The sequence below is a fragment of the Lotus japonicus genome, chromosome 4 (assembly GCF_012489685.1).
Source record: "Lotus japonicus ecotype B-129 chromosome 4, LjGifu_v1.2".
NCBI lineage: Eukaryota > Viridiplantae > Streptophyta > Magnoliopsida > Fabales > Fabaceae > Lotus > Lotus japonicus.
The window spans coordinates 66,347,012-66,417,049 of record NC_080044.1 but is presented as its reverse complement, the minus strand read 5'-3'; the positions used below and the strand labels follow the sequence as shown (position 1 = coordinate 66,417,049).

Sequence of the window (70,038 nt, the reverse complement as noted above, 5' to 3'; positions counted from 1 at the left end):
TTTTAGAGTAGCACCACATCAAAAAGTCCTATGTCCATTTACATGTCAGGGGACGGGTGGGCGGGTTGGGTAATTCACCACACCAGCCCGTGGGGCCAACATCAGATTAGGATGGGCCATATTTTTTTTTTAGAAAGATACATTTTTTTTTACTTTTTTACTGCTTTGGGCGGGTTTTGGCAGGCCAACCTGCTCTCCAGCGGGTTGGGTATCTCAACACATCCTAGTTGGCATGTCAAACTGTCCTGCCCCGCTTAAGGCGGTTTGAAAGTGGGTCAAGGAAGGGCAAGGTACGTTGCCCCACTTTGCCACCCCCTTCCCGTGTATGAGCCCCATATATAAGGTTGGAAAGGGAAGGAAGAAGCAAATAATATTACTTAGTTTGCTGAAAGTATGCACTACATTCATAAGCACTAAGGGCTATTTGGACTCGCAAAGCAAAGTCATTTGATTATATTGGAATGACACATATGACACACAAGCATAGAAAAATCACTAATTAAGAGCTCGTTTACTTGTAATTTTAAGAGAACTTATTGAAGTTTATGTAGCGCCTTTTTTAGTAAAAAAGCTTCAATAAGTGCTCTTTGGTGCATATTTAAGACAATAAGCAACCAAAATAAGTGAGGGTGATTAGAAGAGTGACTCACAACATTCCTCCTCTGCTCAACAATAACAATGAGACCAAAAGCAATCAGATCAAACTCAAATATCGCCGCCGCTAGGAACAAAAAAAACGAAGTCATAAGTAAATATCCACCAGTTAAATCTAAATAACTATATCCACACAAAATGAAACCAAATGATACATAAAACCACAGAGAAAATCATTAGATTAAGCTTTGAGATCAAATGCATGATAAATTAAACCACATATAGACTTAAATGTCCAAAATGAAGATAATGTAAATATACTAAAGATGGAACTATTTGAAATGCTTTTATCACCAAAGCGAGGCAAAGGAGAAGGTGAAGAGTGGGTGCCAAAACCTTGCCATGAAAAAAGGAACCCTAAAATGATGGATTCTTGGGAAAAAGCAGAAAGAAACTATACTATATTTTCATATCAGCAGCAAGCATGAGAATGATTGCACATTGCACAAAGGAGAAAAAAAAGGGAAAGCAGAAATTAGGGAATCAAGACCAATGGAATATACCAAGAACAGAACTTGACAACACAAGTGAAATATCATAATACCAGACCAATAAATTTACCAAGAACAGAACTTGACAGAAAAATTTACAAGCAATGCAGTCCAAACAGACAATAGCCATGAAATTAGAGAAGAGAATAGAAGAGAGGGATGTACCTGGCTTCCAAACAACGATTGTTGAGTGCAAGAGGGCCACGAATACCAAATCTGAAAGAGCAAAACCCAAATCAAAAAAGGAAAGGGAAGGGAAAAGAAGAGAAGAGGAAGAAAGAGAGAGAGAGAGAGAGAGAGAGAGGGACGAACCTTAGCCAGACCGAGAAAGCGGAGATCAGTGCGAGAGGGATACAAACACCAACACCAAATCTGAAAGAGCAAAACCCAAATCAAAGAAGGGAAGGGAAGAGAAGAGAAGAGAAAGAGAGGGGCGAACCTGAGTCTGTGTGAGAGGGATACCAACACTGACTCTGAAAAAGCAAAACGAAACTCAAAGAAGAGAAGGATCGACGAACCTAAGCCAGGATGAGTGAATGGAGAGTAAGAAACTGTGAGTGAGTCCAGAGAGGGCAGAAATTAGGGCTTTGAGGTTTTTGGGGATTCAATTGAGAGGGAAACGAAAACGAGTTAGAGGGAAAGAAAAACGAGCGAGAGGGAAAGTGAATTGCGAGTGGGAGGCCAAAATTAGGGCAAGCTGCGGCGGTTTATTAGAGTAACCGCCGCAGATTAAATAAAATAGTAATTAAAATTAAACAAACCGCCTCAAACATAAGGAAAACTGCAACGGTTGCTTCCATAAACCGCCGCAAACTACACAAAATAAAATGAAACACTCCCAAACCGCCGCTGAACATTTACAAACCGCCGCAAAGTTTATAAAACAACAACGGCTACCTAAACCGCCACATCAACCACCACAGATGGTAATATTGCGGCGGTTTCATGAAACCCCCGCAAAATGACGCCGCAAAGTACCAATTTTCTTGTAGTGCCGCATGATTCTACTGTGATCCATTTTCTTTTCTTTCTCATGTAAATTATTTTGATCAATTTTCATTAAAAAAAAAAATTGACTGTGTTTAGTGTGGCAAAGGCAGGCCAACCGGCATAAGTTGACAAGGGCAGCCCAGCCAGCATAAGGTGTAAATGATTGTCTTGATACATGGGTTCTATTCCCAACCTAGCCTTTTTCTATACTTTACCATTTAAAAAAATATATTAGGCCCATAACTTGATCAAGTGTCTAACCTCTAAAGCAACCCTAGTATCCATAAATTCCTTGGAGGCTACACGCCTACACATCTGTCCAATCTCTCTTAAACATTGGCTTCTCCCTTTCTTGGCCCTTGATTTTTACATTAAATAGTTAAAATTGATTTTTTAATTTAAAGTTAAATTGGCCAAAAAAAATTGAAGAGTTGTCATTTTAATGCTGTAGAGACCGCATGATGACAAGAAGATCTAAATTCTACTAACTGCAAGCATCATGACCATTTAATTTTGAAGTGCTTGCATCAAGTAAAAAGATACATTCATTCAATTAAAGTAACTTTCTAAAATGAAATATGTTTCTATTTTTGTACCTTAATGGGAAAAGGATAGTCCAATAAATGTAGAACAAAAATTGGGGATGTGAGAGGAAGGGACATGAATGACGCAAAAACGAAGAGGCAAAGATCAGTTTCATTTCTGAAAGAATATTCATAGGCATTGATAGCAGCTACTTTCTTCCCTTCAACTGAATTCGTTAGGGAAAATTAGGCGCGTAAAAACAAAGGGCAGTTAGAGTCACACTGCACATGCTTTTCCCTCTTGAGCGTCGCACATCACACCACATCTCAATTTCACAATACACCAATCCAAATCCAAATGGCTTCTCTTCTTCGTATTCGAACCCTTCGTAATCACGTACTCTTCTTCTCTCTTTTTCACTCTCATTCTTGTTCAATAGCAAACACTCACTTACTCACTCTTCTGTTTCCACTGTCACAGGGTTCCACGCTGATTTCATCTTCTGCACTCCAACAAGGTATTTTTCTTATCATCAATCTACTTCATTTGTAATGCTTTCATTGATTCACAAAAAGAGATTCATTATGAATTGTTGAAATGAAAATCTCGCTTTCATTGATTCACAATTTCACACTCTTTCACGGTTTAGGGTTTTCGCGAAGCTACAGCGTCATTGAATCATTGGAGCAGTGTGCGTCGCAATCTGATGATGAGGAGATAGCCACTCTCCGTCGCGAATACGAAGCTGCCAAACAGAGTTTTCTTAAGATTCCTGATGCACTCAAACAAATGCCCAAAATGAATCCCAAAGGTTCATTCATTGCTTCAACAATTAATGAATGTGTGTGTGTGTGTGTTTTTTTCTTTGTGCGTGTTGATTTGATTCTGTTCTCTTTTCGGTGTTTTGGATTAGGCATTTATGTGAATAAGAATCTGAGATTGGACAATTTGCAAGTTTATGGGTTCGATTACGATTACACTTTGGCACATTACTCGACCCATTTGCAGACTCTGATATATGACCTTGCCAAGGAGTATATGGTTAATGAGGTTAGCTCCAATCATCTGTCTCGGGCTGTTTGTTTTTACAACTGTGGTTGTTCGTTTTCTTACTCTTTTTGTTGCTTATTTCAGCTTAGGTATCCAGAGATTTGCATGGGTTTTAAATATGATGCAGCTTTCCCCATTAGAGGACTTTGCTATGATAAGTCAAAAGGGTGTCTCTTGAAGCTGGATTTCTTTGGTTCAATTGAGCCAGACGGATGCTACTATGGTAGACGAAGGGTATTTGGCTCTGATTCTTTATTGTCTTGGATTTGTTTTTCGTAACTTCTTATGTAAGATTGCATAATGGACATGTTGAGATGCTTGTATTGATGAATAGCGGCTTACTTAAATTTGATAAACTTCTTTTAGCACTATTTGTCCATTGTAACAGAAATGATGATTGATGAATTACAAGTAAAATGTTTTTTACATAGATTACTTTCTTTCAAATAACTTTACAGCTAAGCCCAAAGGAAATACGTGATATATATGGCACACGGCATATTGGTCGTGATCAAGCCCGATCACTTGTTGGTTTGATGGATTTCTTCTGCTTTAGTGAGGTCAGTTCCCCGTCACCCTTTCATTCTATGATAATTATCTGGTTAATGGCTAGAGGACCTTTGGTACTGCCCAGTTTTGGAGCTTTGCCTTATTGAAATTTCATGCCATGAGTCTTGTACTTTTCTTCAAATGTTACAGAATTTTATTCATATCATTAAGTTACATAGACAAGCTACCATTAACATACCACCTTCAAAATTCATCCTGAAGGGACTGCTACAGTATCTTTCCCTGTTTCTGAACCCAGTATACTTGAAGAAATGGACATGTGGACCACCATTAGATCTCTGTTTATTATTACCTTGCAAGAGATGAGAAATAGCACCAGGAGTCAGGATTGAATCATCTTAGTTTATGAAGATTACTGCTTATATAATGCATAAAAGAATGGAAATAGAAATTAGCTGGAAGTAATTTGATAGATTTTGTTCCTCATAGGATTGTTTATGTTATTTTCAAAGAAAAAATGTTTAAAAGAATGGAAATAGAAATTAGCTGGAAGTAATTTGATAGATTTTGTTCCTCATAGGATTGTTTATGTTATTTTCAAAGAAAAAAAGTTTAGGTGAATTTTTTTTATGATAATTAGACGAGTGTCTTTTAAGAAAAGCAAGCACTCTGGAAAAGCAGTTTGAGTGTTTTTTTTCAGAACTAGAAAAAGTAGCTTCAGCAAAGTAGCTCTGAAAGAAGATATTATCATAAAAGCATTTACTAAAACAAACTAATGCAAATGCACCCTTAATCAGACTTGGCCTATTATACAGAATTCTAAAATTACTCTTGCTTCTTCAATCGGTCATTTGTTCTGTGACAGTTACACTAACAATTTTATTGGTTTCCTTCTGGTTAAACTGAGTGCAATATCTACTGCATACCTAAGCAGGTCTTTCAGACTGTTAAGCTAAATCTCTACTACCGAGGCAGGAGTTGGTTCCCAATGTCTTGAAATTATAAAACTTAAACTGAAGGCCAAACTCTTGCAATGCAGTACTGATCCCTCTGAAATTTGAAAATTCTCTTGAAAGCTTAAACTCTCTTCCCTTGCCAATTTCATTTGCCACGTCCTGGGTAGCCTATTGTGAAGCCTCTTGCTGCCGTAAAATCTTAGGTTGAGAATTGATTGTTTATATCACTACTCTGCAGGCATGCCTCCTTGCAGATATAGTGCAATACTTCGTTGATGCTAAGCTAGAATTTGATGCTTCCTACATTTATGAAGATGTTGTTCGTGCAATTGAACATGTCCACCGAAGTGGCATCGTTCATCAAGGAATTCTCTCTGATCCACACAAATACTTAGTTAAAAATGTAAGTTCAAACCATTTTACATATTTCTATTAAATGTTTTTGATGAATGTGTGCAACAGATGCTGCAATAAGTTGTCTACAAAAATTTCACAAACCTAATTCAGGATCTAGTATCTTAATAAAGTTTTTTTTTGTCTATCTAATATCAAAGTACACATTGTATCTTAATGTGGTTGTATTATCGAATCGAGTTATTTTATTGTCTAGTTGAAAGTTTATCGTTATTATTTATCTGTTGGTGAATATTTCAGGGAAAGATATTATGTTTTCTTAAGATGCTAAGGGAGAGGGGGAAGAAGCTTTTCTTGTTGACCAATTCTCCTTATCACTTTGTGGATGGAGGGATGCGTTTTATGTTAGAGGTATTTGATTAACTGGAATTCATATGACACGTTTTGTTTATATCATGCAATGTTTTTCTTTAGCCTTCACAGTACTTGTTAGAGTTTAATAATTTTTTTAGTTTATTTTTCTTAGTTTGGAAAGTTGCATGACCCAGTTATTGTCAATTTGGGTCAGTCGGAGCTCCAACTCTAAATACTTCTTGTTTCTTTTATCCTCTTGCATGCTGGAGTTATGTTTTATCAGTTAGATGGTTAACATTGACACTAGCTGTCAGGTCTTTTTTAATGTTTTGTTAAAAGGTCCTTACTTGGTTTTTAATATAATATTTGTTATATATTACTGTTTTTCACTTTTCATATCTGGCCATATTTTCCTTGATTTTATTCTTAAATGTTGATTAGGATTCTATGGATTGTAGAGACTCCTGGACAGAACTGTTTGATGTTGTGATTGCTAAGGCAAATAAACCACAGTTTTATACATCTGAGCATCCATTCCGGTTTGTATCGTATACATCCTATGTGATATGGTGTTCATTTTTTATACTCATAATTCTTTATATTCTTACTTTTTTTATGAAGGACGACTGGGATCATTGTGCTACATTTTAAATAGTTCAAAACTGACTTTAGGACTAGATTGTTCGGATATTACTCTGTTTTGAATTACAGTAATTAATGGCAAATGAAGTAAATGATTGAGAAACAAATAAAATTTGAATCTTAAAGCAATTGAGCATAGTGTGGCTGGATGTAAATTCTTCTCATGCACAAAGCTAATCTGTATCATTTTCTTTTGTCAAGTAATTTTCTCCTCATCATTTCTAAAATCCTGAATTCTTTGTGAGGTCTTAAATGTCACTGGCTCTTTCATGCAGTTGTTATGACACACAGAAGGACACATTAACTTTTACCAAGGTTGATAAATTTCATCAAGATAAAATATATTATCATGGATGCCTCAAATCCTTTCTTCAAATAACCAAGTGGAAAGGCCCGGAGGTATGCTTTTATTTGATGTTTGATAAACCACACTTCATATTATTTTGATTTACTTAAACTTTACAATTAGTTTTATTTGCAGAGCAAATACACAATTTTGCATTAAGATTCATTCACAGTATTGGGCTATGATAGTTGAGCTACACTCCATGTACAGAGTAATATATATATATATATATGGAAGTTGTAGTCAGTTAGTGCCGACTGTAAAGTTAGTTACTAGTCAGTTTAGGCTGTTATAGTTCAAGTGCAGAGACTCCATTATAGTTGTATGACTTGTATCTGTAATAATTCTATCAATAATAAACTCTCTCTGTTCCTAAACCATCGTTACACTTGAAGCCCCTAGAATGATAAAATTCACACTTTCCATTAGGTGATATATTTTGGAGATCACCTATTTAGCGACTTAAGAGGGCCCTCAAAGGCAGGTTGGCGCACCGCCGCCATTATACATGAACTGGAGGTATGTCTGCTATATAATCCATTTTCATGTAGATTGTTTAACTTGCTTGTCAGTATCTTCCATGAATTTCTTATAGATAGATGAGTTGGCATAACTCCTTAATAGATCCATACAACTCCCAGGAAAACAGGCTAATGCTATATTATTATTTATTTCCTGTCTGCATATATACACATGTTTAAACATTTTGTATGGTCAGGCCTCTAGTGAGGTTGGTTCCTTTTATAGTATTAATGATGGCTCTTTCATACTTGCTTGTGTTTGTTAAGCAGAAATCCAATTATGTTATTAGCTAGTTTATATTGGAGGCTTTCCTCTCTCATCAGCCTGGCTTTTGAGAGTGGGTTCTTCTCTAGAGAAAGATTCTTCATAGTTGTTTATCCACTGCCAGTGGGTATGGACTACTCTTTATATCTCGTCCTGGCTGGATGGGAGAGACACAGCTCCTGTTAAAAGCAAAGCTCTCCCCTCTCATCGGTCTGTATCAGATGGCTTTATGTGATCTTCAGTTGTTTATGTATGCTGCCAACTTAGACAGTGACATCCTCCTTCAGTTGTTATTATATATGTATGTGATCTTCAGCTGTTATTAAATGTACATTGTCAGCTTAGACAATGACGTCCTCCTTTGAGAATGTGCTAATAACTGGTTGCCATAATTATTGTGCCCTCTTCTCATGAATTTAATTTCTCTCCTTTTTCTGGCAAATGATTAATTCCCCTAAAGACTTAAAACTGGTAGGTCCAGACTCATGTTTGGTTTTATATCTAATATTGTTTCAATAAAGAACCATCATTTACTTTGGCATATCTTTTAACTAATCAGTGTGTTTCACTTGATTATGTTGTAACTGACGAAGCTGCATTCCTTTCACTGGTTACTTTAGCTGTCATGTGGTGTTGTACAATTTGGTTCCTAATCAAAAAGCAAAACATTTTCTGCTATTGATATGAAAGCTAACCTTTGGAAAAATAGAACTTACAGTTCTTTGTGTGTTCATGGTGGTGAATGTTAGAAACACAGTAGTTGAACTTGAATGTTCAAAGTCCCTGGTGAACGCTAAAAGATATATGAAATTATGATTCGAAATTTTATTTAGAAATGTTAATTTTGTGCTTGCAGAATGTTTCTTTGATGATCTATATCATCCTTCTTGAGTTACTGATGCATCATGCATGTAGAACTTTTGTCATAGTTAACATCAGAAACATAGACATTCTTATATGGATTATTTCTTTAATATTGCAGAATGAAATACAAATACAAAATGAAGATACCTACCGCTTTGAGCAGGTATCCTTAATATCTTGTTACATATGCCTTTGATGGTTTTATGTTACTTTCTGTAGGTGGTTGTATTAAAGGTTAACCAACTAAAAAAACTTTATGATTATGTTATCCGCTTGAGGAGTGAAAGATTCAATGAAAATTTGGAAACAGTAGTCAATGGAAATTGAAGTTATTTATCTTGAAAACAAAGATTGATTTTATTAGAGGATACAATTATTTTTTCCCTAAGAGTTCAATGGGAATCTAATTGTTTGTTTCCTTTTCTTAGTGAGTATTAACACGCAAATTACTAAATTATTGTTTTTCAAATAAATTGTGTTTTTGTTAAAGCTGACTCATTCTGTTCATCATCAACAACCGAGCCAAACTTATTTTTACCAAGTTGATTGCATGTCTGATCTATGAGTCGCTTTGACCAATTTCATGGCTGGTTCCCAAGTTAGCTGGTCTGACGGGTTGGTCCGAGCTGAATTTTTCAACACTAGTGATTAGTAATATGTTAGCATTTATTATATAGAATTGAGTCAACTTTATGATTGTCAACCCATTTTTAAGCTTGCTAAATGTTAATATGTTATTGTAGATGGATGATATGAAAATATTAATTGAAAAGATGAATTGCAACGTGGTGAAATGCTAGAACTATAAATAAAAACAAAAATCAAATTAGTTTAGTTTTCTTATTCATGTAGGTAGTTTGTAACTAAATGATAACATATCCCCTGTCTTCCACTTAAATTGTAAGATGTTTTGTTTTGTTAAATTATAGACATTTGGACATTGTGGAAATTGGTACAACCATAAAAGTGATCCACTGAAGTCGCATCATGCATTAAATGAATTGTTTCTATTGTTATTAGAGGTCCATTTTTGGTTGATAAGTAACACTGTAATTGCTTTCTTCAACTGTATATTAGCGATGCACATTTTATGCGGTAATATTTTGTTGAACTATGCAGGCAAAGTTTCATATAATACAGGAGCTACTCGGTAAGTTGCATGCAACTGCAGCTAATAGTCTGAGAACTGCAGCTTGCAATTCGCTTCTGGAAGAACTTAATGTGGAGAGACTAAAAGCACGCAACAAGATGAAGATGATGTTTAACAGATCTTTTGGAGCTACATTCCTAACTAGCACAGGGCAAGAATCTGCTTTTGCTCATAACATTCACCAGTATGCAGATGTTTATACCAGTAAGCCAGAGAATTTTCTTCTCCATTCACCTGAAGCATGGCTTCATGTTCCGTTTGATGTCAAGATCATGCCTCATCATGTCAAGGTAATACATTCTTCTTCATAAATGTTATTTATGTCGCCAACCCCATACTCTTTTTCTCCAAACAAAACTGAAAAGAAAATTCAACATCTTGTTATCCCATGCTTCCTCGTGCATTTCTGTAACTCCTTGGTTGTTTATATGTTTTTCCAGGTTGCGTCAAATTTGTTCAAAACTGGATGAACGAAAATCAAATCATTTCAAACTTCTAGTGTTGTGCTATGGTTCTAACTTCTGATGGAATAGTTATCTGGCGATTCTAGGAAGGATTTCATTGGTGCGAGTTGCAACAGCACGGCACTTGTTGCAGCAGCAACATACATCCGATCTTATTCTTTCGTTAGTGATTTCCCATTTCAACTTGGAGTTGCTAACATAGTCTGATATGCTTCACATTATACCTAGAAAAAGAGGTCAGAAAATGAGTGGCCTTATACCAAGAAAAGAGTTTATTTCTGTATGATGTCAATGATTCATTTTAGCATGCAAAAAAAAAAACCCTTATCTGTAAGTTTTTTCCCTATATAAAATAACGGCATTGCCAGTTTTATGAAAATTAGGAGAATGAGATTGTGTGTAGCTCGCATTAAAAAAAAAACACCAAGTGTGTTTCGGTAGGAGGCCCAATGGATGTTTGATGGTCTCGTAATTCAGACTTGTGCTTTCCAAGACAGCGAATGTGAATGGAAAGGGTGGATTCCGTTTATGTTGCATTCTCTTGAATATAAATTCAAACTTGAGGGTCTGTTTGAGTATTAACAGAAAAATCTGAATCTTAAGGCAAGGGGCTGGTTTTGATCCTTAAGGGTCTGTTTGGAAACTCGAGCTGATGTTTTTTCAACTTCCAAGAGAGAATCAATAGAAAAAATTTGAATTATGAGGCAAAATGTCAAGGTGCATGGTTGGTTTGTTTGGTTTTTAGTTTCATGTGTTATGACAATTTCTGATAGGATTCCTATTTCTACATCATTGCCACATGAGGAGTTGATCCATAATAGGACAAATAAGCCTAGAATCTTTCAGGTGTATTCTAGAAGGGGTAAGAAGGGAAATAATGGCTAAGTTAGTTAGGAGAGGTGACAGGTGGGGACTGAGAGATGGCAAGTCAGTATCTGAATATAAGGAATAGGAGAGGGAATGTTGAGGATACCTTTAGATATTATAGTATTGAGAATGATTAGGAAGTGCTAACTTCCTAAGCGGAGCTCTGCTCTGAGTCAGGGAATTAAAGGAGATTTCTCCATTCCTTCTGTAATCCATTTTGCAAGTTCAATAAAGCTCTCAGATATATTTCTTGTTCTCATTTCCTTACTGCTTTCCATAGAACAGCGATTTGGGTCCTAACAAATTGGTCCGACCTACCGGATCGTCGAGGAAGAGCCAGTGAATGCCACCTAGGAAGAAGAAACAAATGGATGCTAAGGTTGACGCTTTGGAAAATGAGATTTCTGAAGTTCGCACCACCCTCGCTGATGTGCAAACTACTGTGAAGGAGAATCACGCGAGCTTGCTGGCGATGCTTGAACGAGTCTTAGGGAAGACGTTGGCTGATGAAGGCAGCTCAGGAGGAGTGCCGAAGGGAACGCCGGCGAGAGAACTACCAATCGGGAAAACGGGTTCTGTGAACCCAAGACCCGAATCGCTCAGTGAAGAGATGCTCTCTGAGTATCGCCATGCAGTGAAGAAGGTGGAACTACCATCGTTCTCCGGCGAAGATCCAGCTGGATAGATCTCGCGGGCGGAGATCTATTTCCAGGGACATGAGTCCGCACCTGAAATCAAGGTGAGGCTAGCTCAGCTGAGCATGAAGGGTCCTACGATCCACTTTTTCAACTCGCTAATCGGAGAAGATGAAGGATTGACATGGGATGGTTTGAAAGAGGCCCTGCTCGGAAGATATGGAGGTCACGGGGATGGTGACATCTACGAGCAGCTGACAGAACTGAAGCAAGGAGGAACGATGGATGAGTACATCACCGAATGACAGTATCTCATAGCTCAGATTCCCAGGTTGCCCGATAAGCAGTTCTTGGGGTATTTTCTCCATGGGTTACGATCGGAGATTCGAGGGAAGGTTAGGAGTTTGGAAACAATGGGGGAAATGAGTCGAACAAAACTCCTCCAAGTGACCAGAGCGGTGGAGAAGGAAACCAGAGGAACGGGTTGGGCTCATGGGCCAAGAACAGGAACCGGGTCCTCCGGGTCAAACAGGCCCAGTTCCCATGGACCGGGTAAAACCGGATCCGAGTGGGTAATGGTGAAAGGACGTGAGAAAGAAGCTATAGGGTTACCTAACCCAGGAGGAATCGGGTCAAAGAATGAAAAAAACAAATCCTATGGAAAAGAAAAGAGCTGGATACAGAGACAGAGGCTTCACCCATCTGTCTTACAAAGAGATGATGGAAATGAGGCAAAAACGACTCTGCTTCAAGTGTGGTGGACCCTTTCACCCCATGCATCAGTGCCCAGACAAGCACCTGAAGGTCTTGGTCATGGAGGACGAAGATAGTGACGACGCAGAGGCAAAGGAGCTTGCGGTAGAAGTAGAGGAATTCGGAGAAGAAAACAACGCAGAGATGTGCGTTCTGAGTTTGGATCACATTTCCAAAGAGAACCACAAGACAGTATGCTTGCAAGGGAAAATCAAGGGGATTCCAGTACTAATCCTAGTTGACAGTGGCGCGACACACAATTTTGTGTCTCAGAAATTGGTGCAGAGAATGGCGTGGCCAGTAGAGGAGACTTCCCCCATGAGCATCAAACTAGGGAATGGGACACGTGATCAGTCCATAGGGGTAGTCAAGGAGCTGGAGCTCGAGATTGGAGAAGTTAAAGTATCTCCGGCGTTGCATCTATTTGAGCTAGGAGGAATTGATGTTGTTCTAGGGATGGAGTGGCTGAAAACCCTGGGAGATATGATTGTGAATTGGCAGCGACAGATTCTGAGTTTCTGGTGCAACAAGAAATGGGTCACGTTGCAAGGAATCGATGGAGGAGAAAGAGAGTTAGTAGCGTTGCAGTGTGTGTTGTCAAAAGTAAGTCATAGAATTCCCCAGGAATTATGGGGAATGGAAAAGGGAAAGGTAGAAGAACAACCTGGTCTATCACAGCAACGACAACAAGAATTGGGAGAACTTTTACTTTACTATGATAACGTGTTTAAGGAACCTGCAGGGCTACCTCCAAGGAGGAATAAGGAGCACACCATCAACCTAAAGGAGAATCAGGGGGCAGTGAATGTACGACCTTATAGGTACTCTCACCATCACAAAAACGAAATTGAGAAGCAAGTCCAAGACCTGTTGGCTACAGGAGTAATCAGACACAGTACTAGGTCTTTCTCCAGCCCTGTGATCTTGGTGAAAAAGAAGGACAACACTTGCAAGATGTGCGTGGACTACAGAGCGCTTAATAAGGCCACCATTCCAGACAAGTTTCCTATTCCGGTGATTGAAGAGTTACTAGATGAATTGCACGGAGCAGATTTTTACAGTAAGCTTGATTTGAAGTCCGGGTATCACCAAGTACGTGTGAGGGACTCAGATATTGAGAAAACAGCTTTCCGGACGCATGAGGGTCACTATGAGTACTTGGTAATGCCCTTTGGGCTCATGAATGCCCCCTCAACGTTCCAAAGCCTCATGAATGATGTCTTTCGCCATTTATTGAGGAAATGTGTGCTAGTGTTCTTTGACGATATTCTGATATATAGTAAAGGCTGGAAGGCTCACATGGAACACTTGGAGAAGGTATTAAAGTTGCTGGCCCAACATCAACTGGTGGCTAATAAAAAGAAATGCGCCTTTGGCCAAAGAACCATAGAGTATTTGGGTCACTTGATAAGTGAAAGAGGAGTGGCTGTGGATCCAAGCAAGGTACAGAGTGTTTTGACGTGGCCAACTCCAAGAAATGTGAAGGGAGTGAGAGGGTTCCTGGGCCTTACCGAGTACTATAGGAAGTTCATAAGGGATTATGGGAAGATAGCTAAGCCCTTGACAGAGTTGACCAAGAAAGACAACTTTAAATGGAGTTCCATTGCACAAAAAGCCTTTGATGAATTAAAAGAGAAGCTAACTACTGCTCCTGTATTGTCTCTTCCAGACTTCTCAAAAGGATTTGTAATTGAGTGTGATGCGTCGGGTGTTGGCATAGGAACTATTCTAATGCAGGAAAAGAGACCCATTGCTTACTATAGCAAGGCTTTGGGAGTGAGAAACTTGTCCAAGTCTGCGTATGAGAAAGAGTTAATGGATGTGGTCCTTGCAATACAACATTGGAGACCTTACCTGATAGGTAGAAGATTTATTGTGTCCACTGACCAGAAAAGCTTGAAACAAGTGATGCAGCAGAGAATAGTCACAGCGGAACAACAAAACTGGGCTGCAAAGTTGCTGGGATATGATTTTGAAATAGTCTATAAGCAAGGGAAAATGAATAAAGGAGCAGATGCCTTTTCCAGGATACATGAAGGAGCAGAGTTGAGCCAAATCACATCTTTTCCTTTGTGGGAACAGGGTCAACAAGTACAATATGAGGTTAGTAAAGATGAAAAGCTTCAAGACATCATCAGACAGTTGCTCCATGATCCTAATGCAAAGCCAGGGTATGAATACAAACAAGGGGTCCTATTGTATGCGGGCAGGTTGGTAATTCCTTCTACCTCTCAACTCATTCCCACACTCTTGAATGAGTTCCATGCTTCTCCCTTAGGAGGACATTCCGGGTTCAACAAAACATATCGTAGAATCGCTGCTAATGTCTACTGGGTGGGCATGAAGGGTACCATACAAGACTATGTGAGAAACTGTGATATTTGTCAGCGTCAAAAGTACTTAGCAACTTCTCCCAGAGGATTACTATAGCCTTTACCTATTCCAGAACAGGTATGGGATGAAATTTTTATGGATTTTATCACAGGACTACCCAAGTCCAAGGGGTTTGAGGCCATATTGGTCGTGGTTGATCGATTGTCCAAATATTCTCACTTCATTCCTCTCAAACACCCTTATACAACAAGGAGTATCGCAGAGGTATTTTGCAAGGAGATAGTGAGGCTTCATGGGATTCCAACATCCATAGTCAGTGACCGCGATCCTATTTTTATGAGCAGCTTTTGGAGAGAAATATTCAGGATACAGGGCACACAACTTAGGATGAGTTCAGCCTATCATCCGGAGTCGGATGGACAGACAGAAGTAGTAAATAGGTGCCTTGAAACCTATTTAAGGTGTTTTATTTCTGACCAACCCAAGACTTGGGTACTTTGGGTGCATTGGGCTGAGTATTGGTTCAACACCAATTACCATGTGTCTACAGGAACAACCCCTTTTGAAGTGGTTTATGGAAGATCCCCACCCACACTTACGCGTTGGTTACAGGGGGAGACAAGGGTAGAAGCAGTTCAGAGGGATTTGATTGATAGAGATGAAGCTTTGAGACAATTGCGAAGTCAATTGCTTCGAGCGCAGGAGAAAATGAAGACACATGCTAACAAGAAAAGGAGGGATCCGTGCTTTAATGTAGGAGAGTGGGTTTTTGTCAAATTAAGAGCTCATAGACAACAATCAGTGGTGACACGAATCAATGCTAAGTTAGCAGCCAGGTTAAAGCTGTCAATACGGGCCAGCCCGGCCCATATGGGTCAGTCCGTATGGGTTGGGTTGAAAACGGGTTGGGTTGTGTCAACCCGAGGCCTTAACGAGCCAGGAAAATATGAACCCAACCCGGCTCGCTACGAGCTCGCGGGTTGGCGGGCTGGCTCGCGGGTTGGGTGAAAAAAAATATAAAAAATAGATAAATTGGATTAGAAAATGTTTTAAAAAAATAATTTCACAAAAATACTTAAAGAAATTGGTTACAACTCATAAGAAAGAGGTTTATCAACCCATTAATTTGTATGTCACATTTGAAATATAGTAAAGTAACTTTTTGGTTACAAAATATAGTAAAATAATTTAGTTGACAAGATTTAAAAACACAATTATTTTACTGTCACATTTAAAATAAGATAAATAATAGAATAACAATAAATAAAACACAAAAAATTGTCTCAAATTTAAAGAAATAAAAATTTTCATTTTTCTATCTAAAAGTAATCCATAAAACTAACCTTAAATTAAAGACAAATAAAATAATTTTTTTAATAAAAAATAACTCTAACCCGACGGGTTGGCTCGCTTGACCCGCGGGTTGGCCCGTCTAACCCGCGGGTTTAACGAGCCGGGTTGCACTAACCCAAGTTCTTTTCGAGCTGGAATTTAACCAACCCAACCCGGCTCATTTAGCCAACCCATCGAGCTGGCTCGCGGGTTGGAACCCATATTGACAGCTCTAAGCCAGGTATTATGGCCCTTATCCTATTTTGGAACGAATTGGAGCTATTGCTTACAAACTGAAACTTCCCCCAGGGTCCAGAGTACACCTAGTATTCCATGTTTCTTTACTTAAAAAGACAGTAGGGAACTACCAAGAGGATGAGGATCTTCCTGAACTTGTAGGAGATGATCAAATGGGGGAATATGAACCTGTGGCTGTGCTTGCAACCCGAACAGTCAAACAGCAAAATGAAGACACCAAACAAGTCCTGATTCAGTGGAAGGGGAAGCCGGCTGAGGAGGCCACATGGGAGGAGACCATTATCATACAAAGTCAATTTCCAACTTTCAACCTTGAGGACAAGGTTGCAACTGAAGGAGGGGGTGTTGATAGGATTCCTATTTCTACATCATTGCCACATGAGGAGTTGATCCATAATAGGACAAATAAGCCTAGAATCTTTCAGGTGTATTCTAGAAGGGGTAAGAAGGGAAATAGTGGCTAAGTTAGTTAGGAGAGGTGACAGGTGGGGACTGAGAGCTGGCAAGTCAGTATCTAAATATAAGGAATAGGAGAGGGAATGTTGAGGATACCTTTAGATATTATAGTATTGAGAATGATTAGGAAGTGCTAACTTCCTAAGCGGAGCTCTGCTCTGAGTCAGGGAATTAAAGGAGATTTCTCCATTCCTTCTGTAATCCATTTTGCAAGTTCAATAAAGCTCTCAGATATATTTCTTGTTCTCATTTCCTTACTGTTTTCCATAGAACAACGATCTGGGTCCTAACAATTTCAATGAAAAAACATGAATTTCAATGCAACAAACGTGGAATGGATTTCTTACTTTCGTTGAGTCCAATGTGCTTTCGAGTTCATTTCATCTTTAGTTGGGCCAAATTTGGCAGTCAAAGCAATGAGGCTAATTCTCCTTAGTTTTATCTTTTAAACATTCAAAAATCTTAGAAAGTTTTTATCAATAACCTCTAAATATCCTGAGTCCTGACGCATAGAACCCAAATGAGGGTCAATTCTAGAAGTTTGTTGTGATTTGAGATAGGGTGAGTTAGCTTCAATTGGACATTAAAAAAAATCCTCTCCTTAATCCTAATTTTTTTTATGAATCTCTTTTATCCTAATATTTCAATGGTGATTACTTCTTAGAAATGCTTATAATTACTCTATCAATCAAGCAAGGATCACTACCTTTGTTGTTGACATAGAAACCATTCTCTTCTACAATGTTATTTTGGTCTCATAATCATGCATTTGTTCAAAGACATTTGTTGTACTAGAGAAATAGAATCATGAAGTTGATTCAGAAGACCGGTATTTCACATTCCATGTGAGCCTGCAAATTCTTGTCATTAATAACCCGCTAGAGCTAACTCTTTTTTTGTCAACTCTAGAGCTCATTTTTCACCAACATTTTCATTTCCTAGAACAATATATCGGTTGAACTTGACATAGCCCATGGACATGTAGCCGAAGAATAATCACTGGATCATTTGATCAGGAGTTGCCACCAATTGTAGCAATAAAAGCATATTGCTATTATAAGCAATGGATAAATTCAGTATTAGTATTATCGGTATTTGCAAGAAAATAAGTACTTCTATTGATGTCTGTCACGCTTGCTATTGTTGATTCATGGTCTGGAAAAAATGTAAATGGAATTTCCAAATTATAATTCTCATAGAGGTTCTTGTTGGTACCGGCATACAGTCAGTCCCCAACAATAAACTAGCTAAAATCAGCTTCATCAGTCATGTGCAATCCACCAAAAGCACTTCATTCTGTAACATCCACTTTCCTTTTTTTGGTAATCGTGGACTCTTTATTCATTGCTCTCTGAATTGCAAAGATAAAAACATAGACTTCTGCTATCTGCATGTTACAGCTTACCCAAGCAGCATTTTGTTGAGGCCAGCTTTCTGTAAGATTTATGACACCCCTGCAAGGATCTACTTCCATCACATAAGCTGGTCTAGGATTTGTGCACATAGTCTAGACAACTATTGAAATGTACTCCTTGGCACCATCTCTTTTACGGATAGTTAATTTTCTTTAAAAAGATTGAGAAAAGAAAATACCAGTGTGCATCTGTTCTCCTCACATTGACATGCTTTATTTTATTAATAACTGCCAATCCCTTAATTTATTTCATTATTTGCCACCTACACTGGTTTTTGACTTTTGAGCAAGAATGAATGCAACAGAATATTCATAAGACCCCACCACCGGGTGGTTCATGGAGCCACTCCAGTATGATCAACCAGTTCATATATTTATCAAGCCCTAACATGTAATTATCAGGACTAAGATTCTTAGATCATATATTTTCTAGCAAAACATTAATCAAACAAAGAGTTAGCAAGACCTGCAATCCATTCCATTGAATTTGAATTTTTATACATCACTTAGTTGTACATTATTTTTGGGTAATGCTAGTCAACAATGATACAAACAGCACACCTCTCCCTTATGCAGGTGCCGAATCTAACTGTCTGTAGATGGGGGGTGTTTTATTTGAAATTATCGGTTGCAATTATTCATCTTTTCACCCTATATTCACCCCGTATGTGCGTGCTACAACAATAATATATGAATCAAACTATTATGAGGTATTAGCTCTCTCTTCAAGCTTCAAGGACATTCTGATCCACTCTTTCTTTCTTTTCTGCTAACGTTGCAGCATGATGCTCTAAGTATTCCTTGCTGTTAAGCTCTGTAAGCCTGCATCAAGTTTATGTCACACAATCAGTATCGACAACAAATATGCATTAGTATAGGAGTAGAGGTAGATCTCTGGTATTTTGTAAATTATATTTTCTTGCTTATGAAAGTTACCAAATAAACAATATTAAGATGATGAGAGTTTCAAACCAAACTAGCATCAGTTGAGGCAGCAACATCAAATCATATTCTTAACAAAAATTACTAAATAAGACATTTTTTCTGTGTGAAATATCATACCTGCTAATGGTCCGGTCTTTTGCAAACCCTAGTTCATTGTCTACGCAAAGATCAATTACATCGTTTTTCCTTGATCTTGAAGATGTCCTGGGTGCCATTTGTTTAGCCTCAGATACTGTTACTACTTTTTCAAAGAGGTCTTGAGGGCTCCCATCAGCTGTGCACAGTAATCTAGCCCTGTTCTCATACATCACCTATAATCACCAAAAAACAAAGCATCATTCCCGTTCTACTTTCTCAGTGCATGAAATATAAATATAGAGGGTAACAAAAAATGCAAATGATTATCCATCCCAACGGCCCCTCAGAGTGGACTAAGCTTCACTATCTTTGAAAATCGCTACAATTACAACTTCAGATACGGAACTTTCAACCATAAAAATGTTTGCTCTTAAATATTCTGGGTATACCAAGAATTTCATTCTCCCAATAGTCTAGTCAAAAGTCAACATTCTTCAGTTCTAGTTACGAAAACCTCAGTATCCTCTCATAATCAAGAAAACAAGAAGACAGGAAATTTGTTTAATGCTCGAACCAGGCAAATGGGTGGCTTATAACTAGGTTTTACCTTACGCAGAAAGAAATCATTAAAATATGAAAGGTTTGATAAAACTCACAGATGAAAAAATTTAAACATAAGCAACCCATTTAAGATATGAAAAAGGACTTACATCAATCAGGGTGACAAACCTATGTGCAGCTGATTTATTACTAACCCCAAAAACAGGGATGCCATCCAGTGCTAAAGTATGAAAGTTCTCTGAAAAAAAATACTAATAAATAGACATTCTTTGTAGCATTGATATAACATGGATCTCTTACATATTGGCAGTAGTGTAAAAGTATGAACATGTAAAAAGGAAGCAAAAATATCAGAACGCGAAAGTAAATGAAGTTTCCACAAAAAAAAAATGGAGTGATTATCCGACTTTTATCATGTTCTAAAATTACAGTCACTTTCATCATCCTCATCAGCAATTCCCAGCAATCAACCAGAACACAATCCTTCTTTTGGATAGGACATAAAACATACACACACACACACACACATTCAAACATATATGTCTTACTGAATAATCCAAAGTAGTCTGCAGCCCCAAGAGGTTTGTCACAAAGTTCCTCAAAAGGAAAATAGGCACATCCATTAGCTCCCAGTGGGACCTGATGAAGAAAATGAAGAAAGCTTAAGATTGATAATGAGTCAATGACAGTGATTTTGCACACTGCAATATAAATTTTGGCACATACGTGCAGTGTCCTTCCCATTACTACTTCCACTACTTGGGGAGTAGGTGTGCCTTCTCCTATCAAATCTTGAAACCTTTTCTTAAGAAAGTCAGATAAACCGCTGCCAACCAAATAAAACCCTTGCTCACCCTGCAGTCCGAAATGGCAGAAAAAGAAAATAGAAAAATCAATTATTTGACATCAATACTAAAAAGATTTATTATATATATATATATATAGAGAGAGAGAGAGATAAGAGAACAGAAGTCATACCGAAGTCATTTTACGATAGTCAATTGATGAACCAATCTCATGTACTACACATCTTTCCTACATCAGTACATATACATAGAAATTAGGAAACAATTATCAAAACAAAACAAAAAATATAGAAGAATATGAATATATATACACAGGAAACTTCACTTTCTTCTACAAAACATAGATGAAAGCATTCCATGAAACGGAGGACATGAGTAAGGGTATTATTTGACAGTAGCTATTAGCTAAAACTTAAAATTTAAATAGACTTCATTTGTTCTTGGTCATGCCAGCATTGAATTGACTAAATTCTTGAATAATTGATTTCATCGAGTTTCAAGTTTTAGGCTTATCCATAAGCTTAAGAATAGTGTACGTAACACAATTCTCACTTAAAGAAACAATTACATGCGTACCTTTAACGTTGCAATGAAAGGTAGAAAGAGATCCCTCTGCAGTCCACCCTCATATAGGTTGTCTGGAACACGATTTGAAGTGGCTACTAGAATCTACACTTGTGTCCAAGCATAATGAAGAAATGGAGATTTGAAATGAATTAGTTAACGATTTCATAAAACAGATTGTTAAGACTTAAGAGAGGCTGCTGCATGGTAATATACTTATCATATTACTTACAGCGCCTTTGCTAAACAAATGTTTAAACAAGCGATTTAGTAACAACGCATCAGCAACATCTGTTACCTACAGATAACCAAATAACAAATCTCAAGCTATGGCAGCAAATTAAAATATGTATGATATATTGCCAGAAGAAAAATATTATACCAAAACTTTACCATAAATTCATCCAGACATAACAAAATTGCCTCATCAGAAATCTCTTCAGCAACAACCTCAAGTGGATCTGATAACCCCATGTGCTTCTACAAGGATAGACAATAGAAAATTTTAGATATGATTCCTCTTTTTCTGTTGGCCAATCATTCAAGACATTGCTAACAAAATTAATTAATGCTCATAGCATAAGGCCTCTTCTGAGTCACTAAAGATTCTTAAACTTTCTTACTCCAAAATATATATAATTATTGGAAATCTTCCATATGGAAAGTAAAGATTTTTTGCCAACAAAAAGACACAAGAAATGCAATTCAATTGTAGCTTAAGATAAAAAATAGACAACAATGACTGTTTTGAGAAAACTGTGTTTTAAGTGCTTCAGAAATACATAAACCTGTAGGGTTTTGGGCTCCTTCTAACTACCAAAAAGAAAAAAGAATACATACACTTGTAAACATACTTGTAATAGACTATGTACATTCAACATGAAGTCATGAAAATGAATCCTCTTTTTCCTCCAATTAGAGGGCCTGAGGAAGAAAAAATCAAACATTAGAGAGAGCAGCGGAAGATCCAGGGTTTGACCCTCATAAGAACACACTTCCATAAAATTTTATAAAAATGCTTCATAAAGTATTCCTGCCTATATTGAGACTTGAAAACATATACAACAATTCAATGACAAGTAAGACAAAAGCGGAAAAAGGGAAAAACAGAGAAGAAATACATGTCAAACTCACAATTGATTAAAAAACAGGTCCATCAACATAGTTTTACCAGTACCCACTCCTCCATAAAGATATAGACCTTTTACAGGTGAATGAGAAGGATGGTACAAGAGACGAGACCACAGCCACCCGCTTCTGCAAAAAAAGAAGGTTGAATTGAATTCAGAAGCTTGAACAGTAAGTAAAAACAGAAAACTAAAAGCTTCAAGATTTGAACTAACATATCAGCAGGAAGCAAGATAAATCCCGGAAGAAATAAACCTATACCTTACTGGTTTTTCGGCTGCGTCTCGATCCAATTGGCAGGTATCAGCAGATGCAACAAGCTCATCATACAATCTCTGAAGTTCTGTCAGTGTGTATAACTGCCTCAAAAAAACATCAAAAAATGCTTAAACAAATGAAAGGAAAATTAAGTGGAGTAATTACCAATAAAGTGACATGAATGAATGAATGCACATACACATAACAATATCCAACAACATTTTCATTAATGAAAATCCATTTCATTAATTAAATTAGGTATAAATGAAATGTAGACACACTACCTGAAAATTATCTCCATCTACAAGTTCCCCTGTAGCAATTCTTCTTTCATACTCAACAAGAGGCCCAGCTCTCTCTATTTCTGTAACAGAAACAATAAATTCCAACATAAATGAAATAAGAAGAGTAAAAAGTTTCAAACCCTCTTCAATCCAGCACAAAGAGACATTGAGAATATAAAAAATTAAGAAATAAAAAAGAATAACCTCCATGTGTAAGTTTTGCAGCATCAATAGAGAGACCCCTTGTTGTAAATGAAGAGTTTTTAGCTAAGCTAGTCTCAACATGATGATCAAGAACTCTATAAGCTGAACTATGAAGATGAGAGCTCTTTTCAAAGTGAAATGGTGTTTCTGCAACAGGATCAGTGATCAAAATACATTTTTGGTGCCTCTGAGAGGCTTGTGCCAGCTGGCGTACAGGACGAACCACCCTTCTCATCCCTGAAATCAAAGAAAGAAAATCATCACACTCTATTCCAAATCATCAAAATAAAAATAAAAAGAACAAGATTTCAATGGTGTTTGACTTGTGGCAAAAATTAATGACAGAATCAGACAAAGAAATGCATCATGCAGATGAAAGTGAAAGTGAAATTGTTATGATTAGAGAAAACGGGATTTCCAATTGATTCCAATATGAAGGGAAAAAAACAACAAGAGTGAACGAAGATTAGGGGAAAAATTGAAAACAGGAACCTGGGCACTACTCCAACAAGAGAGGAACGAGAAGAGGAAAAAAGAGGAAGCGAGAACAGAGAGAGGTAGATTGCGTTTATTTTGATAAAAAACAGAACCTACTTTCGTTGTTCCTGTACTGATTTGGTTCAACTTATATTAATCAATCTTTACACATGTTTATGTTATCTTATTATTATTATTATTATTATTATTTATTCCTATTCTTCGTATTGGTGTTTTATTTGAATTGCATCGATAAATGATCACACGCTTGCTTGGTTGATGATGATGATGATGATGATGATGATGTTATCTTCATTTTACCTAACATGAACTATTATTATAATAAAATAGTATATCCAATTAATTCAAAAATTGATCAATATCTCTTTACTGTCTTTTAAGAGTATAAATAAAGTTTCAAAAAAGAGAGTATAAACTAATTCATTACTGTCTTTTAAAACTGATAAAAAAACTTATTTTTATTTACGTCAAACTTTTCAGTAATTTTGTACATTGTCTATGTGACATATGGATGCAAGATAAGGCTACAAAGTTGATTGAATATGACAACTTCATCACATGCACCCATGAAGGAACATTGTTTTATGCTTTCTTTTTTGATAGTGGACCAGCCTTCCACATCCAATCCCTTTTCCATCTACTAGTTCATCTATGAAATATTATATTATTAATTTCAAAGCATCTATTGATTTTATGAGAAGTGCTCTCCTAGGTAAGATTCATGGTTCATGAAGGCAGTTGTGGTCATTATCTTGGGGAAGCCCTTGGTAATTAATACTCTATGAACCGATTATTATTGAGTGATTAGGAATTCTTACTCAGCTGAATTTGTTAAGAAGTGTAATGACGATCAAAAATATGTCGACATTTATCAAGCACCATCAGGCATGATGTCCGCTTTGAATGAACCTTGGCCAATCTACAAACGAAGACTCGGCATGCTAGGTCATTTTCCCTTGCCACATTCCATTCATTTGTGTAGCTATCAACCATTTCACTAAAGTGGATCAAACACAAACCTCTAGCCCTCATTACCTAAGTCAAGGACTATAAGTTCTCTTAAAAGAACATTACCAGTGGGACCCAATTCATCAATAAGAAGTTCAAAGAACTGCTAAAAGGGCTATGCAACAAGCAACATTTCACCTCGGTGAAGCAACCTTAGACCAATGGTCAAGTTGAGAATGAGAACTACACGATTCTTATGGCCCTTAAAAGCAGAGTCAAGGAAGCAACTGGGAGCTGGCTTTACCAACTGGATCATATCATATAGGCTTATAGGACCATGTTACGCTCCCCCCCCGAGGGAATATCCTTTCAAGCTCACCTACGGTTCCAAGACCATTTTCCTAGTGGAGATCGATGAGCCATCTTGGAGAAGGAGGTCAGACACAGAGTTCCTATCAAAATACAACGTCTACGCGACTCCAGTATCAACCGACAAATTAAACACCCCCTAGTATTGGTCAAACTCCACAAGCAATCCTCTGGAGTAAATTCCCTTTAAGCTTCCAATGAAGTTGAGCGGTTCCTTACTTATTGGGAGGCCCTTCATACACATATAATAATCCTAAGTGTCCGACTAGAAGCCCCCACCTAGCTTTGATGCTGACCATTGGCATCCTTGACTGATAAGATTCGTAACAAGTCGAAGAAGTACTCAACCGTGAGCGGCCATTGTACTTTGGAATTTTTTTTAAAGAGATGTTTACAACAATGCAAAGCAAAGAAAGAAACTTAGGTCATCAAAGCAATGTGTTCGTAAATTGAACTTTGGGACAGATCAAACTAAGAAGCATAGAGATTCCAAATTCAATCCTCTAAACTACTAAGTCGTAAAAGCTTTGATACCATGTTAAATAATAAATTATCTCAGAAACTTAAACTATTTGGTAAGAACTAAATGAATGGTTTCATATTATATAATATTATAACAACCACATTCACTTCCACCATTTATTCTTTTACATTCACTTCCGCTATTTATTCTTTTGCGCAAACCTTTGATTGGTTAAAAGTTAAAACAAAACTGAGATCAATGCAAAGCAAAGAAAGAAACTTAGGTCATCAAAGTAATGTGTTCATAAAAGCTCTGATATCATGTCAAATAACAAATTATCTCAGAAGCTTAGGCTATTTGATAAGAACTAAATGAATGGTTTCATATTATATTATAACAACCACATTCACTTCCACTATTTATTCTTTTGCGCAAACCTTTGATTGGTTAAAAGTTAAAACAAGACTGGGATAAGTGGATTTGGCTGAATATCTCTAACCCAATTTGTAAACAATGACAAATTTGTAGTAACAGAAACGTGTCCCACGCCCTCTAGATCAAGGTGGAGAAGGAAACCCAACTTTGTGGTATCCACGTAATTATATGATCTTAATCACACTCCACTGCTGTGTGTGTGTCATCAAGAATTCAAAATCCAATCTCACCTACGTGATTCAATTATTCTCTTGTTCCGTGTGGGTGTACATTTCTGATAGTGATGATTAACAACTTCTGTGGTACCAAAGTATTTGGAATTTGGAAACAGTACTTTTCATGTGATATTAATTAACCAGCGCGTATATAACTATAAGCACTTATATCAAGTGAGGTTGATATGTACCAAAAAATGTGAGGTTAATATTTTTTTGTTACAAGTGAGGTTAATAATATGTTACATGTAAATTACTGGAGAATAATAAGAACAAATATCCAAGAAGAGGGTACAGTTTAAGCCTTAGTTTTATAGTTTACTATCGTTCCTCACTTTGAGAATTCTTTTATATTTATAGACTACGTACGTATTTAGTAGGTATATAAATATAAAAACTTACTTTGAAAGCAGTGTTTTTCGTAAAAAACAAAAACTCTATATTATATGTTGATGCTTTATTTCAATTTGTACAGGATAACAAAATTATTACGCATGGTATTTTTATGAATGACGTGTCTTCAAGAAATGACAAACAAGCAATTCCATGAACCAAAACAAGCACTGAAAACATTGTTTTTATTTAATTAACACAACTATATAAAATATAGTCCAGCCGTACAGTATCAGTTGGAATCCTAGATTATATTCTCCTTGACACCAAATTAGAAATTTTAAAAATTCCATGGAATCTTTTTATCATTTTTATGGGTAGCTAGAGCATCTCCAATGTAAGGTTACTAGTTGAGTTGCTTAAATACTATTATGATGAATTCAATTTGTCACATAGAATTTAAACAACTCAAGCAGAATTCGCTCCAACCACAATTGCTTATTTTACTTTTGTTTGTGTTTCACTATACCTCATATATTTATATTATTTTAAGCTCATCACATTATTCAAGTTTATAAATGGAAGAGAAAATCTAATTTTTTAATAAAAAAGCAAGAAGAAAGAGAATAAGCAACCGGTGCTTAAATTTAAGCAACCGTTGCTTAAATTTAAGCAACCAGACTGTCATGTCATGTTGCTATAGTGATGCTTCAAAATAAGCAATGTTTCTTAAGTACTCCAATTGGATTAAGCAACCCTCATGGCAGTCATGGGAGATATTGATCTTAGTAATTACACTATGTAGGCATGAATCAAGCAAGTACGGTCTTAATTTTTTGGAAACTTAATGTAGATACACGTGCAATTTAATGCTACAAACTTTTGTCTATCCATATGTGCTAACAAAAACAAGCGCAATACTAGCTAGACCAGCTTCGATGGGCTTCTTGTTGTCTTGGCTCGACCTTCTCCGAATGTGGTGAAAGTTAATTTTTGAATGCATCTAATACAACTTCTGATTCTGCTAATTTCAGTTTCATTGTGAGAGATGTTGATGGTGATGAAAAATATAATAAAAACAATGTGACTTGCTTCCATCGGGCAAAAAATGAAAAATATAATAACTTGAAGCCCAGTTTAGTAATGATATGGGCCCATGGCCCATTTCGAAGTTCCGGTCAGGTGTTCAACCAAACCGGTTGACCAGAAAAAAACCAAACCGAAGCAGAGCGTGGTTGTGGTGGGTGACAGGGTGAAGGAAGAAGAGAAATGGCGAAACAGGGTGCTAAGAAACGCAAGGATGAGAACGCTCGTCACATGGCTAGGCTCCGCCTTATCATCATCGCCTGCAACGTTCGTAACACTCCCCCTCTCTCTCTTTCTCGCTCTCTACAATTTTCTGTAATTGCAATTTTTTTTTTAGTTTTGTTGTTATTCATTGCTTTTGCAAATCAGAATCTGATCATGTTAATATTCTCATATTTCAGTGAAGCTTAGTGGAAAATTTGAATTAATGCATGTTTCTGCAAAATGCTTATTTTTTGCATTGGAATTTTTTATTATTTTTTATAATCTAGAATTGACAGGTTAATTGATGAAATTTGGAATATGTTGATAAAGGGTGTCTGTCAATCATGGTTGGCATGAGTTTATGAGCTTATTTGAGTTGAACATGAATGAATTCTTGTTTCCTTATACTAATAAGGTAGCTTGTTTATTGGTTTTTGTTTTAACAGGTTATTTATGTAATAATAAGGATGTTTTTCTACTACTCCACCTTCACCTGGAAACACTGGATTGGCCTGGTTGTGACTTCTCTAGCATATTATGTTCCCTATCAACAACTTGATAAGATGGCAACCCCTAGTTACGCTGAAGATGGTGAGCTTTTAGATGGTGGGTTTGATATGGCTACTGGTGGGGTTTGTGGGTAAGTCTATGTCTCGTACTTTTAATTATACATTTTGATCGGTCAAATATGCTAGGAGCGTTGTTATTCCTAGGATGAGCAACATTCTCTCCTTCTTTAGTCAATGTCAGCTCACACACCGCAATGGAATTTCATTTTCATCACTTTTCCATGATAGTTCTAGCTAATGATGACTTGGTTTTTCATTTTTGGATCTTTATTTGAAATTTTATAGTATTTTCTGTGGTAATGGTTTTCAACTTGAGGTATTTTTTCATTGCTGATTAGGTCTTGAATTTGTTCAGATGTGACCTCTACTCTGCGAATTTATCATGTAAATGGTTGTCAAACTTGATTATTGAGTATTGTTGCATATGAAATGTTTGCCCCTGTTGAAACCTAAACTTTTTCAGTCAGCTGATCTCTAGGTCCTGAAAAGTTATTGCTCCCTCCCTGTTTGATACATTTCCAGTGAACAAATAGTCCTTGCCCTCCTTGAACGAAACTATATTGAAAAATAAAAATTCATCCATAACTATTTTTTTTCGAAGGATCCATAATTTTTTTTTTGCTGTCCTCTAATTGTATGATATATATTCGTCACTTACTGTCAGTCATAATTTTGCAGCTATTTACATGATATTATCTACATAACATGCTTTGTGCAAGTCGCGTCCATCATCTCTGGAAAGTTCTGGTACACATACCTTGTGGTAAGATCCATAATCTGCTAGCAAGTAAGCTTTTGGTTGGCTTTATTGGCACAAAGAATGTGGCCTACTTTTAGAATGTAGGATTGTAGCTGTTAATATTGTAGTCAGACACTCAAACTGAAGCCAGTTCAAAGGATGCCCTCTTAGCTTCATAAAGAGTTCAAATTTATTACCCGCCAGCCTTGGCAGTCTGGGCTGCATATTCCACCATGTTCTTAGTTCGACAAAGCTTCATTTACCAATAGGAGGAGTACTATCCAGAGAGAGAGAGAGAATGAGTTACTTAAATGCATGTTATGTACTTTTATATGCCAGAAAGCAACTGACTTGAAGTGGGAGGAACTGGAATGCTAAAGAGAGGAGGTGCCTGAAAGATAGGTGCTTTAGCATTTAACTCCTAGTGACTATTGTCACACAGACACACGATCTGTTTGTTTTAAATTCCTCTCACTTCAAATGGAGAAAAAACACTTCCTGCACTTTCATCCGATACAAGAATAAAACTGAGTAATTTGTCCATGCACGGATTATGTTAGGTGTTCCTATACAAATTCAATTATGGATGAGAACTTCATGAATTATGACTTTGTTTTTTCCTTTTGGTTCCATATATATATATTTGTTTGCTGTAAGAAGTTGCAGTTGTAATCAATCACTGAACGTGTTTAACATTAAAAATAGTAAAACCCTTTAAGCATCAATTAAAGAAGAGAATGCACCCATCACATTAAAGTCATTGACGGAGCTGTGCCCTTCTTAACGCTTTGCAGATACCGGCTTTTGGAGCATACCAGTCTTTTGGCTTAATTAAAGGATTTTTGCCACAAGGTTCATCAGAGGTATGTTCACCTTGATCAATTTTCACTTCCAGAACAAAGAAAGGACCATAATCTAACTTCAATTTCATGTTCCTTTTGTGAATTAGGAATCATATGAAGATGAAAAGACCCGCAAGAAGAGGGAAAAGTTGGAGAAGAAGGCATCCAGACCTAAGTTTGTCAAGACAAGAACTAGATAGTTTGTTAAGAGTGTAAACACAGTTAGATAGCATAACCCAAATCTCCAAGATTGATGGAGGTTGCACACTTGCACTGAAACTTTTATCTATTGCCAATACTAGTGGGCATTGTACGGAAAGAAACAATGAAACAAGAACATGTATGCTTTACACAATTTAGAGAAGTACTTGGAGAAGCTAACCTCTGGAATATTCGGATTAAGAGTTGTCAAATTCAGAAAGAGGCATAAATCAAGTGTGAATGGTGTGAAGGGTTAAAATTCCATAGATGGATGACATGGGATGATTTTAACCTTAGGAAATCTCATGTTGTGGTTAAAATTGAGGATTATAAGAGATAGCCAGTATATAAAGGAGTTATAGGGTGAAATGCTTGAGAATCATTTTTAATTTTGAAGTTACAAGCAAGAACGAATCATGAAATCTGTCCAAATCATAAAACCAAACAGCCTCATTAACTTTATATGGCATTCAAGCATGTTAACACCCTTCACTAATGTTATGTGTGTTTTTGCGTCAATTTAAAGTGAAAGTGGTGTTTGGACGAAGTCCAGAAATATTTGCTAGACCATTCTCAGTATAGATATGGGCAACTAGATCTTCAATGGTTATATGTCATCCACACCAGCTTTATGAAGGCTGGATTTGCGCTTATTTGAGCAAGTAATGAGGCAAACACTATCTTATAGGTTGATCATGCACATGTGGTCATTTAGTCGACAAAACTCATGAAAAGCGGGGGGGACCTCCTCTTGTGCGACTGTGATTAAGGGAGACACTGCATTGTTAGGGTTTACCAAGGAGACTAAAGAGTAATTTTAAGAAATTTTATAGATTTAGAGTGTCACATACTTTTTGTTGTGAAAATGTTCAAGCTCTTATGAAGTCTTCAACCATTTTTGTATTGCCGTATAACTAAATTAGAAAAGTGTTTTCTTTGTACTATTAACGAATGACAAAACATGCAGAACCATAACCATATTATTGATAGTAGGCATACAACATCTACGAGACTAATGTCATGCCACACCGTATTGAGATCATTTATTTGAATATATTTTTATACCTTTTCTCTTCTTCTTTCCCTATTCCTGAAGGTCAAATTTATTCTAGATTTTATAACCATGACAATTGTCATCTATCAATAGACACATCTATGGCCATAGCCTCAATAATGTGTTTCGGCTTTAATCATAACCACACACATAATCCGAAAGGAGGGATAACAGAATTCTCATTTCAAATTGCAAAGGATCGGATAGTTGAGGAAACAATCAACCAAACAAGGAAAAAAGAAACAAATATTCAAAGGTAGGCTTCAAAGTCTGAATATTGCTAGAACTTGATAAGAAAGTTAGTACTTAAGTGGTCATTTACATTCATCCATCAAGAAGTTCACAGTCAATCCTCTGAAAGTACAGCCTCATCCCATTCAAGTCATAACCCACATTATAGTACTGCTGAGCTAACATTCCAATAGAAGAAAAGCTTTCATAGTCATCTCCAAAATAGTTCCCTGGAAGCACAGCCATGCAAAACTCATTCTCTGAGGTCTGGATAAACATACTTGTCACATCCAAGTCCAGAACAGCACCCTCAGCAAAATGAAATGTCACTAATGGAAATCCACTTAGATCTCTACTTGCCACACCAATGTAGCACAATGTATAAGGGTTGTACTTTCTTTGGGTCAGAATCCCATCAAGGAGATTCTCAACTTCAAAGCTCAGCACTTCAAACCCATATTTTGTGAGCCATGTGTGATCTGCTCCAGAGTCAATTATGACTCCACTGTTATTATCACCTGTGGATCTTTCAAACACAGTTGGATCAATCTCAAGCTTTCTCCCCCCTATACTTATAGCTTCTAGATTAACATAATACAAACCATTGACAATATTCAAAGATGTTGAGTCACCTTGCATGTTTGCCTTTTCCCCCAAGACCAATTGGTTAAACTTATAATCAGTATTCCCTAAATTACCAGTACAATATGAGAATTTCTTACCAAAGGTAGGTAGCAGAGAAAAGCTTCCACTTCCAAGTCCAAACACTCCATTGATTCCTTGATAGGGGTGACCATTGGATGATAAGCTAAACTTACTACCACAACCCAATATCAAATTTGGCACTTTGACTATGCTGTCATCTTGGGTCTCTAGAGTTATTTGTTCCCTGACATAGATACCTTCTGATGAACCACTCCCAGAATACTCTATATTGTATGGGCAATGACCGTTCTCATCACATTTGTTGCATTCACTGCATGTTAATCTAGCAAATGTGGAGGATTTTGAAGGATCAAATACTGGAACAGATTGCTGGCCGGAACAAGTAGTGCAGGGAAGACACTTAATCCATGTGAGGCTGCTGCCAGTGTCCATGACAGCAAGTTGTGGAATAGGTGGTTCACCTATGGAGAAATTCATTAAGAACACAACATTGCTGGGGCTAGGAACAAGATTGGATACGTAGTTACTATCAGAAGCTAGCTTTATCTTTTTATGCCAGTGATGATCCAGAATGGTGTTTGTTGAAATGTTGGAAAATGATGCAGATTTGAAAGGGAAGAGTTTAATCACTATGCTTATAGATGAGGTGGTGGCTGCAGTGGCTGTGACTAAGGTGCAATGGAACATAAGAACCAACGAAGCAAGGACAGAAACAGCTGTTGTTGGCATGATAACGTTATGAAGAAATTCACCAGCCATGACAGTAATGAATTACCTTTGAGAAACACCCTCTTCATGAGATGAATGAAATCAAATCCAGGTTTAGAATACATGTAAGGGTGTTACAGTGTTGCATTATTTTCACATGACTTGAAAGGTTAGGTGCTGAATAGTTTTTACATGATTAACAAAACAAAAGATGAAGAAAGAATTGATTTTGGCTTTATGCGTTGTTGTTTCTTGGGTAAAATACTATCAATGTGATCAGCATTAGCAAGGCTTAAAACAGTATGATAAGTTCATGCAACCAATATCTTCCATCTCCAAATAGGCAAAAAAAAAATCAAGATTATTATCACCCTTGATAAGTGATAGCACTTGAAAAGAAAAATATCACAAAGACACCAAATATTATTATATTAAATGTCATGACTAAAATTTGAACTTTGAAATCCTTGTTACATCTCAGGGTTTTTACATACACACAATCACACATGTGCGATTCCAAATTCTTTCTTATCATTGATTCCAAACCTAGTAATTACATCACATCAACAGATGAAACCATGTAGTACTGTGTATAAAATAGTTACATTATCAGGATGACAACAATATTCTGCGTACTTAGAACTAATTTGGGTTGTGCAAGAAATTTAACCACATCATAGACTAGTTTAACTATAAATTTACTTACAGTAAACTACAAATTTCAAAGGAAAAGTTGGTTATGGTTATCACTTACCAATATGTAAATTATTGTTTTAATCAGTTTATCATAGGGTTAAATTTCCTACAAGACCCAAATTAGAATTTTTTTAAACGTAACGACCAAATCTGTTACTCTCCCATTTCATTCTGGGGATGGTAGGAAAATTATTACCTTATATACATATCCATCGAGAGTTTAGGATCCTTACGGAAGCAGCGACAGCTCTGGAAGTTTCTGAGTAACACTTTCATGTTGGCAGCAATGGAAGCACTGTAGCATGTAATTGTTCTAGCTCTGCAGTTATAGATGGGGCACTAAAATCTACGTGTTTGCCACTTCATCCAAGGTCACAGTCAAAAGATTAAACTCACGCCCTAAAGCCCAAGATAATTCATTCTGGGCATCAATGCTTAAGTTGTATTCCTGGAAGTAGCCATTGTAAGTTATTACACACATATTGGCCCTGAAAAATTGAAAATCACAAACTTTAAGCAAACAAATTGACATCATAAATTTATTGAAACATGAATATCAGTATATGACATAATTTATTGAACAAATAGGTATGACCACACCAAGCTAATCATGGACCTTCATAACCCAAAAAAAAGAGCAACTGCTCAATGAGCATAGCTTTAAAAGGACCACCTACGCCTCTGTTTATAATTGTTTTGGTAATTCTACATGTTGTACCTTGACTTTTGTATAGTTACCCATCATTAGTTGGATAAAGAGTTTTTCACTTAATCAGAGAAACCTCATAGACCCTAATATTGTCAGAAACACGGATATCAGTGCCGGGCAACTAGAACCCACAGTCCAAGTGAAAATCAGAAATGTTTGCCAAACCACCTCCCACGTTTATTAATCTCTCACATGTATTACATATTTGTCTTGGTGCCTAAATTGATTGTCAATGTATCTTAACAATGGTCGGATTGCACAGACGCATGCACACACAAACAAGAAAAAAATAACTTCATATTCTATATTGAAAGGCCCAAGTTGTAGTGTTGCGGTAAACTGTAAACCATAGATCCACATGAATCTTGTATAAGTTCAAGAGCCAAATGAAGCTACTGATCACAAGCAATCAGTTTAAAAGCTACACCACATATGCAGGATCCCAGTTTAATCTATTAGCTGATACTCAATTCAAGAAGATCAAAGACAAAACCAAACAAGAAGTGAATGGGGATGATAGAGACATGCATAAAGATACTCACCTACAAGCTAGAAGTTCAGATGATGAGGCGTCAGTAACATTTTCTACCTTGTGAATCACTGCATAGCTGTATGAAAAACCGAAGATTTCTCAAAATAAGTTTATGCAAATACTCATTCTTACTACTATGTAATCAGATTATCAGAAATAATTGTCTGGCTTACACCAAAAATCTCCAAAAAAGATAAAGTAAGCCTTCCTAATTATGAAATATAACGATCACACCAGATAGTTTTATATGAATCTAGTTATTTAACCTCAAAATACTTCACCTTTTGACCCCTGCAGGAACAGCATTATGAAGCACGTGATGATAAGCAGGATCCAGTACATCATTAACAGCACCAGGAATTATTGATCCAAGAAAACTACTTGATCTCTTGATCCTGCTAAAGTCATCCAATACACATCAGAGAATCAGACATCTTTCCAATATTTAAGCAGTGACAATGCCAAACACAGAGGTTAGAGATTTGCTTTATATTTAAATAAAGCTCGCTCAACCTTTAGTGATCTAAAGAAATCCAACCTATGTGTCAAAGTTGACTTGTGAACAAAAAGTAGTCTAATAATTGGGATATAGGGGAGGAATATTTTAAATTGCAATTATTACCTTGGATGTGAAGCAAGTCCAAGAGTGAAAATATGAATAGAACCAGAAGAACTTGAGGCAGCAAGAATATCCGGAAGCTGCTTTGATGGCCCAAATGAAAGAGAAAATATAGTAGATGGATATGTTCCTCTTCGAAAGCTATATGACTGCTATGAAAACATTTGTCAGATTCTACACCTATAGTAAAATTATAACAAATATAATATCAAAAACAACAAAAGCTGCTAGATGGGATATAATTCATATATCATGAATATAACGCATGCATGAGCTACTTTAAAGGAAAACAATGGATACCAAAAAGACTTTAAAAACAAAGGACCATCATGTTAGAAGAAAGTATTTCGTCCCATGGCTCCATTTACACGTTAGAGACTTGGAGGATTTACCTTTGATAATAAGGTCAGAAAAATAAAGTAACTAGTTTTTGGGCTTCCAATGTATGTATATACTAGATAATATTTCATTGTTCACCAAAAATCTCAAGTTCTGAAGAGCATCTGCAGGATTCAATGTGATCAGAACTCTAAGACATGCATCAGACGGAAGCATGTCTTTTTTTATTCTTTGAGATAGAATTAAGGATTTACTTAAGCAAATGAATTTTCTTATAAGAGCAAGAAAGCAGCCAGAACATCATTTGGTTCTATTTATTACCACAACAAATACTAATGTATTGTGAATTGACATTAAGTAAGCAAACAACGTCAACAAAATAAATATTGAGGCATTGCCGTTGAATCATATGAAAACCGACATGAGGAAAATTGAGGAAGAAATACAAAAAAAAATACCCAGTAAATAGAAAGCTTAAACTAGGATAGGATGCAAAAACACCAAGAGGATTTGATAGTCCACTTATATAACATAAAAAACACAATTCCTCTTGAAGAGTCATCCAACATAGGAGATAACCAGAGTCAGACAAAGGATAAGGAGGATGAATAACTGAAAAATATGCAATGGGGGAGCCATAATCATTTTGGGGGACCTCACCAGTTGATATACAAGCATTCACATACTTGAACCAACATATTAGTTTCGTAATCTCAAGATCAGAAGTACCAGTAATGAGTAACGGGCATAAAATTTATAGGGACCTGCTAGAGGATTGTACCGTTATTTGATCCAATGGTAATTTGGTAACCAAAATCACTGTTAGAAATAATAATATAAAACCATTCACGTGGCCCTTGCCAAACAACTTAAACTTTTGGGATAATTGGTTTTTTGACATGGTATCAAAGCCTCTATAATATAAAACCATTCACGTGGGTCTGTGCATTCTCCACACTTCAAGCCCAAACGGACTCTTGCGTGAGGGGGCATGTTAAAAATATAATAGTATAAAATATTGCTTGCAGACATCTTCAAATACAGAAAACACTGAAAGAAGCAAGAAATAGTGGCTAAAACCGCTAACATCCTGTATCAGTATTCACAAGGTCACTGAATATTTTCATCACCTTAGTTGCATCTGACACCAAATGAACTCTAATTATAGTCCCTTGCTCAGATGCTGTAGCTATGTACATCCCATTAGAAGAAAGGACCATTGCAGCCAGTGGTGAACGATGAGCCTCAATCTGTAAATAATAATGTAATGAATGTAAGTAATCAGGATCTTCAGTTCATATATAGCCGCAAGATAAAAGAAAATGGGGTAAATATATCCTTAAAAAGAAAGCATTGCTCTAAGGGGGTAGAATAATGAAATAAATCGATTAGTGATGTGTACATAAAACCACATCTTTTTCCTACTATACTCTCTAAAGAAGGAAATCTCACAATCCTCAAGTAGGCATACAGTTCAGATAACTGATCAATATGTTCTTGAAATTCCCAAAAAGGAATACAAATTGTTGATTCAAATAAACAAGAAATACCGAGAAGGTAGTGAAGAATATAGATTAACAATAAAGTTCAAAAAAATTAATAATTATGTCTTCAGTTTTCATCCTCAAACTAGCTTGCGGCTGCAAGGTAGTGAAAGGACGACAGCAAAAGAGACTCACGGATATTAGTAACAGAACCATTTTATTTTGTCATGCAAAGTAATTCTGAAAAGAAAATTTTATGTATAACCTCACAATGTAAATTACATTCCATGACATTGTACAATAATGCAGATCCTTTGGTGGTGCTAGCAGGAAGAGCCAGGAAGCAAGCATCCAAACAAGGGGAAAAAGCACAAAGTCCTGCAGTATGTGCATGATATAGCAGTCAGAGTGGCATAATAAATGTTTAATTCACAATCCTTGTCATAATCCAGTTGAAAACATGATAATAATCTAACAAATCAAAACCTTAACAATTTCCTACTTAAAAATAAATAAATAAACTAGGATTTGCTGATGAATGATATTGTTTCAATACATGACATGACACCATTCTTGAAAGGTCAGTCTGTAACTTAAACTGGAGGGAAATTTCATAAAACACAAAGCTAGGATTATTCACATAACTCAGAAGAAGAACAATGCTTAATTGCTTATCACAAACTCTCCTAGTTGAACATTGATTCCACTCTGACCTTTATTATTCGGCACCGTGTCAATAGTGTCCAAGATTGTGAGACTATTTAAATCATATACATAGGCTTTGTCTTGTAAAATAACAATGAGTCTGCACTAAAAAGAAAGAAAGCAACCGTTAGGATTATTCTAAATGGTCAAATAATATTATGCTGATTGATTCATTTCTATAAGGAAGTTAAAAAATTATAGCAAACTTCACTGAATAAAAAATTACATACTAGCATGTATTTTTAAGCAATAAACTTCACAGTTCAAGCTTTTTAACCTTTTTCTATTCATGCGAACAGCGAGTATTGAAGTGAGAAAGTTCAATTCTCTAAGAGCAGCTCCAGTGGTGGTATTGAATAAACAGAGCCGGCGAGGCGACAAAGTTGGCTGCATTATTTATCAATCAAAACAACACACCATCAGAGAGAAAACATAACATTATGCCAATTCATAGAAAAGTAAACTTGATCAGTAGTAGTATTTAACTACCTGATCACCAGCCCCAACTATAGCAAGAAGACTTGAGCTGAACAGCATCTCAACAATAACAAACCCTCCAACAGCTACACAGAAAAATAAAATAAATTATAAATATAAAAACAAATTAAAAGAAACTAATAATAGATAGAAAATTTAAGAAAAAGTGAGTTTACCTCTTTCATAGCAGAGTTTTCCTGTATTGGTATCAAATATTCTGAAACCATCCTTGGTGCTAACTGCAAAACAACTGCAATAATGGAGAAAATTTCAACAAAAATAAAACCGAATTGGATTTAGAATTTTGCAGGAAAAGCATGATTGACCTGTGATCCTGGTTGAAAGAAGCGCAGAGGATGGGCGAGGAAGCCATCGAGTTGGTTTCAGAATTGGAAAATCATGAGGAACTCAGGATTGGCTTTGACTCCATATCATATCTTATCGCACTCACCCGCGTGCAGGGATTTATTCATATATAATATTAAACCAGTAGTATATATATGGGGAGTGGTTAGTTAACAAAATTAAACTCTAACGCGGTTTTTTATTTTCAAAAACAACGTGATAATGGTTTTAATTTTATTAAAAAATAGTTAAATTTGAAAATGTTTTGATATTAGTTTTTACTTTTTTTAGTCTGGAATCGAAACACTTTATCTGAACTGCAGCTGATAGATATATCCTTATCTTATAATTTTCATAAATTTCAAAATTGTATGCATAAAAATAGTACTCCAATATACTATAATATATTTTCAAGCAAGGTTAAAATGATACATACTTAACTCTCGCTGCAATCTGGTTTGCAATCTATTCATGATTTTTAGATTGGAATTTTTTTTTATATCCCTATCCAAAGTATGTTGGGATTGTAATTTTGAATGAAATAGATTTGCTTTCTACACTTTTATGATCATGTGATACCTTTATATGACAATATCCTTTTATTAAAAATAGGGATCCAAACAGAGGATGATGAAAATGAGGAAGAAAACCCTACCTTGGGTAGATAACAACAATAAAAAGCTTTGCCTAGGTTCGACTTTGTCCTTGACACCCTCACCTTAGTCTCTTCACTGCATTTCCAACGAGAGTTTCCGCCATTAACATATGAGCTCTCTCCACCATTGCCCTTCGTGCTTGACCTCTGTGGAAGGCGACATTTAGAACCCTCACCCATTGTCATGTGCGATTCAATAACAAAGAGCACTAGAATTCCTGCTTGGAAAGAAATCAACAAGGGATTTTGGAGAATCGAAAGATTTGGGGATTTCGATCAGCTTCTAGGGTTCACTAATTTGGGATTTTTAAACCCAATTCACAGAGACTAAATTGATTGTTTCTAACCCCTTGTAACTTCGTCCTATGTGGCTGCCAAGTGTGTGTATCTATGTGTCACTTAACGTTGGAGAGTGACCAAGGACTAACGACAAACATAGATAGGGACTACTATGACCAACGTCAATACTTTAATTTTTTTTTAAAACCATTTCTGATGTTAAGGGACCAAAGTGAGGGATCGCTACATAATCAAGGACTAAAGTGGCGATTCACTCTTGTACTGAGACTACCCACAATGGTGTTGAAAGTGGGTAGTTTAATGTTGAAATGGTAGTTTAATGGTGTTGAAGGTGGGTGTTGAAAGTTGGAAGGAGGAGAGAGGTGTTGAAAACTTTCAACATAGTTGAAACCTGCGTGTGGGACCCAGTGGAGAGAGAGAAGGGTTGCAGATCAACACGTGGCTCCGTTTGATTGGTCCGGGTGATTTTCGTTTATCCTAATCTTTCCAACTCAATTATTTCATTCAAAAAAAAATTTAAAAATATAATTTTTTTACCAAAATTCATGATTTTTTTTTCTCTATAAATAGAGACTTGGTTCGTTTGATTTGGACACAAAAAAAAACCAAGTTTTTCATCATCTTATTATCTTTCTACTATCCTCTTTCTATTAAATTGTTAAGTGTTTTAATTTAATTTACGTTAAAAAATATTACGTTAATTTAATTTAATTTAATTTAAATAAACAAAAAAAACATTAAATTAAATTAAATCGATAATAGTTTATTTAATTTAATTTTTATCGAAAATTTTAATTTTATGAAATCATAAAAAGAAAAATATAAAATTAAATCAAAATATGAAATAAAAGTGGTAGGGTAGGGTGTTGAATGAAAAACCATTGGAGTGGGTAAAAGTTGAATGAAGTGTTGAACTGGAGAGAGAAGGTGATGTGGAGTGTTGTGAAGAGAAAAAGTGGAGTGTTGAGGGTGTTGAATGTTGAAACCATTGTGGATAGTCTGACAAATGTAGGTGCTCCAGAAAACGATGTTGTGGGGAATAGGCATTGTGAGTCAAAGGAAGTCCACTATTGCATGAACAAGAAAAGAAAACACCAGAACAAGAAACACAAGAGCCCGTGCCTCTGCAAAGCATCAGAACGAAAACGACCTCAGCTGAAACCTAACACTCCTACTTTCAAGTTTGAACATCAAAACCAACAAAGAAGACACTGCAAAATCCATGCCCTTCTTCAGCTTCGGTCAAAAGCGTCAATTATCATTACCTGAGCTTCACACCCTCTGCATTCTACCATTGTATCTTGCATCTAGACGCACAAGAACATAATAATTACCACTGTACTAGTACTATTCTACTGTTGTTTAGTTTTTTATAATATATACATTGATTATAACCAAAGTTAAAAAAAAAAAAACTTTAAAGGACTTATAACCATAACAACTCCTATCCTATTTTACTTTTTTTAAAGATTTGTTTATCTAGGACCAGAAAGTTCCATAGCATAAGAATCCAAAGACCGTTCATCATCATCATCATCCATTGTCATGCCAAACATGCTTGAACGATCATGAACACTATCAACATGTTTTGAGGCAGAAGTAGGATGGGATGAACTGTTGTTCTGACTAAGGTTCATGCCTTGACAACCATAATCATGTGATGCCATTGCCCACTTCTCAACAAGCCCATCCCCTTCAAGCATTCGGACCACATCAGACATTTTGGGCCTGTGGGCTGTCAAATATTGAGTACACAGTAAAGCTACTTGCAGCATCTCCCCCACCTCTATTCTATCATAGTTGCTCCCTAGCTCTTTATCCACCAACTCTACAACCTTCTTTTCCTGCTGTATTTTCCTAACCTGTCACAACATAAGAATGAATTTTGAGCTCTATGGTATTTCTGAAGCCTAAGCAAATTTTTTTAGTCAAAACCTTCAGATATCTATCTAAAGGACATGTACCAGATGGTTAGACTTACCCAGTCCAGCATAGCTCCTTTCTGATTCACCGTTTTCCCGAACTCGAGAGCTGTCATTCCGGTTATGAGCTCTAATAAGAGAATACCGAAACCATATACATCAGTTTTCTCAGATGATTGGCCAGTGGAGAGGTACTCTGGTGCAATGTGCCCAACAGTGCCACGGACAGCAGTGGTGACATGGGAATCAGCATGATCAAGGAGCTTTGCAAGGCCGAAATCACCAAGAACAGCTTCACAATAGTCATCTAGAAGCACATTCGCAGCTTTCACATCTCTGTGTATTATCTTTGGATCACATTGCTCATGCAGATAGACAAGGCCTCTAGCAGCTCCAATTGCTATCCTCTTTCTTGCATTCCAATCTAAAGCTGGTTTCCCTGTCATACACATATAAGATATCAAATAGCTAAATTGTGTCTTGTAATGAGCACCATATTGAAAGTTAGCAACATGCAGTCAGCAGAATTCACAAATAAAGCCTTCAGCACTTTTATACTTGTACAAATTCCACCGGCTTTATCTTGTCTTTCCAGTAGCCACAACAAGAAACAAATAATATAATTTTTTTATCAAAGCAACTAAATTGGCAATTCAATACCTAGGATAAACAATTAAACATTTTGAAAACCTGACAATTTAATCCAATCAGTGTAAATTTAACCAATTTAATGACCAGAATAAAAACTACTGATTGCAGGTGTTACCCTAATTACCAGACGATTCAGACTATTTTTAGCTTATCGTATGAATTCATAATTTTTTGCAGATTTGTTTTAAAAGCATACATGAAGATGCAATCGCTAATGACATAGTGTACATGACTGCATGTTTACCATAACAAAGTATGCCAGACATCCCAAACCAATTATCAAAAACAAGAAAAGGAAAGACAATATATATCCTAGACTATGTCCCACATCCCAAACCATATTGGATTGGACATAATATGACAAGATGGTAGCTAACACTGCACTTAGTAAAATATATCCTCATAGATCACATGCTTTACAAGATAGACCTCTAGCACAAAGAGAACGAGTCCCTACCTCTAAGCCTGGAGACCACACTGCCATTAGACATGTAGGGATAAACCAGAAGTTTTTCATCAGGAGAAGCACAATATCCAATTAAGCGAAGTAAATTGCGGTGAACCGCCAAGCTGATCATCTCCAATTCTGTTTGGAACTGTGATTCGCCAGCACTACCAGTTACATCTTTCAGCCTTTTCACTGCCACCATTATACCATCTCCAAGCTTCCCTTTATAAACATTGCCAAACCCTCCAGCACCAAGTATATTCTTGGTGCTGAAGTTATCAGTTGCACGTTGGAGCTCTTTGAATGTGAATTTCTTTAGATTTCCCAGGTTACCAACTCCTTCTTCCTTACAATCTACAACAGTGTCAAAATCATCAATAAAATTATGTTCTAATAATACCAATTTTATGCCAAATAATTCAAGAACCACTTTCCAGTGCGCTGCCTACCATCGATATACAGGATGGCTCCATGTTGTCTCCTCTTTCTATACCATAAGTGCCCAAAAAACAAGACAACGAGAGAAACACAACTAAAGCTGACCCCAAGAGCAATTGCTAGTCTTTTAGACCTTTCTCTTCCTATGAATAGAAAATCAATTCATGTTAAAAACGTAATGAAAAGAAAAGATGAGAACTCATGCAGATAGGTGAAGGTATTATTAGACCATGCCTTCTGATGATGGTTGAGAGAAAGAAATGGGCATGAGGGTTGCTGATCCAGAGCAACCTTCAGTAGAACTGCTTTTACAAACTAATGGATTCCCCACAATACTACATGATTAACAGTAAACAAAGGCACAGTTAAAACTTAAAGTATACTTCAAAAGAGCAGAACACTTTCATGTCCACACACATATAGAGAGATAGAGAGAGTTGAAAAGAGTAAGCATACTTGAATGACCTGGCTGGAAACTTGGGCAATGGTCCACTGAGATTGTTAAAAGACAAGTCCCTGAATGCATAGACTCAACATATCAGAATTTGGTCTAAAATGTTGACAAAAAAGTAAGAAATCAACAAGTGGCAGGTTGTTGCCATTTTCAAGACTCATGAAACGTGTGAAAAGGGAAACTGATATATATAACCATACTCACAAGAAAGCAAGCTGTGGGATTTTGGCCAGTGAGACAGGAAATGGTCCAGACAAGCTATTGTTATTGAGCCTCCTACACTCAATTTGTGCAAAGAAACAGTGCATTCCATTACATATTTTACACGACAACAATTGAAGCAAAAAAAGAAGTAGCACCATCTCAAAAGATAATATAAAATTTACACCTAAGCAAACTAAGTCAACAAACCAGTAAATAGCAGATAGGGGCCTAACTGTGGCCTAAAATAATTACCAGCACTTTCTTAACAAAGGGATTCAAACAAACAATACAATACAGCAACTACTCACAGGTACTGGAGACTATTCAATTGACTCAGGGAGGGTGGAATCAAGCCAGAGAACCGGTTATTGGAGAGATCTAAGGTCTGAAGCTTGGGAAGGTTTCCAAGTTCCGGTGGGATTTTGCCTGAGATATTGTTGTTCTGCAATAATCTGCACTCAACCAGCAATTTGAACAAACATAGAACACAGTCAACAAACCATGCCACATAAAACGCATAAAACAGAAAATACATACAACAAAAGGTGCTCACACTTGTCGAAGGTTTGTGAGATTTCCAATTGCAGGGGACAAAGTTCCAGAGAGAGATTGACTCGGTGCTCCCCTGCACACATTCAAAAAGGGGAAATGAGGTTGGAATGATAGGGAATGTGGAAGAATTTAGAAGAAGAGGAAGAAACTAACAGAGCTGTAACAAGGTAATCAGAAGAGCAAGTAATCATGGTCCAACTGCAAGGATCAACAGAATAATCGTCCCAGTTGCTGAGAACAGCGTGTGGATCATTGAGAGCTTCCTTTATGGCCATCAAAGCCTCCACTGCAAATGCAATTTGGCATATCACTACAAATTCACAAAACTTGTGAGAAGGTATAAATAGGAAGTAGCAGTACCTTCGGGGTTTCGAGGCTCGGAGAAGGCGGAGCAGAGAGCCTCACGTGAGAGGAGGAAGTAAAGTAGGAGGAGGAGGAGGCAGTTGAGAGACATAACCATAACCATAACCATAACCATAACCATAACCATAACCATAACCAGGGAGGAGCAATGAGTTTACAAAATTATTTGAGAGAGTTGCTAGGGGGTGAGTACTAGTGTAGTGTGATGAACGTACAATACTACAATAACAAGCACTTGTGTGAAGAACGTGAAGGAGGCCGTGAGAATCAAAACGTCCATCACAGACACACACATCAACTTGGAGTTGGAGGGTACTGTGTATATTGCTTTTGCTTTCCACTATTTTTGTTTGCATTCATATTATTATTACAAGTATTATATTTATAAATGGTAATTAATTAGTAATAATTACTATGATAGTGCAGAAGCAGAAGGAAAGAAGCATTTGTGTGTGTGTGTTGTGAGATATGATACTGATAGAGGAGAGCAGAGAGCAGAGAGCAGAGAGCAGAGAGCAGAGAGCAGTTTGAATTGACAGAGTAGGGAGTACCTGCTCTTTTCTGCTGTGCGCAGCCAAATGTTCCGTCCGTCCGTCCGTTCGATAGGCACAGCTATTAGCCAGTGAGAGTGGATGGGGCCCCCTGTTTAGTGTTTTGCTATGTTCCCGCTCATCATTCTGCTTTTGCTTTATCTGTCTTTTACGAGGCTCCATACTTCAATTCCTTTTGCTTTTCACAAATCAGTGGAGTATTTACACTTTGATTCAATATGCAAATGCCTTTTTTAGTGTCAGTTTGGTTTATTTGAAACAAAAGAGGATGAGAAAAGAGAGAATGTGAGTAAATAAAACAATTCTTTCTAATAAAAAAAATAAGTGAGTTGGAATTTCTATATTTTATTTATTAATTTATTTTTAACTCATTTATCCTTAATGTGATTGGATGATAAGTTATTTAACCCAAACTTTATCATTAGTTCATTTGGACAACCCTTTCTTCTTATAGCTTGAATCTTTCATTATTTTGAAGTATATTTGTATGATATGTCAATATATTATTCAATTTATGACTTAATTTTTTGTGTCTGTATCTAACGATATATTATACGATACGATTCATGATTCAGAAATTAGGGTCTAGCGAAACGCGACACATAACCATGCATCACATATATAGAGTATAGACATAGCCTAAAAAATTGATTTCAACCCAATTTCCTTGTCAACGATAGACAACTCCTCCTTCCAACCCTTTAGTTTTTCCACACTTTATATTGGATTAGAGAGAATACTCATTTCTTGTATCTTCCAAAACACAGTAGGAAGCGCAGGATATCTAGATTATAAAGTGTGATTCCATAGGTCTTTACTCCCTTCCTTTACCAGATTAAAACTCTAACATCTTGAGGCACACTCAACTAAGGATATTTCAGATTTCTCTAGATGACCGGCTGGTAAGATGCTTTGTGATAGGCTATGTTTGACATGTCATTTCAGCTAGCTTATAGCTTATTTGACTAGCTTAAAGCTTATTTGACTAGCTTAAAAGCTCTTCAAAAGTGTTTGGTGAATGAGCTTATTTCAGTAGCTTAAAGCTTTAAGCTATAAGCTATCTCAGGTAGTTTATAGCTTAAAGCTTATAGCTTATTAAATTTATTCTCATTTTTATCCTTATTATTTTATTAAAATTCCATCATTACCCTTATATATTTATAAAAACAATAAACATATTTTCCCCTCACACTTAAGTATGCAGTTCCCGCCACACCGCTGCGCACCATAAGTACTAAAAATATTATATTAATAAAAATAAGTAAAAATCAATATTATATTTTTAAGATGATAAATAACTTGAGTTAATAAAAATATTTAAAGTGATAATAATTTTAATATTAATATCATATAGGTATTAACGTGAAAATAAAGCAATGTTAAATATAAAAATAATTATACAAGTATATCCTTTTATGTCATTTTACAGTTTCAGCTTGCTTAACAGCTAGTTTTACCAAACACTTTTATTTCAATCACGTAGTTTTTCAGCTTTCAGCTAGCTTATCAGCTTTCAGCTATCAGCTAGCTTATAAGCTTTCAGCTAGCTTTTCAGCTTTCAGCTAGCTTATCAGCTAAACATGCCAAACATAGCCATAATCAACGGTGGCTGTTAGGGTGCAAGTGCACCCTAGGTCTTGCACCATGTAAGAGGAAAAATCACCTATTATAATAGGTTTTTATACCTACTGTAAAGAAAAGATAAAATAAAATGAAAAACGAAAATTATAAAACTACCCTTTTACCTTCACCGATCTCTCCCTGCCTCACCCTTCTCCCTTTCTGCGGTGGTCGCCGGCGTACATCGTGCTCCTCAACGGCGAGCACCACAACATCCTCCTTTCCACCGTCGCCGACGTAGATCAGCTGATTTATATGCTTCTTGCCCAGATCTGGGTGCTGGGTTTTGGTGGGATAGAGGTGCTTTGAGACAAGGAAGACGAAGGCCCACCGTTCTGTTACTACAACGGTGGTGTGACAATGTGGGTCGACCTTGGCCTTGACGGAGGAGAGAGTGGTTGCCTTTGTTGGGGTTGGATATTTGGATGATGAGGATTGATGATTGGGTGGCGATTTGTTTGTTCAAGCGAAAATGTGGGCTCCGATGGTGAACAGTCAAGTTTTGATTATCCTTGTCTGGGTTTCCTTATCAGCTTCCATCACTTTCAAAGATTGGAACTTTTCAGAAACTTCTATCTGGATCTTGTTAAATTCACTTGAACTTGCCCAGTTGATAATATCTGATGTTATCTAACAATTGTACATCAATTTGTTGTCTTAAAGTTGTTGACAAATTCATCGAGATTTCATTATTCTTTTAAAATTGTACCAAATAGTTTTCATTCACTCTTGATTGCTCGAGCACTAAAACACACTGGTTCTGGTTCTTGTGAATTTAAATTGGTTCAACTTTTTTTTTTTTAGATTTCAACTCAAGCAATGGGAAATTTCACGAGAAAGAAGATCCTGAAACATCATCTGCTATTGTTTTTAGTACTGAATTGCACTATAGATCTGAGCTCAAGGAGAGAAAGGGGCAGAAGTTGAAGGAAGAAGGGGAGAGTGGAAGCGAAGAGAAGGCAAAGAGATGGATGTGTCGTGGTTTGTCGGAGATAGCCACGGTGGCAGACGGAGATGGCCGGAGGTACACGATGGTGGAAGGTTGGTTGAAGGTGGTAACTTGGTGGCTGAGCAGCATCACCAACAAGGGATAGAAGGGGAAAGAGTCTCAGGGCATTAATGTCATAACAAAATTAAAATTAAGAAAATCAAAAAATCCATTTAACAGGATAAACCGGTTTCCAATTCCCCACCCTGACAGGTGGTGTGATCTGATTGGTCCTAACATGTATGACATGAGTGCAAGACCTACCCTCTATTACACCTTATACTTCATCATAATCAACGAGTAGATTTGAGATAGAATTAGCTTTTAATTTGTAGGCTGCTCTAGCAAATAAAAGACTATATAGTAAGCAAATATCAAATGTGTTATAATATGCAAATGGGCCTTAACACGTGATTTAACATACAAAAATTAACTTAAAAAAAAAACACAGATTTAAGATATGAAAAGTGAAGGTTTGAATAACCTTCTTCATTCATTGCTCTTGTTTGGTTCCTTTGTTTTTGGCTCTAACTGTTTCTCCCCTAGTGGGCTTGGGCTCTTGGCCCCATTTTAATGAATTAACCATCATTGACCAAAAAAAAAAAGTCTACTCGCCCTTCCCTTCGCAGGTATATAAATACGCTTTTATTTATTAAATCTATTTCTAGGTCAAAAAATATCTACAAATTTTCATGAGCATAAAACCATAAATGTATCCAACCACTTGCTTAAGAGGTTAATTTATTGGTGGCTTGCTTTTTTTTTTCGGTAAGCAATAAAAATTATATTGAAGTGAAGTTGGATGGGACAAAAACAACACAGCAGATGCTTTAGCTCGGGAAGCTGGTAGACTTGGATCTCCTGTTCAAGTGTGGAAGAGTCCCCCTCTTTTGTTTATGCATTACTGTATTTAGATGCAATTAGTTAGTTTCTTTTTCCTGTTAATTTTCCTCTTGTAACCAAAACAAAATATTGAAGTGAAGTACAAGGGTATTTCAACCCAATACAAGAGAGAAAGAAGAGAGAAAAAACAACAAGATACATAGTAATTTCAGTGACAATTTGCCTTCGGCCTAAGAAACCCACCCTCTCCAAGGAAAAAGACTTTAGGGAAAAGACCTCATTAAAACCTTACTAGAAAAAACCCCCTTGGAAAAATCTAGTGAAGAAAAAAGAGTACCCTTACTTAAAGTCAAAGATAATTTCCAAGGAGAATTACAAAATACCCACCCCTAATTAACAAAATAATTTGGCAACAACTTGAATCCAGCAATAGTGACCCTCAAACCTCCAAACTGATATAATGAACTTCCATATTTGTGGCAACAATAGAAGAGGTCCCTCTTCCACGTAGCCTTCAAGGGATAAGCCCAACCTTCACAAATAATCGCGCAGTAGCCTGGATAGAATGCTTTAGAGTAACACAATTTGATATCTAACCAACTCGCGTTAAATAAAACAGAAAGAAACAAATCCAACAAGATAGCAGAGCCACCCTTCAAATAGCATCAAGGCAAGAGATAGGTTCGTTATACCATTCAAAAGTAGAATAAATGAAATTACCACTTTTTACATTCAACCATTCCCAAGCTCGTATTCTGCTTCTATTGCTAGTTTGAACTTTTTTCAATTACCAACCTCGGGTTTGAGACTTACAAAAAATAAATATCTACCTATTTAATTTGTTTAAGGGACGGAGTGTTAAACCATTATTAACATATTTGGTTTAATTACATTTTTAACAACTTTTATCACCTAAAAACATCTCCCCTTAATTAATTTTGAATTAAGAATCAATTATAAAAACATAGAAATAATTTATTAATTGTATAATAAAATACTATGCATATTTTTTGATAGGCAAGTGTTAGTTGTTAGCAAATTAGTACAAATCATCCTTTCTCATGATTTGAACCTTGACCCTTCACTTACAATTAAAATACAATATCATACATATATATGACAATTTTTATGGTACCCATCTAAAAATTGTTGGGTTTCATATCCTTTAGGCTTAATTTTCTATAATTTCTTCTTAAAAAACTTTATAATTTGTAATTGAGTTTAATGGATATGCACTGTTAGTGTGAAATAGTTTTATACTGACATCCAATCAATGTTTGCCACATACGTAGGAGAGAGAGTTACATTCATTTTTTATTTTAATGGAAATAAAAACATATTTGCTTATTTGTCGGAATTCAATTGGATGTCAGTGTACAACTATTTTACACTGATAGTGCATATTCATTTTTTTATTGATGGAAATTTTCAACTTCATTAAATGTTAAGTGAAAATACATCTGCAAGGATCGCAGAATTAATCTGTGTTGGGAAATTGTCCCACCAACACATATTCGGATAAACAGAAGCAAGAGAAGCTAACAAATGAGCTGGTTTATTCCTAGTTCTAGTGACATGAACTAAGGCAAATGAATTGAAATGAGATGTCAGGACCCTGCAGTCTTGAATAACCGGTTCCAGATTGGCGTCATCCCTCAGCTGCAGGAAGCAAGAAGCCACGAGTTTGGAATCTGTTTCAATCATTACCGCATCAAGCTCAAGTTCCTGCAACTTCATCAAAGCCCAGCGCAAACCTTTCGCTTCAGCCATCGTTGCGTCGATGCGGAGCCTATCAAGAGTAGTCGTTGCAAAGAAATACTCGCCCTTGTGATCAAGAACGATCATGGCTGTTCCCTGACCTTCCATCCCTGTCCATCCTGAGTCAATGTTAACCTTCAAAATCCCCTCAGGCGGAGGAGCCCAACCCTGGGCACTCTAAAAAATGTGATCTATTGTCTCCGACTGGTTCTTATCGCACATTCCACGACAATCATGAATGAGAACTCCCCTCCGCACCAAGTTGCGCTTGCAAGGGAGAGTGTTAGTGACTAGCCTGTACGTGAAATGCTTCACTTTATTTGGCAGCTGTAGTTTCTAAATTCTGTTCCATGGATAGGCTCCCACTCGGGACGAGCTCGCTGTATCGCTTAATTTGCGTGCTTGCAGACACTTATACAGCGAATTAACAGTGAAGAAACCATCGGGGCAACCCCTCCAGATCACCCTATCTTGCAGACCCCACCAGCTTAGAGGAATATGGAGAATCACCTCAGCCTCTTCCGCTGAAAACAGTGATCGAACCAGGTCTGAGTTCCAGTGAGGAGGTGACTCCCCAACCACCAGGTCTGCCACCAAACAAGCATTTGTCGTGAGCACCCGAGGTGAAGTAACCATCCCCAAGGACTCTCCAGGCAGCCAAGCATCATCCCATATCCGAATGGATCTCCCATTCCCAACCCTCCATTTAGCACCATCAATAATATCTTGCTTCACACCCCACACACTTCGCCGGGTGTAGCTTGGATCATGTCCTAGACCTGCCTCCAAAATGCTCGTGGAAGGAAAATAACGGGCTTTCCATATCCTTGCCAACAAAGACCCATCATTCCTGATTAACCTCCAGAATTGTTTACCTAGCAGCGCCGTATTAAAATCTTCCAAGTCCCGAAACCCTAACCCTCCATTAGCCTTTGGTTTTTCATTAAATTCTATGTAATTTAGTTCTTTATACAATAAATAATGAATTAAAGAGTTTTAAACCTTTCCATTTTGAAATGGGTACCGAAGTAACACTATATTTTTTGGTACATAGTGGCTTATAAAAAAAATTGGTACATAGTAACAGTCTATATTTAGAATCAAATAAATATTTATATTTTATGGCAAAAAAATCACTTTATAGAAAAGTAATATTCTTTTCTTTATTCAACCTAACCAGAGTAGAAATGACCACGTTATTATTTCTCTTTTAATTCTATCATGTTAAATGATTTATACAAAAAAAAAAATTCCTCACCTTTTTGTCATCATGTTTTCTCTTTTTTATTTTTTTCTATACTAAACCAAACAAAACATTGTCAGCAATACAACTAAATTAAAGCCACACATTGTGGCCAAAATTTAGTCCAACATTACGGCTATTAAAAGCCAACTTGTTAAATTACAACAAGTAATTGTGTGATGGTGGCGGTGAAATTAATGTCACCGTTTGGGCTTGCTTAATAGATAAGAAGCAAAGCTGGAAATGAAGAGATAAGAAGCAAAGCTGGCAGTGAAGAGATAGAAGCAAAGCAATGGCGGTGAAGAGAAGAAACAATGCAGAGGCGGTGAAAATTTCCTATAAATAGAGATGTTTCAATTTGTTTCAAATTCATCTCATAGCTGAATTGTTAGAGAGAATATACACCACAACAAGCAATTCAACGTGAATTGCTATTAGAGAGAAAAATACTATTGAGGAAAATATTAGTGTTTCCCTTGGTGAGGTTCTCCTAGTGAGTGTTTTCTTGTTCTAGAGTTGTTGTAATTTCTTTCACATAGTGAAAATCTTTTCTACCGGTGCCCGTGGTTTTTCCCTTATCTGTTGAGGGTTTTCCACGTAAATATTGTGTGTCAATTTCCTATTCTCTCATCTCTTATTTTAGGTGCATGACATTATCTTACTACTCTGGTACCCAACAGTGGTATCAGAGCTGTTGGTGTCGGTCCTTATTCCGCTGCGGTGTATGGTTACTATTCACACGTGTGGTTGTATACTTTTGTAGTGATTATTAACGTATACTAGATCTATTCTAGTGTGCGGTAAAAATATACAATACTGCTCACGTATACTGTTCTATTCACGATGAAATTGTGTAAACCGGTTCCGTGAAAGAAAAAAAAAATGGCAGCAAAATTTGAGATCCCGAAGTTCAGTGGGAGTAACTTCTCCCTGTGGAAATTGAAGATAAAGGCGATCCTAAGGAAGGATAATTGCTTACCAGCAATTGATGGTAGACCTGCTGATATAACTGATGATAAGTGGAAAGAGATGGACGACAATGCTGTAGCCAATTTGCACCTAGCAGTGGCAGATTCAGTTTTGTCTAGTATTGCTGAAAAGAAAACAGCAAAGGAGATCTGGGATACTCTTATCCAACTGTACGAGGTCAAGTCACTTCACAACAGAATTTTCTTAAAGAGGAGACTCTACACTCTTCGAATGAGTGAATCCACTTCGATGCCAGATCACATCAACAATCTGAACACAATGTTTGCTCAACTATCTGCATCAGATTTCACAATTAGAGAAAATGAACGTGCAGAGGTTCTTCTTCAGAGTTTACCAGATTCATATGATCAACTCGTCATCAATATTACAAACAATAATATTGTTGACCGTCTATCCTTTAATGATGTTGCCGGAGCTATTATTGAAGAAGAGTCCAGGCGAAAAAATAAGGAAGATCGTCAGGAGAGCTCAAAACAAATGGAAGCTTTGACGGTGACGAGAGGCAGATCAACGGAGCGTGGCCCCAGTGGGAGCCAGAACCATGGTAGATCAAAATCTCGAAGAAAGATAAACCTCAAATGCTACAATTGTGGCAAGAGAGGGCACTTGAAGAAAGATTGTTGGTCCAACAAGAAGAGTGGTGAAAAATCTTCTGAAGCAAGTACATCTCAAGGATGTGTTGCTAGTACCTCTGATGATGGAGAAGTCCTATACAACGAAGCAGCAGTTAGTACCAAAGGCAAAAATTGTCTCATTGATGTTTGGATAGTAGATTCAGGAGCAACATGGCACATGACCCCACGACGAGATTGGTTTTGGACTTATGAGCCTGTCTCAGAAGGAAACGTGTTCATGGGAAACGATCATGCCTTGGAAATTGTTGGAATTGGTACTGTCAAAATAAAATTGTATGATGGTACCATTCGCACACTTCAAGAGGTACGACATGTGAAAGGGTTAGCAAAGAATTTGTTGTCTGTTGGGCAACTAGATGACCTCGGATACAAGTACGATATTCAAGGTGGGATCTTGAAAGTGGTGAAAGGTTCGCTAGTAGTAATGAAAGCAAAGAAGGTCGCTGCAAATCTATACATGCTTTTGGGAGATACGTGGCAAATGGCAGATGCATCAGTTGCAGTTGGAAGCCAAGAAGAAACGACGATGATGTGGCACCGCAGATTAGGTCATATGTCAGAACGAGGCTTGAAAGTTTTTGCAGAACGTAATCTCATCCCTGGGCTCAAGTCAGTAAGTTTACCTTTCTGTGAGCATTGTGTGATAAGTAAGCAGCATAGACTAAAGTTTGCTAAGTCAACTGCTTGAAGCAAACACATACTGGACTTGATTCATTCTGATGTGTGGGAGTCACCGGAAGTATCCATAGGAGGAGCAAAGTATTTTGTATCATTCATTGATGATTACTCCAGGAGATTGTGGGTGTACCCGATCAAGAAGAAGTCAGGTGTGTATTCAGTATTCAAGGAGTTCAAAGCACAAGTAGAACTTGAAACTGGGAAAAGAATTAAGTGCTTGAGGACAGATAATGGAGGAGAATATGCAGATGGTGATTTCCTGGCATTCTGCAAGCAAGAAGGTATTACGAGGCAATTTACAGTTGTTCATACACCTTAGCAGAATGGAGTAGCAGAGCGGATGAATAGAACTCTTCTGAAGAGGACAAGAGCTATGCTGAGAACAACAGAATTAGGCAAGTCCTTCTGGGCAGAAGCTGTCAAAACTGCCTGTTATGTGATAAATCGATCGCCATCAACTGCGATTGATTTAAAGACACCAATGGAGATGTGGAAGGGAAAACCAGGTAATTATTCTTCTCTACATGTGTTTGGATGTCCTGTGTATGTAATGTTCAACTCCCAAGAAAGAACAAAGCTAGATCCAAAATCCAGGAGATGCATATTCGTGGGTTATGCTGACAATGTAAAGGGGTATCGTCTGTGGGATCCCTCTGCCCGCAAGATTATTGTCAGCAGAGATGTAATCTTTGTAGAAAATGAATTACAAAAGGAGCAGAAAAATGACGGCACTACAAAGGAGACTGCTATAGTGGAGATAGAGGAAAAGTCAGGTGGAGATGATTCTTCTGAAGCAGAGCCAGAGCACGAAGAACAAGAACCAAATGAGGTCAATGATGAAGAACCCAGGCGAACAACACGTCAAATAAGAAAACCATCATGGCACTCAGAATATGTGATGGCAAGTCATGATGCATATTGTCTTCTATCAGAAGATGGAGAACCATCAACCTTTCAGGAGGCGTTAAATGGTTCAGATGCTTCTCTATGGATGGCAGCAATGCAGGAGGAGATTGAAGCCTTACATAGAAATAATACTTGGGAACTTGTTGAACTTCCTAAAGGTCGGAAAGCCATTGGCAACAAATGGGTGTTCAAAATTAAACGAGATGGCAACGATCAGGTGGAACGCTATCGTGCAAGACTAGTGGTCAAAAGATATGCTCAGAAAGAAGGTATTGATTTCAATGAAATATTCTCCCCAGTAGTGAGACTTACAACTATCAGAGCAGTCTTGGCAATGTGTGCCGCATTTGATCTACATCTTGAGCAACTTGATGTAAAGACTGCGTTTCTTCATGGAGAACTTGAAGAAGAAATCTATATGCTCCAACCAGAAGGCTTTGAAGATCATGAAAAAGAAAACTTGGTTTGCAGGTTGACTAAATCTCTGTACGATCTAAAGCAGGCGCCGAGGTGTTGGTACAAGAGATTTGATTCTTTCATCATGAGCCTTGGATACAACAGGCTGAGTTCAGACCATTGTACGTACTACAAAAGGTTTGATGATAATGATTTCATCATTTTGCTGTTGTATGTGGATGACATGTTGGTGGTAGGCCCCAACAAAGATCAAGTCCAAGAATTGAAGGCACAGTTGGCTAGGGAATTTGATATGAAAGACTTGGGACCCGCAAACAAGATTTTAGGGATGCAAATTCACCAAGACAGAAAAGACAGGATGATTTGGCTTTCTCAGAAGAACTATCTTCAGAAAGTCTTGCGGCGCTTCAACATGCAAGACTGTAACCCAATCTCAACCCCACTTCCTGTTAATTACAAGTTATCCTCAAGTATGATTCCTAGCAGTGAAGCAGAGAGGATGGAGATGTCTCGAGTACCGTATGCATCAGCGGTGGAAAGCCTTATGTACGCTATGATATGTACTAGACCAGATATTGCTCAGGCAATTGGGACGGTCAGTCGGTTTATGGCAGATCCAGGCAAAGAGCACTGGAATGCTGTGAAGAGGATTCTGAGATACATCAAAGGAACCTCAGGTGTTGCATTATGTTTTGGGGGATCAGAATTCACTATCAGAGGCTATGTTGATTCAGACTTTGCAGGTGATCTTGATAAAAGAAAATCTACTACTGGCTATGTGTTCACACTTGCAGGAGGAGCAGTAAGCTGATTATCCAAATTGCAGACTGTTGTAGCTTTGTCTACTACAGAAGCAGAATATATGGCAGATACTCAAGCATGCAAGGAAGCTATTTGGATTCAAAGGTTGTTGGAAGAGCTCGTGCACAAGCAACAAAAGATTATTGTGTATTGTGATAGTCAGAGCGCCTTGCACATTGCAAGGAATCCAGCTTTTCATTCCAGGACAAAGCACATAGGAGTTCAATACCATTTTGTCAGAGAAGTAGTAGAAGAAGGAAGCGTGGATATGCAGAAAATTCACACCAAAGACAACCTAGCAGATGTAATGACGAAGCCGATCAACTCTGATAAGTTTGCATGGTGTAGGTCCTCCTATGGCCTGTTAAAAACGTAAGCAGCATGGAGCTGGCAAGGTAGAGAAAATTTTGCAGCCTCACAAATGTGACTTTAAGTGGGAGATTGTCAGCAATACAACTAAATTAAAGCCACACATTGTGGCCAAAATTTAGTCCAACATTACGGCTATTAAAAGCCAACTTGTTAAATTACAACAAGTAATTGTGTGATGGTGGCGGTGAAATTAATGTCACCGTTTGGGCTTGCTTAATAGATAAGAAGCAAAGCTGGAAATGAAGAGATAAGAAGCAAAGCTGGCAGTGAAGAGATAGAAGCAAAGCAATGGCGGTGAAGAGAAGAAACAGTGCAGAGGCGGTGAAAATTTCCTATAAATAGAGATGTTTCAATTTGTTTCAAATTCATCCCATAGCTGAATTGTTAGAGAGAATATACACCACAACAAGCAATTCAACGTGAATTGCTATTAGAGAGAAAAATACCATTGAGGAAAATATTAGTGTTTCCCTTGGTGAGGTTCTTCTAGTGAGTGTTTTCTTGTTCTAGAGCTGTTGTAATTTCTTTCACATAGTGAAAATATTTTCTACCGGTGCCCGTGGTTTTTCCCTTATCTATTGAGGGTTTTCCACGTAAATATTGTGTGTCAATTTCCTATTCTCTCATCTCTTATTTTAGGTGCGTGACATTATCTTACTACTCTAGTACCCAACAAACATAAGAATACGATTTGAATTTGACAGCCCATAGGCTAAGTAGCTAATCCTGTCCTGTTTTGAATCAATGTAGATAATGCAGTTTTAGTTCAATGTGGAAGAATATAGTGGTAACGTGAGAATCCCCTCTCCTCAGGCACGATATCGTCATTGGAGTGCGTTTATTCTTCTTCCATTCCATGCCGTTGGTATATAGGAATTTGATTCCTCATCTCCCTTCCACAAACCACAATGCCATGCCTGTTTTTGTTCTTTTTGTTTGTTCAAAGGCTCAAACCTCAAAAGCTTTAGCAAAGTAGTACTTCCAATTGGGAAAAGCAAAAGGTGACACCCCGGTTCTATGCCCTGTTCTCATCAGCTTTACCACCTATACTCATGGAGGAAAAGTGGAAAACTAGAACAAGAAACTATCTTTTATATTCCACAATGCAGCCATCCATTTCTCACGTGCAATGAATTTTAAGAAGTTAAATATTCATGAAAAAGGAAATTCTTTTGCTCACACTCACACTCACTCAAACGGAAATATGAATAAAATAGAAAAATAAAGAGAAATGTTAGATACTCGCGTGGTGCCTTGCATGTTGCATGTTTATTTTGAATTCGTGAGCAAATCTTTTCGGGCCCTATAACACTACTCTATATATAATATGAGCAGGGGTGGAGCCAGAAGTATAAGTTTGTGGCAACAATGATATATACACACCTCATTTTTTATACACTTCATTTTCACCTATTTTTATTTCTATCTCTCTCCTCTTTATTAGAAATTGGAAGGCATATACTCAACCACAAAAGCTAGCTCAAGAGTTGAGGTTTGCACTACCCTTATAAAGCTTATCTTGGCTCTATCTCTAGCCAATGTGAGACTTCTAACACACCCCCTCACGTCCAGGATTGAACAGACTGGAACGTGGGATCAACAACGGGTGACCCAAATATGGGTGGTCTCCACAACAAATGGATCTAGGATAGGCTCTGATACCATATTAGAAATTGGGAGGCCTATACTCAACCACAAAAGCTAGCTCAAGAGTTGAGGTTTGCACTACCCTTATAAAGCTTATCTTGGCTCTATCTCTAGCCAATGTGGGACTTCTAACACTCTTATCATCTATCACATCTTATACTTTCTCTTGCTTACTTTTTCTTTTCTTCCTATCTCTCCTCCTCCACCTCATTCCACCTCATTTTGAGGTGTGAATAAATAATTATTCAAGTTTGTGGTGACTAAAACCAAAATTGTAACTTACCAAAGTAAAACTTAAATTATAAGAAAAATTGTGTGCACCAAATTAGTGACACTGTATGACTTCGCTATCTTGTCAAACCATGTCATAGTACATTCTTTGTAGTTTGCATAAAGAGTATGGTAATAAAATGAGAAAAAAAGTTCAACTATTGGGGGAATTTCTTTGTAGTTTGGATAAAAATAGTATGATAAAATTATGTTCAACATTTTAAATTACTTTACAGAAGCTTAAAAATTGTGAGAACCTGTTTGGAAGTTATAAAAAGTGATGTTGTGGCTTGTGGTCTCTTCTTTTTAGCCGTGGGTAATGCATTCACGTGGCAAAGCCCAAAAGAGAAAACAAGGCTAGATAGCCCAAAAGGTCCACTACTTAAAAAGGAACTTTGACAAAAAAAAAAAATAAACAGCAGCACTTATTGACCAAGAAAAAAAAAATAACCAATAGTTTTAAAACTCGACCGGTTGGACTGGGACTCGGTCACCTGACCGGTTTGAGCCTAACATCGGATCGGTTTTGTAGGCTGCCTCTACAGTGGGATTATTTTGATTGTGGTCCATGGTGGTCCAATTTCACTTTGGGTGATAATACAAAAATGTCATATTTTCCACAATTATTTCTATCTTTCTCCTTCCTTCTCTTCAACCCACTTTCAGCAACATCGTGAATCATACAATGTTGCATATGTTTTTTTTTTCTTTTTCAGATAAGCCATATCAATTATATCTAAGCACCCACAACAAAAGTCAATCAGGTACAAAAGAGACGAAAGAAAACAAAGAGAAAACAGGAACAAGGGAAAAAAACAGAGAACAAAAACACCAAGCAACAAAAAAAGGAAGCCAACCCACGCTAAAAACAATACCATACCACAGAAGGAAAAGAACCAGAGGCAAAACAGGGCATGCAATACCAGAAAAACAAAGACTACTAGCAAGAGATCAACACCCAATTCAGAATACAAAACAGGAAAACGCAAACAACCAATTGGTTTTGGTCCTCTTCCGAGGACGGAGCTCTGGCGAAGGAGCTGAGTGGCAGGCAACTGCTTACTTGGTATTATCCACGTCATTTTTAATTAAATATAAAATGACACATAATATTTTTTCGCCCTCCGGCGAGGACCAAAACCAAACTGGCTGCAATTGTAGGGATATGAAGCAAACATTTTTCCGGGGAGGGATTGAACTCAAATTCCTCTACAAACATAAGGACTAATTTGATGATTAACCCGTAAAATGAACATGTAAAATTTTTCACTTTTTTTTCATATGTAGGATGACTAACTATCAAATTTATACAACATCAATATACATCTGCACATCTACTTTTTATTCCTTTTCAGGTCGAATAGGACCTTTTAAAAAAATAAAAAATAATAATTACTTACAAGTATAATTTTTAATGATCAATGAACATCATATTATTCACTAGAAGCATAAAGTCTAGTTTCTTTTTTGAGGAAGTCCTTAAACCACAATGCAGAAAATTTCTCATATCTTTTCAAGCCATTTTTGTAATCCACAAAAGTCATCCCAAATCGTACAGTGTAACCCGAGGACCACTCAAAATTGTCGAACAAAGACCATACATAATATCCCTTGACATTCACACCATTCCTGTCATATAAAATTGAAATGATTAATATCAAAATGTGTTATTGTATGATGAAAATTACAACAATTTGTTATATATGTAAATGGCTACCTACCTAATTGCTGATCGAAGATAAAAGAGATGACGATAAAGATAATCAATTCGGAAAATATCCATGAGTGATTCCTCAACTGACAGTGTTGAATCTTCATATTCATTTATACCTGCAAGTTAAGTTGCAATTTGTCGTACCCCATTAATACAAAAGGTTAACAAAATTAAATCTCATATTCTTATGTATGGGATGAAGATCCCCTGTTTCAATTTAATGGTTTGTTCCATGTCTCACCAATAAAATTGTGTCTTGACAGAATTTAACTGGTGTGACAGGGAAGAAAACACTAAATTAGAACATACGGTTTCAGTGTGTAATCAATGATATCGCTTTCGAGGAAACTAAACTTGATATACATAAAGATGTTTACTCTTACCATTTTCAGTGATGTAAATCAAAGGGTTGTTGTACTTTTCCTTGGTATATAACAAAAGATCTTGGATTCCTTTTGGATAAACGTATAACCAATCAGAAGCAACCTGCATAATTATTGGAAGAGGGTTTTTTTATATTTTTTTCAAATGGATTAAACTTGTTAAATAGTTAATTGCAAGTTTATGTGACAATGAACATACCTTAATACCTATGGGTTTGCCATCACGCTCAACTACAATTAATCATGAATACAAAATACAAGTTGTTAATTATCAGCAACGATGAAATTCAACATATATATATATATATATATATATATAAACATTTTAGAGAACTTGTAGAAGGGTAGATGATAGGTTCCTTACATGCAGGATTGACCAATGAATCTATTAAGTAGCTAGGTTTGGCATTTCTTAGTTGAGGTGCATCTGAGGCATAGGCTGAAGAGTAATAATTTAGGCCAATAAAATCAAATGAACCTTTTAAGAGCCTAGCCTGCTCTGTTGTGAACTTTGGTAATCGTGCTCCAACAAGAAGTCTCATGCTTTTGGGGTACTCTCCTGATGTTAGTGGATCCATATACCTGAACAAATCAATTGATTCAATTCAAATTTAGTAAAAAAAGCTCATAAATCCTTAATTATCTCCAAAAGTAGAGCGTTGTCATTATCAAAGACTTATAGTATATTTGGATCAGTTTCTCTTTCCTCGTAATCAATTTTGAAATCCATATGCTATCATCATAAGTTTCTCTCAAGACTCGATTCTTATTTTAAAGTCAATTATGAAAGTCCTTACCTAAATATTTAAGGCCTTACTGAAACGACAAATTAATGCATATATGCCTTTGATAAACCAGTGATCATGCATGGATCCTGGCATTAAGGTATAGTTCTTTCCTTTCTATCCCATATCCAATATCTCATTTTTCTTAGGTGCTACACATGCATATGTATGTGCATTTTGAAGATGAATCAAAATTCAGAGAGAGAGATGAGCTCTTACCATCCATACATGAAGTCCATTGCTCTTTCAGCAGCCTTTTGATCAAATTTGGTGTCTGAGAGCGGCAGGTACCAATTGGCTACCAAGGTTATGCCTATCAAGCCCTTTTGAGATGCCTACATATAAGCAATGTTTTAATACTTTAGTTTATTGTTGACATTTTAATTTTTATAAAAAAATGTAAAACAACAATTATCCTTAATTTCTTTTCCAAATTATTGGACCCACGCTAACCCACAAGAACATAATATTAGAAATACAATATAAAATCATCCAGGGTCTTTTGTGAGCCAATTGATTCATGATATGATATCAAACTCCTTCAGTCCTTATGATCAAGAGGTATAAAGAGCTCGAGCTCTATATACCCTCGTTATTCTAATAAACGAAATCAAGTCCTATTACCCTTCTTATTCTAATAAATGAAGTTGAGTTTTAACATAAAGTAAGTGAGTCTGTGCAAAGAACAAACCTGGTATTTGGTCTTGTACACACGAACAGTAGCTGCATGAGCAAGAAGTTGGTAATGTGAAACTAAATAAGGCTCTGTGGCTGAATCACCACCAGTGCAATTTGTGTTCATCCATGAAGAACAACGACCTGGTGCCATTCTCCCATTTGCATAACCATTTTGGCTATAACTCCATGGCTCATTCAAAGTAAACCAATGCTTCACCCTATCGCCAAATTTCTTGAAGCAAAGCTCTGCATAGTCTTGAAAATCTTTTCTGAAAATAAATTTTACAATCAAGTGTTAAACAATTTGTTAAGGAGTTGATGAATATCTAGCACTATTTTTGAATTAGTAATTGAAACTCACACTATGAGAGGGCTTAAGAAGCCACCATACTCATCTTCTAAAGCTTGCGGAAGATCCCAATGGAAAAGGGTCACAAATGGTTCTATACCTGAAATTAATATATTGTTAATCAATTAGCTAGTGCTACTCATATATAGCATCTAAAAGAAAAATTAAAGAATATGACAAGATCAAGTCAAAGTATATATATGTATTAAGTTGAGCCAATTGAGTTTGTGGATCTGACCATTAGCCAATAGTTCATCGATGAAATTGTTGTAATAGTTGATTCCTTCTTGATTTATACCTCCACTTAGCTTTCCTTCTGTTGTGGATAAATATCACGTTTAAAAAAAAATGATTTTGAATATGCTAACCATCACCAACAATGTGAAGTTCAGAACAATAGGGATTGATCAGCATTTGACTTACTCGGCAATATTCTTGACCAAGATATGGAGAATCTGTATGAATCTAAGTTCATATCTTTCATCATCTTAACATCTTCCTGTAATATATAAGGACCAAATTAAATATATTTAGCATTCTCCAAAAATAAAAATTGAAATCAACAGAAACTACTCAGGAATTTATTTAATTTAATTTATTATAATTTCAATTCAACTCAAAGTGCATCATACGCACTTGTTAACAAGAAACAAATACTTTGAAAGAGTGCCACCAAGAAATCAGGCTCTTGGAGTTGGAGTACCTTGTAATTGTGATATGTGTCAATGGCCACATCTCCATTGCTTCTATCCGCTATCTTTTCTGCATATTTCAATTCAAGATATGCACATGCATTGTCAATATTATGTTTGTGAAGATAAAGAAAAAAAAAGCTTCGGTTCTTTAAATAAAAGAGACGGGGAAATGAACACTAAATAAGGACATAAAATTTTAGCCTAAGAGACCTGGATATTCATGGGTGAATGTATCCCATATACTTGGCCCTCTACCACCATCCATTGCTCCACCTTCAAACTATACACATAATATATATTATACAAATTGCAAACACAACATAATCAACATCATAACAACTGTCTGTTGAGAAAAAAAATTCATATAACGTACAACATACTCTAAAAAGTAAAATATGAAAACAAATAATATCTTTTATAAAATCAGCAGTATTAAACTATTAATTATATTTGTAATGTTTCTTTTGCTTTGCTGTGTTGTGGCTTACTTGGGAGAGCCTTGTTCCCAAACTTCTATTCTCTATCTATATTATCTTCATCACTCAAAAAAAAATTAATAACATACTTTTTTAGTATGTTCATTGCTTCGCTTTTCTCTTTCTGAACAACTATTTTGAAATAGAAAGAGCATATATTAGTAGTATTTAATTTTCTTATGTATTCCTCTTGTATGGGTGTGCTAATTTATTAGCCACTACTTTTTTATATATGCGTTGAGGTAACCCTATACCCCAAATAATCCAATATTTGCCTGCTTAATTAATTTATTTTAATTTAAGTGCTCATTTGGAAAACACATATCCAAGCACCAAGGGAGAAGCAATATTTTTGTCCTAACTCAAACATTGATCAACCGATCAATGTTGAGCTTATATAACAGAAATACAAATATACACTAAAAATATACCTGGTAAGAGGAGGATCCAGCTCCAAAGATGAAGCCTGGAGGGAAACTGTTTCGGTTCAAAGAAGCAAGATCAAGAATTGGAGCAACATTATGAGTGCAATGAACAATATTCGATTTGGTAATCACAAGAACTAAAGCAACCAGTCCCAAAAGGTAAAAGAGTTTGCAAGATGATGCCATGTTAATCTGATACATGTTCCCTCTTTTCGCTTTTTAAGGATGATTCAGCTTGATACATGTTAACTGCATGCGTGCATGGCTTTTTATATAGGAAGAAAGTAAAGATCAGGATGCCACGTGTTCAAAGTTGAAAAGTCTCCTTTGACCAAAGTGAAAAACAATTTTGGCTGCGGTGTGGTATTGATCTAAAACTTGCCAAATGCCAAGATAAACTAGATATATGGTAGGCAGGCGCGCTTAAATAGTCAGAATTTTATCGACATTGGATAACGTATCCACTAATGTTTTGTTTTGTATACACATTTTCGTGTAAATACCATTGGCTCATTTTAACCATATTTTTATATTAGCTTTTTTTATGCACAATGCAACGATGCCATTGGCTCATTGTATGTACCTCTTTACAATGTGCCACATCTTATGGCTCAAATATTTTGATTCTAATAGTGGAATAAGTCCCAAGTGTTTTTTTTTTTAAACTAAGTCCCGCGTTTCTTGTTAAGAAAGAAGAGGTTATGGCAAAGGATAAGGGAGGTTAAGGCTATATTCCTCTCACCTAAGTCATTCCTTTATTTGAAATCACATTTTTTTTCCAATAGAAAATTTATGTTTACCTTTTCTTTCTTTTGAAATTTCACTATATATCAACTTTAAAGATCAAATACGTATTCCTATAAACTACTTGCGCGCGCTGATATGACAAAAAGAGACTGAGCTTTGTTTTCATTAACTCTGTTTACCTTTTCTTTCTTTTGAAATTGCACTATATATCAACTTTAAAGATCAAATACTTATTCCTATAAACTACTTGCACCCATATGACAAAGAGAGACTGAGCTTTGTTTTCATTACTTTCCTAAAAAAAAGGATAAAATGCAGGAAAATGTATAACCCTATATGTGTGTGTATATCATAACAATTGTAATAATTCTGATAAATTCATGAACACACCTATTTAAAATGGACCAGCTTATCATTTTCTAGAATAAATTCTTAACAAAAAAAACTACTCATAATTTTCTCTAAAAATTCAATAACTTATAGACATGCATGCACTATGAACACCCATTTTCATGGGAAATTCTTTAGGCATAGAACTTTGATTTCTAAAACCACCCCAAAGTGTTGCAAGAGTTAAAAATAGGCACAAAATTATTTGTGTAAATAATGTCTAATAGAAAGTGAATGTATATATATATATATATATATATGTATGTATATATATATATATATATATGTATATATATATTTTATAAGCCAAATAAATTATATTGAAGTGAGGCACAAGGGGACGTACTTCAACTCAATACAAGTATGAAAAAGGAGGAGAGAAAGCTAAAAAAAGTAAAAGAATTGAAAGTAACTCTACAAAGCAACAACAATGATCCTCTTACTAATAAAAAACCCAACACCCACCACCCCTTGGAGATAGATATATTAAATAAAGCACGTCCCGTTAAAATCTTACCAGGAAAAACTCCATTGGGAAGACCTGGAGAAAAAAAAAAAAAAAAAGTGAATGTATATATATCTCATCACTCGACATTAAATCATGATACATTGAATCATGATATATTTTTTCCTTTTTAGATATTCCTTTGGCCTGCCAATAATGATTTCTCAAAGTCCTCGGTAAATATAAAAGAGCATATTATCCTAAGGAAGCACTTTGGCACTCACTCAAAGCCTTTATCAAGGACATAATAGAATAATCAGAAGATTAATTAATGGAGAATCTAAAACATCGGCCGGTTAAGAAGAACAATTAAATAGTGTATTTTCTTTTATTAGTTTATTAGTTGACACTAAAGTCACTCCCTGACATATCACCGTACATTCCAACCGTTAGCCACGTGGCGAAGAATAAAAGCTTCACACTGTATTTTTATTACCAGGAATGCTACTAAATATTTTATATATGAAGGATAAAGCCAAAAAACGCATAAAATAATAATGAGTTCACTTGTGTTTGTATAATAACTTTAGTATTTTGACTATTTTCCTGTTTTTCAGCTTAGGGTCTGGAGTTTAAAATGAGTTCAATGCTGAGTTTTTTGAATTAAAAAAATTTGCGGCTAGAAGCTTTTCATTAGTGCCTCAAATCTTCAAACGCTTAAAATGGTTATTCCATAATTGAATTATTAATTGACAATTATTACATTGTAATTCATATGGCAATGAATTACATTCTTTTTAGAAGGTTAATTATGTGTTCGATTTCAACTTTCTTTATGAAACTATATTGATGAACGATCGGTAAGTACTTTTGAATTGAGAAGACATATTCTCATGCAAACTTTTTATATCTAAATGAATGCTAATATTAACATAAAAAATGCCAATATTTTATTCACCGCACAATTTGAATCCCCTGTTAATATAATATGAAATTAAACAATGTATTGTGAGGATAAAAAGCAATCATCCCTCATATTTCTGTTACAACAAAATTGTAAAATGCGTGATCATTGGCCACCTTTAGGAGTCTGAGATGTATTTCCTTTGTCTGTTAGTTTTCTTCTTTTATTACTCTATCATTCTTCCTCTATGTATTGGGTTGAAGTAACACTTGTATTTGTTTAATATATTTTCTTTGCCTATAAAAAAGATTCTATGTCTTTCACTTGTTACTTTGTTCCGGATAAAGCAATAACTATTTCCTCAGCATTAAAATATAGTAGTATATTACATTTCAATGAAGCACAGCAGCAAAATTCTAAAGTGGCTTTGATTTGCTACAAGAACAAAACATTAAACTTGTTACTGTATAAGTTAATTAGCCAATTAGGAACAAAGTTTTATGCTAAGAATAACAAGACTTAAAAATAAAACAATCCCATTTTTCTTGCTGCTCAAGGACCATATATATATACTCTTCCCCATCTCCCTCATCCTCATCTCTTCGCATATAAATGCAATGAAACGGGTAGTAAGTAAACACCGTCCGCCATTTTACTTGGTATATAATAAAAGAGCACCGCTATATGGTACGACAGATGAAGACACGATGAGGCACGAGTGACGTGGACATTGTAAACGTTTTTGTCACTCCATTCCTTTTTTTAATTTCCCGTTTCTTCTTCTTCCTGAAATCCACCATTCTATTCGATGTGGGGAAATGATACATGACACTGAAACCCTCCCTCCTCCTCTTCTCCTGAACAATCCCAATAGATCAAATTTCGCAGCCGCATCGAAGACAACCTTGGTTGTTCCTGCCTTGTCGTCTCCTGAATCTGTTGTTGGAATTGGAATTGGAGTCATCAGAATCTGGAACACGGTGTTCTTCAAAGTCATCACTACCATCAGGATCTGGAACCCAAGCTTTCTCTCCTCCTCTTCTTCTCTTCGTTTTCTTCTTCCTCCATTAGTTGCGGCCTCCGCCGCTCCACCCACCACAAAAACCACCATCAGAATCACTTTCACTGACCAGCCACCAAACCACCCCATCTCACCTCCCTCATTTCGCAACTTTACCGCACAGCCACAGCCAAACAGAAATCCTCAGCCCATAAACACTGACAGTAGTGTTTCGACATGCGATTAGATGGTGGTTGGCATATATTTGAGGGTTTTGAGTCTCCAAATTAGAAAACAAAGCCAACGAGAATGGCTTGGAAAAGATAAAGTTGGGTGAGAGGTTGAAACTAAAAGCAAGGGAAAAAAAACAGAATCAAGGAGGTTAGAAACCAGGAAAAAAAAGGGGAGGAACGAGAGTTTCAAAAATTTGACACGTGTAACCAAATTATTGGTTCGTGCCCAGTCGTGACACACAACCTTCGTGCCTTTTAGCATTTTTCATAATAAAAATATCATATTATATTATATTTTATTATATTATATAATTAATGTCACATATAAAATATATTTTTATATATTATTATATTATAATGATATTATATTATAGTTTGTTATTGCTGTCGGCGAGTCAATTTTTTTTTATATAATCCACCTTGGAACTACTGCACACAGTGTCGCTCCCTATAAATAAGTGTTTCTTCATGCCAATGCTGTTGTCAACACTCACTCACTTCTGTCCCATTCATAGTTTTTGAATGTTGTGATGACTCGCTGCCATGCATGTAACAATGTTCAGTTTCAATTGTTTCAGAAGCGTGAATGAAGGTTGATGGATTCTCAACACAACACTTCTTTACATTTATGGCCTTGTGTGTTCCTGATGATATTATCACCAATAACCAACCAGCAGCATCACCGATCAGATTCGAAGGCGTTGAAAAGCGGTTAGAGATTTCATTCACCGAGTCACCACCGATTCTCAATCACACTCAGCGACTTGGCCTACGAGCCCTGACTCGGACTCAGCTCAACTCAATCCTCGAACCCGCGTGCTGCACCATCGTGTCACACCTCTCCAACGCCGAACTAGACTCATACGTGCTCTCAGAATCCAGCCTCTTCATCTACCCACACAAAATCATTCTCAAAACATGCGGCACCACCAGGCTCCTCCTCTCAATCCACCCCATTCTCCGCCTCGCAGACTCCCTCTCGCTCTCTGTACTCGCCGTCAAATACTCGCGCGGGGAATTTCTTTTCCCAAATGACCAGCACACCCCTCACCGGAGTTTCTCCGACGAGGTCGTCGTGCTGAAGGACCATTTTTCCCATCTCGGCGACGCCAAGTACTTCATCACTGCTGGTCCGAATAATAGAAACTGGCACGTGTACTTTGCGTGCAGGGAGGATGCCGGTGCCACGTCATCGCTGTATCGGAAGGGCGTGGGAACGGTTGAGATTTGCATGACGGGGCTGGACCGGGAAAAGGCGCGCGTATTTTTTAAGGGTAATAAAATGACGGAAATGTCTCGGGTGGCGGAGATTATTCCGGGTCACGCGATTTGTGGGTTCGAGTTTGATCCGTGTGGGTACTCCATGAACGGGATCGAGGGTACGTCGTTTTCAACCGTGCACGTGACTCCCGAAGATGGGTTCAGTTATGCGAGCTACGAGGTGGAGGGTTTGGATCCGGGTTGTGTTGGGTTCGGGCCACTCCTGAACCGGGTGTTGTGGTGCTTTGGCCCGTGTGAGTTTTCTGTTGCTGTCACATGCGAGGCAGGTGCTGAGGGGTGGGCTACGTGGCGTGGTGACGTGGAGGGGTACCGATGTGAGAATGTGGTGAAGGAGGAGATGCCGGGGAAAGGGTGCTTGCTGTACATGAGTTTCTCCAGTAGAGGATGCGCAGGGTCAGTGATGGATTCAGAAATTTGATGTTGTTAGAGCAATATATATATACATATAAATTCATAAAAAAATTAATATATATTATTAAAAGTGGGGGCATTTTTTATCAAGAGGACACAAATGAGAATTTTTTTTATCAAAATTGTCATAAAAACCATACTTTTACTGCTCAAGTGAGATCATTTAGTAGTGTGGAACATAAGTGATAGCAATATTTTTTACCAAAGAGACTATAAAAAACTACATACTTTTACCACTTAATTTTTTTTTCTAATAGTTGTTCTCAAAATCAAGTGAGGGGACTTGCTGGTAGCAGTGGGCCGGCCCAAGCACACAAAAACAATCAGAAACGCAAGTCCAAGAGGAATGGAAAGAAATCTGTCTATTTGAATGACTTTGTTTTAAAATAGACAGTTGGGCTTTTATCTATTAGGAGTAAGGAAATTTAAATAACATTGGATTAAGCCCAATATATGGGCATCCACTGTAGGGTTTTAATTTACAAGTATAAGTATTGTAATGTTGTTACTTTCTGATCTATCAAAGAAAACGGCTTCAGCCAACAATTTATATTTTTCGTTAATTTTCTTTACTGTTCTAGAGTAGCTCTGCTAGGGTTCCTTGGTGGGAAGGATTTTTCCTACCACTTGCCCTTATGGTGTTTAACATAGATCCGTGGGCACATACAAGAAAGGACGTTGTTTGGCTGAGCTTAAGACATTTATTATATGAATAATGGACTGGGCGGGACATAAGTATCCCTTATTCCCGCCCAAATCGAGCATTTAGATGAACGAAAACAGCCATGGCGGGGTTTGTGGAACAACGTCGAAGCCCGCCCTTCTTTTGGATGGGTCCACGCGCCAGCTGGAAGAATTCCTTTAGTTTTGTCTTATATGTATAGAGGCTTGGGCCCCGATTGTCAGGCCCAAGTACAGAGAAAGTCCACGTTATGA

At 36.7% G+C, this 70,038-nt stretch overlaps 8 protein-coding genes across 12 annotated transcripts; 3 read left to right on the top strand and 5 right to left on the bottom strand.

The window, feature by feature from the left end:
- The first annotated feature begins 2,764 nt into the window (after positions 1-2,764).
- On the top strand, positions 2,765-10,515 carry LOC130713552 (uncharacterized). 2 transcript variants are annotated; one of them, XM_057563324.1, is made up of 14 exons: positions 2,767-3,056; positions 3,141-3,177; positions 3,310-3,471; positions 3,574-3,710; positions 3,795-3,944; positions 4,169-4,270; positions 5,415-5,579; positions 5,831-5,941; positions 6,326-6,423; positions 6,802-6,925; positions 7,302-7,391; positions 8,641-8,685; positions 9,642-9,962; positions 10,113-10,515. In XM_057563324.1, exons 1-14 carry the CDS (start codon positions 3,018-3,020, stop codon positions 10,140-10,142), a joined length of 1,611 nt encoding a protein of 536 aa, XP_057419307.1. In that variant the 5' UTR covers positions 2,767-3,017; the 3' UTR covers positions 10,143-10,515. The 2 variants fall into 2 exon arrangements, with proteins under 2 accessions (XP_057419306.1, XP_057419307.1); XM_057563323.1 differs by having other exon boundaries at positions 2,765-3,056; positions 3,574-3,944.
- Positions 10,516-18,641: 8,126 nt separating this feature from the next.
- On the bottom strand, positions 18,642-23,662 carry LOC130714311 (uncharacterized). 2 transcript variants are annotated; one of them, XM_057564215.1, is made up of 15 exons: positions 23,506-23,662; positions 23,014-23,250; positions 22,810-22,889; positions 22,529-22,626; positions 22,274-22,396; positions 21,994-22,063; positions 21,533-21,619; positions 21,372-21,437; positions 21,152-21,244; positions 20,748-20,804; positions 20,496-20,624; positions 20,318-20,408; positions 19,919-20,007; positions 19,248-19,441; positions 18,642-19,007 (listed from the first exon to the last, which is right to left on the bottom strand). In XM_057564215.1, the coding sequence occupies exons 2-15, from the start codon at positions 23,246-23,248 to the stop codon at positions 18,911-18,913; spliced, it is 1,509 nt and encodes a 502-aa protein (XP_057420198.1). In that variant the 5' UTR covers positions 23,249-23,250; positions 23,506-23,662; the 3' UTR covers positions 18,642-18,910. The 2 variants fall into 2 exon arrangements, with proteins under 2 accessions (XP_057420198.1, XP_057420199.1); XM_057564216.1 differs by lacking the exon at positions 21,372-21,437.
- Positions 23,663-27,431: 3,769 nt separating this feature from the next.
- Positions 27,432-30,104, top strand: LOC130710377 (uncharacterized). Its single transcript, XM_057559611.1, has 5 exons — positions 27,432-27,627; positions 28,011-28,204; positions 28,812-28,896; positions 29,667-29,735; positions 29,822-30,104. Exons 1-5 carry the CDS (start codon positions 27,544-27,546, stop codon positions 29,912-29,914), a joined length of 525 nt encoding a protein of 174 aa, XP_057415594.1. The 5' UTR covers positions 27,432-27,543; the 3' UTR covers positions 29,915-30,104.
- A 1,103-nt stretch (positions 30,105-31,207) lies between these two features.
- LOC130710374 (aspartyl protease UND-like) lies at positions 31,208-32,831 on the bottom strand. The gene has a single exon (XM_057559607.1). It carries the CDS (start codon positions 32,623-32,625, stop codon positions 31,294-31,296), a length of 1,332 nt encoding a protein of 443 aa, XP_057415590.1. The 5' UTR covers positions 32,626-32,831; the 3' UTR covers positions 31,208-31,293.
- Positions 32,832-32,977: 146 nt separating this feature from the next.
- LOC130710375 (autophagy-related protein 18b) lies at positions 32,978-38,616 on the bottom strand. Of its 3 annotated transcripts, none has more exons than XM_057559608.1 (11): positions 38,462-38,616; positions 38,312-38,385; positions 38,148-38,221; positions 37,936-38,045; positions 37,667-37,758; positions 37,219-37,331; positions 36,600-36,719; positions 35,134-35,279; positions 34,793-34,909; positions 34,522-34,587; positions 32,978-33,758 (listed from the first exon to the last, which is right to left on the bottom strand). In XM_057559608.1, exons 1-11 carry the CDS (start codon positions 38,506-38,508, stop codon positions 33,617-33,619), a joined length of 1,101 nt encoding a protein of 366 aa, XP_057415591.1. In that variant the 5' UTR covers positions 38,509-38,616; the 3' UTR covers positions 32,978-33,616. The 3 variants fall into 3 exon arrangements, with proteins under 3 accessions (XP_057415591.1, XP_057415592.1, XP_057415593.1); XM_057559609.1 differs by having other exon boundaries at positions 34,793-34,906; XM_057559610.1 differs by having other exon boundaries at positions 38,312-38,374; positions 38,462-38,594.
- A 1,924-nt stretch (positions 38,617-40,540) lies between these two features.
- LOC130715148 (probable LRR receptor-like serine/threonine-protein kinase At2g23950) lies at positions 40,541-45,203 on the bottom strand. Its single transcript, XM_057565202.1, has 11 exons — positions 44,465-45,203; positions 44,258-44,390; positions 44,106-44,177; positions 43,861-44,004; positions 43,553-43,624; positions 43,351-43,410; positions 43,129-43,229; positions 42,906-43,037; positions 42,466-42,810; positions 41,417-41,796; positions 40,541-41,297 (listed from the first exon to the last, which is right to left on the bottom strand). The coding sequence occupies exons 1-11, from the start codon at positions 44,598-44,600 to the stop codon at positions 40,911-40,913; spliced, it is 1,962 nt and encodes a 653-aa protein (XP_057421185.1). The 5' UTR covers positions 44,601-45,203; the 3' UTR covers positions 40,541-40,910.
- A 14,232-nt stretch (positions 45,204-59,435) lies between these two features.
- LOC130713819 (cyanogenic beta-glucosidase-like) lies at positions 59,436-63,914 on the bottom strand. The gene is made up of 13 exons (XM_057563629.1): positions 63,698-63,914; positions 63,001-63,070; positions 62,799-62,857; positions 62,519-62,594; positions 62,334-62,411; positions 62,108-62,195; positions 61,760-62,015; positions 61,288-61,403; positions 60,648-60,865; positions 60,483-60,514; positions 60,284-60,386; positions 59,908-60,016; positions 59,436-59,815 (listed from the first exon to the last, which is right to left on the bottom strand). Exons 1-13 carry the CDS (start codon positions 63,890-63,892, stop codon positions 59,620-59,622), a joined length of 1,596 nt encoding a protein of 531 aa, XP_057419612.1. The 5' UTR covers positions 63,893-63,914; the 3' UTR covers positions 59,436-59,619.
- Positions 63,915-68,038: 4,124 nt separating this feature from the next.
- On the top strand, positions 68,039-69,109 carry LOC130713182 (S-adenosylmethionine decarboxylase proenzyme-like). Its single transcript, XM_057562973.1, has one exon. It carries the CDS (start codon positions 68,039-68,041, stop codon positions 69,107-69,109), a length of 1,071 nt encoding a protein of 356 aa, XP_057418956.1.
- The last annotated feature ends 929 nt before the right edge of the window (positions 69,110-70,038 follow it).

Bases quoted from the DNA above. Each gene is read 5' to 3' on its own strand.
- LOC130713552 (XM_057563323.1), top strand. From the start codon at position 3,018: ATGGCTTCTCTTCTTCGTATTCGAACCCTTCGTAATCAC. The intron at 3,057-3,140 runs GTACTCTTCTTC...CCACTGTCACAG, and splicing joins TTCGAACCCTTCGTAATCAC to GGTTCCACGCTGATTTCATC. The intron at 4,271-5,414 runs GTCAGTTCCCCG...ACTACTCTGCAG, and splicing joins ATTTCTTCTGCTTTAGTGAG to GCATGCCTCCTTGCAGATAT.
- LOC130714311 (XM_057564215.1), bottom strand. From the start codon at position 23,248: ATGAGAAGGGTGGTTCGTCCTGTACGCCAGCTGGCACAAGCCTCTCAG. The intron at 22,627-22,809 runs GTAGTGTGTCTA...TTTTTGAGGCAG, and splicing joins TAGATGGAGATAATTTTCAG to TTATACACACTGACAGAACT. The intron at 21,620-21,993 runs GTATGTTTACAA...CTATCCTTGTAG, and splicing joins ATGTACATAGTCTATTACAA to AAGCACATGGGGTTATCAGA.
- LOC130710377 (XM_057559611.1), top strand. From the start codon at position 27,544: ATGGCGAAACAGGGTGCTAAGAAACGCAAGGATGAGAACGCTCGTCAC. The intron at 28,205-28,811 runs GTAAGTCTATGT...ATAATTTTGCAG, and splicing joins GCTACTGGTGGGGTTTGTGG to CTATTTACATGATATTATCT. The intron at 28,897-29,666 runs GTAAGATCCATA...AACGCTTTGCAG, and splicing joins TCTGGTACACATACCTTGTG to ATACCGGCTTTTGGAGCATA.
- LOC130710374 (XM_057559607.1), bottom strand. From the start codon at position 32,625: ATGGCTGGTGAATTTCTTCATAACGTTATCATGCCAACAACAGCTGTT.
- LOC130710375 (XM_057559608.1), bottom strand. From the start codon at position 38,508: ATGGCTTCCTCGCCCATCCTCTGCGCTTCTTTCAACCAGGATCACAG. The intron at 38,386-38,461 runs GTCAATCATGCT...CCATTATTGCAG, and splicing joins TCTTTCAACCAGGATCACAG to TTGTTTTGCAGTTAGCACCA. The intron at 37,759-37,935 runs GTTAAAAAGCTT...TTTTTAGTGCAG, and splicing joins GTTCGCATGAATAGAAAAAG to ACTCATTGTTATTTTACAAG.
- LOC130715148 (XM_057565202.1), bottom strand. From the start codon at position 44,600: ATGGTTATGGTTATGGTTATGGTTATGGTTATGGTTATGGTTATGTCT. The intron at 44,005-44,105 runs GTGAGCACCTTT...GGTTGAGTGCAG, and splicing joins CTCACAAACCTTCGACAAGT to ATTATTGCAGAACAACAATA. The intron at 43,411-43,552 runs GTGAGTATGGTT...CTATGCATTCAG, and splicing joins ATCCCACAGCTTGCTTTCTT to GGACTTGTCTTTTAACAATC.
- LOC130713819 (XM_057563629.1), bottom strand. From the start codon at position 63,892: ATGTATCAGATTAACATGGCATCATCTTGCAAACTCTTTTACCTTTTG. The intron at 62,595-62,798 runs GTACTCCAACTC...TATATATTACAG, and splicing joins ACACATATCACAATTACAAG to GAAGATGTTAAGATGATGAA. The intron at 62,196-62,333 runs GTCAGATCCACA...TATTAATTTCAG, and splicing joins CGATGAACTATTGGCTAATG to GTATAGAACCATTTGTGACC.
- LOC130713182 (XM_057562973.1), top strand. From the start codon at position 68,039: ATGGCCTTGTGTGTTCCTGATGATATTATCACCAATAACCAACCAGCA.